General features: G+C 36.9%; 1 protein-coding gene across 1 annotated transcript; it reads right to left on the reverse strand.

The window, feature by feature from the left end:
- Positions 1 to 16,524: 16,524 nt before the first annotated feature.
- On the reverse strand, positions 16,525 to 60,488 carry minar1 (membrane integral NOTCH2 associated receptor 1). Its single transcript, XM_060884144.1, has 4 exons — positions 60,238 to 60,488; positions 57,488 to 59,766; positions 30,961 to 31,215; positions 16,525 to 18,916 (listed from the first exon to the last, which is right to left on the reverse strand). Exons 2-4 carry the CDS (start codon positions 59,720 to 59,722, stop codon positions 18,719 to 18,721), a joined length of 2,688 nt encoding a protein of 895 aa, XP_060740127.1. The 5' UTR covers positions 59,723 to 59,766; positions 60,238 to 60,488; the 3' UTR covers positions 16,525 to 18,718.
- Between the last annotated feature and the right edge of the window lie 460 nt (positions 60,489 to 60,948).

Genomic DNA, 60,948 nt, shown 5'->3' on the forward strand with positions numbered 1-60,948 from the left:
TGGAAAAAAAAAACCCACTCCAAATTGTAATTAAATTAGCATCTCTACATGTATGGCAGCCATTCCATTCCAGTGTCTGTCTGTAAAGAATGCCCCGAGGTGGTGGGTCTCGGATCTATTTGTGGAGATTAATGAGACAGGACAAACAGAGGCAAAACCAAAACAGTAATCCAAAATTCAAGAGTCAGGAAACAGGCAAAAAGGTCAAAATTGTAACGTCAAACAAACCCAAAATACGCACAAAGAGACAATAAACTCAGACTAGGCTATCAAAATGAAACGGCTTGGTATGTAATATGAGGAATCAATACATTAAGGATAGTGCAGCGTGCATGCTGCTTAAATGTCCAAGCAACACAGAATTGGCTCAATATATTCATTCAATATATATATCAATATTCCCTCTGAGAACCCCGCTTTCTATGAACACCTCCGGGTGTTCTATATCGAGGTCGACCGAGGGGTTGGGATGTTGGCTTGTCAGGGTGTGACTAGTGGAACGTGGCTGGAAGAGAGCGTAGATATTACACTGTCATTCTGCTTAATGGATTACTGATTAGGAGATCACCTGAAATAAATCTTATTTAACAAGGAAAAGTATAAAAACCACTGCTGTCTGCATCACTATCCTACTCCAATAGGATCAGCCGGATGGCAAATCCAGTGATAGAAGTACCTCAAAAGTAATCAGAGTCAAATAATTACTACTGACCATGCCAAAAGAGTTGAAAAGTTTTGACTGTGGAAAATAAAGATTTCAATTCTGGCTTTACTGGCAGAGGGATACAGTGAGTGTCAGGTTGCTTCCAACTTTAAAGACAGTAGTTCATCAGAACAAGGTCAAGCTGGACATTGGAGACAACAAAGCTACAGACTGGCAGAGGGCAAAAAACGACTCTCCTCTAACCGCATGACTGCCAACTCATTCGATTTTCACTCCATTCCTTCCCAAATTCTGGTCTTAGTCTAACACAACTGCAGCATCCAAGAATATGACCACTTGCATTTAGATTGAAAATACCTTTAACAGCTATATATATGCATGCTAGAGAAGAGAATAGATGATGGATAAGGGAGGGAGTATGCAAGCAAAAAGCAGAGCAGTGAAATGCATACAGTGATGTAATGTAGCACAGAGGAAAAACAATGACAATATAAATTAGCCTTGTGCCCAAAAAGGAAAAGACAAACATTCATCTTGAATTAACGACATAGTGCATCAGTGATTAACCAGGGTGAAGGAAATAAGGGTGAACACTTACATAAGCCTGAGAAGAAAATCACAGAACTGAGACTTATTGAATTCTATTATAGCACATCTGATGGGGATAATGATACGTTTGCGTCTGTGAGTATTTGATTACGTGTGTGGCGTGTGTGCACACAGACTTGCTGGGGCAGGGTTTATTAATGATTCCTGACAGAGAGATATTAGCTTGTTACTTAATACCGCTGCCGTTGTTATCCACAGTGGGGTCACATTATGATCTTGCTAATGAAAGAATAACAAGGCAGAGCCATAACACGTACAAAATCAAATCATGTAACGTTGCGCATAATAAAAACCGCTCGAATATGGAAGCAAGCATCAAAATAAAATGCTGATGGAAAAAACCCCACAATGCACTGTTCTCTCAGCTGCCGGAGGTAATTGATAAAATATTCATAAGACAAGGGGGTAAAAATGATTAAATATTAAATATGATTAATAATGTGTTCACACCACTGTGAAGGTTTCTTGAAGCGTGCATAATATTCTGACAAATTCTCTGTGAAAGGATGACAGAGACCTGTATGATGACACCAAAAGAATAATAGAGTGCAACTGGTGAGATCTGATGTGGGCAGTCTTACTGTTGAAACAAAAAGTTCTTGTAATAGTTAGGGATTCTACATTTAATAAAGTGGAAAATTTTCAGAGTGATGCTTGTGACATGCAGGAGAAACCTTATGTTTTAGAGTGTTTTACTGCACCTTTCCTTAACTCAACAAGAAAAAAACAGATACAAGGACTTTTTGGTGGAAAGCCTCCATCACATGCTTTTCTGTTTTTTGCTTTTACTCTTGCCATGATCAGTAAGCTAGACCATGAACTTGAGTGAGTATACTTTCAGAATGTGTGATTTCTGTCAGCATAAATTATATTACATCTGAATACATTCTTATACTGGTGGCACAGTGGCACAGTGGATGCATTGGCACTATACAGCTCTAGGGTCTCCTGGTCAACGTTGCCTTGTAAAAGATATCTAGGGTGTATATCCTTGTGTTTCTGATGTATTTGGACTGGTTCCTGATATTGTGCTAGGTGTGCTTTGGATTTGTTAGTACTTGATGCTCATTCTGGATTTCTTGTGCCTGATAAATTTAACCCTTATTTAATGGTAATATACACCTTGGACCTAAACATGGTGTAACATGACAGCAAGAATTTTGGTGGAATATACATTAAAGTTCATAATATATAGTATACAAGATGCAGAGAAAGAAGTATTTGCTTGGATGAAATAAACCCATCTTCCAAAGTGATTTTTAGTCACTTCCATCTGTCATAAATCAGTTTTCAGTATCCTTGCAAACCACAATGCTGGTGATAGTTGTTTTGTTTTTTTTTCTTTTGAATGCCTGGATAAAACCAGACAAAAAAAATGCAAACAAAATTGAGATTTTGGCAGTAGAGCGAAATGTTTGAGGCTTGTTCATCATCAATAAAGGGTGGTTGATAATTTGCTAATTAATGGAAAGGCAAGAGTAAGAGGAAATCACTACCATGCCTGTAGAAACATACCCATATTGAATCAAATCCTATGAGTTGCATAAGGCATAGTGGCTTGAATTTAATGCAAATTATTTAATGAACTGAAAGGACACATCAAATCTATTGTTTTACTAGATTCTTGCAAAAGATAAGAGTCTTACTATTAAGAGCAGATTTTATTTTTATTTAAATTATTAATTAGTTTATAATTATTAAAATGTCCAATTAGTGTGCTGTTACTGACAGGAAATAATAATAACAATGATTATGCATGATAAACCCTGATCCTTTCTACACTTGCCTAATGACCTTTGTGGCCATTTCATATCTCATGAATATTAAGTGTTTTCTACCTCCTGAGCAGTTTCTTGATCCTGTATTCTTCTGTTTGCACACAGTGGTAAACCTAAGATATCAGATTGCTGGTATACATGTCCAGCATGCACTCTACACTATTCGCAAACGATTGTTTCCTCGTGTAACGAACCACGCTAGGCTATTCTATCTATGAGCACGATCATGTTTATTCCGACTATGATTCTCTCATTGTATCGTATGGTTCCTCATATGCTCTTTGAATAATTTTATTGTTACAGTTATATGTATACTTATTGAAGATGAAACAGTTTTATCTGAAGGTGTAGCCACCAAAATTATATAATGCTCTATTCATTTATTTATTTAGCTCCTGGTAATTTTGGACCCTTTACTATCAATATCTACCATCTATGTGTCCGAGTCTTCCATTTGTCCAAGTTACTAGGTGATTCTTAACATGCCTATGCACTGCTGTGTCTGTATTCTAAGCACGCTTAGCCTTGCTTCCTCTGAATATCCCATCAGCAGGCGGTGTGGGGGGCAGCAAGTGAGCTGTCACATGCTGGGGTGATAAAACAGCATGGAGGATATGGGTGAGCCATTTACAGCTTTCCTTTGTAATTAATAACATACAACCAAGGTTTCACCTAACCTCACTTTATGACACAACCTCTCTCTATCCATCTCCATTTCTGTAATAGCGAAACTGAGTGACATTACTCTCCTTAATAACCTCCTCATGTAATTGTTGCTTTCACATTTATTTTGAGGTGAAAGGCTAGTAGGCATTGAACATTACCTGTGTTGTACATGTCCTGGGAAGGTTAACAAAGATAGAGACGTATACCACTACACATGTACTGGTAATTGTCACAAATATAAGCAACAATCTGTATGTAAATTGAACATAAATGCAATTAGTAAGGTTCAGCATACAGAAATTGAAATGTTTTCATTTAAATGATTTTGTAAGTAGCTCTTAAGGAGACAATAACAGTGCTGTGTCTATTTCTTTAATGCCTTACAAGGTTGGAGACATTTTTACAGGATCTTGGTGTAGACAACAGGCAGAACATTACCCATATTATGCCCCACAACCATTTCTGCATTACTTTTAACACACAATTCATCCTGCATCTTCCTCCTGGCATAGGCAAAAAGTTTTTGTAATGCCATGAGTGACCTCTCAGGCAAATCAGTGGCCATGTGCACATGTTTTATCACAGAACTGGCTAAATGTGCTGCACCTATCCACAACACTTTATAAACCTTCTGAATGCCCCTCATTTTTGCGTGGACACAGAGCTGTGCCACAAGCTACTCACATGCTAGTCTGCTTTGAGATAGACATAGAGAGAAAAGGAATATAAAGAGAAAACACTGAGTAATAGAATGAAATGAGCTCAAGAGTAAATAGAAAACAGTGAGAAAAAAGAAAATGAGCTCAGGAGTAAATAGACAGCTTTAAGGAAAATGAAACGTAGCTCAGAATTAAGAAGAAACTGCCCCTTTACAATTTGGTGGATTTTAAGTAATTGTGAGTCAACTTTACTTTTTGTGAAAAAGTAAATGCTCTGAAGCTCCCACATAGCTAACCTCCTACGTGTTGCACTACTCCCACAATCAGCCTTGTGTCTACTGAGCAGCATACCTAAAATACTTGTTTGACATCCCAGCCAAGGTGCTCAGGTTTTGCTGAGCTGGGTGGCAGTTGGTGTGCACGTCCCCACCTTTCCAACTCTCATACTTGGCTCCCTTCAACATATATCAGCCAGTAGGTTCAGTTTTCTTCTAATCTGACCATAACAACTGATTCCAACAGCAGTTCCACTGAGTGGAAGTTTTTACTTTTATTTTCATTACTAGATCTAAGTTGAAAGTTGTGTTGAAAGTCCAACTGTTAATGGATGACAAAGCAATTTTATAGTACTTCTTTAGTAAGCATTTATCCATAATGAATCAGAGTCATAGTGGAGCCAGAGCCTGTCCCAGAAATACTTGCTGTCTTTTGTGGAGTTAGTTCCTGGTAGAATGCCAGTCTCTCTCTCTCTCTCTCTCTCTCTCTCTCTCTCTCACACACACACACACACACGCACACACACACACTTATTTACACCTAGCACTCCTTTAGTTTAACTATATACAAGCATGCTGGTATATAGGAGAAAAGCACAGCAACAGTAACTAAATAAAATTTGTCAATTAAAATCAGGAACAAACCGAGTTCCCTTCCTACCTCAGTCCACTTTATGTTGTTCAACTATTTTGCCTAGAGGTAGCAACAGTTTCTTAGACATTCTGCAAACCGTAAATAGACATGACCTAACATACACTGATCCTTTCAGCAACTCATAAAGTATATCAATAAGGTCGGAATGAACTGAATTTGAAATTGTGATACCAGGAACAAGTTAATAGTCTATAGATCGTCCACTAAACATCAATAGCTATAAACTGGACTATCCAAATAAATTAGAAAAGAAATAGATGAGTAGTGATACATCCTGCACAACCATAAATATTACAGTTTATCACATAACCTGCATTTGGAATACCGAGGATTAGAGGATTGCTTTTCAAATCCAGGAAAATCCAGGTGAATAATTATATAAACAGTTGTTAAATCTCTGAAAAGCCTTATAAAGTATTACTAAAGCCCTTTAATGACAACATTGCGGCAATGAAATCCCAGCTTTCTGTGTAGCACTATCAAATACGTTCTATTTGCAGCAATACCAAATAAGTGCCTTCAATTAAGGCACTTTCAGGTAGTTAAGATAAAATAGAGGTTCTAAAAGAGGAAATTGTATGCACATCTGATGAATTCACTTTCGTGACTCACTTAGCCTGACATAACCTAAATTCAGGTACTTTAGTCAATTTAGTAGGACTGAGGTTGAGAATAAAGTGTCAAGCATTTATACTGTATATTTTTTCCAGTGCACCATGTTATAATACCAAAAGAGTCACACATCATGCATTTTCAAATTAACCAGAAATTATTTAAAGTAAAAAAAAATCTATCTATCTATCTATCTATCTATCTATCTATCTATCTATCTATCTATCTATCTATCTATCTATCTATATGTATATTTAGAAGTGGAGAATTGTTAAGGCTTATGTCCATTTCACTTCAACACACAGTCATGTGAACAAAGTGAAATACTGTATTCATGGTCACACATAGCAGGTTTTTAGAAATCGTTATGCAGACTAATTGTTTATTTTACCACCACTTTGTTAACTGGCCTCTTAACCAACATGATCTTTAACTTGAGCAAGTGTAGAAAGTAAATAAAATCATATTAGTATTAAAAGTGTGTCAAAAAAACAAGAACTCAAAAGAAGCCAACTGATGGTTTTCCCATCAGATATAAGTAATAAGTACATATAAGTACACCTCTTTTAGAACCCTTAACTTCTCCATTTGCATGTTTTTTTTCTTTTTTCTTTTCTAAAGACACATTTTGTTGATGTAGCATGCACCAAGTTTTAAGGATAATGGGTGGAAAGTTTCCATTACTTGTTAGGTACATGTCTTTTGATTGACTACATTTATGTGGAAAAGGAGTGAACATTATATTTTATTTTTTAACCACGACTATTAAGGTTGAGTGACTAGGTAGGACACATTATACACAGCCCTGTCTCCATTCTGTCCAAATATCTCTTACAAAAGTTTGGGATTGTGTTAATAAAACATAGCTGAAAAAAGGCAAAGGTGTTCCCAAACATTTGGCAGGCAGACAAACTGAGCTGATTCGCATGCTGATTTTATTGTGGCTGTATTTTGGAATCGTTATCAGCTATTCCTGCTGAACATGCTGTAGCATGTCATTCTAATTTGGTGGCCATTATAATGCAACACCAATTGTGATCCAACACCTTCATGCGAGGATTTTTGTAATTAATTTATCCCTGAATAATAAATATTTATGGGAGACACAATTAGTAAAACATAATTACTGCGTCTGTTTAACAAAGAACATTTAAGAATTATTACTATTGTGATCTATAACCAGGGTCAAAATACATACAGACATTTTGAAACAAAGGAATATCCATAATATTTGTATTCTGCATTCATAGTGTTTGTAATCTGATTAAACTCTATTAATGGAGAGGCTGTAAATGAAGAAACAATAAAAAAGGGAAAGGTTCAATCAGCAAACAGCACAGTGTAGCAAATGACTGCAATGTTCTCTGGGAAAAATTTCTATTGTTAAAAATATAAAAAATATAAAGGTCAGAAACTCAGGTAGGAAACATGACAGTATGTATGAACGAAAGGCCTACCATACCATCATAATATGAACATTTTGTTTGCATGGCTGTTACTTTATTTATTGTGAAATTTTGGCTCCCTGTCACGCATATACATAGACAAATACTGTTAAATACTGTCTACCACTTTGTTGTTTTTTGAGCATAGGGTCTGGGGTGATTAGTGTGATTAGGTGTTTTGAAGGTAGATTTGGGGTAGATGGAAATCGAAAAGTAAACAGTTTTGCTGAAACATTTCTGCAGATATGACAAGATGTTGAATCATCATGTGCTGAATCATAGCATATTTAAGTAAATTCCAGTTACCTTAGATATTTCAAGTATGAGTCACACACTTGACACTCAGACTGAAGGGCAATCTATGCTCATAAATCAGACTCACATAAAGAAGCAGCAAATAGAAAAAAAACGCAGGCAGTAAACCAGGCCACTAGAGAAAAATAGGACGAAAAACAATGGCCTAGGATAAGGGTAAAAGGCTAAATACACAAGATATCAGAAGAAGGATTGGTGGAAAACAAATAGCTTAAAGCTGCTTGAGATCTGAAGGCATTGTGTCACAATGGGCAATATTTCTGCCTCACAGCTCCAGGTTCCCTGGTTTCATCCTAAGCTTGGGTCACTGCCTGTGCCAAGTTTTGCATCTTCTCCTTATGTCTGGATTTTCTCTGCATTCTCTGGTTTCCTCCCACCTTTCAAAAACGACAATAAGTGAATCTGTCTACATTAAATTCCTCTTATGTGTGAATGCTACATGCATGCATAGTGTATTTCCACTTTATTTCCATTTTTCTGATGCTTTGTATATTTTTCCTCACATGCCTTAGGCTGACTGAAGACCTATCCATATTCTGAATAGCCTATAAGAATTTCAGTTTGCTATTCAATTTGGAAGCTTTCTACAGAGGTTACTGCTATAGTGATAATAGGTGTCAGAAGTGAATGATATTGAATATTTCATTCTGATCAAGATATTGGAATGCTGGGGGTTTAAAACAATGACTGTATATTTAAACAACATGGTGCCGTTTACATTAAAGCCTAGTTTGATTTAAATGGAAGTCTTGTGAAAATTGGACAAAGTCTGTGCAGTAGATATGACTGCTCATACAGTGGACCAACCTCTCTCTCATCTTTATTAGTGATAGACACTACGTATTTGTATCTAGAACACACACGCTGTGAAATATTACCTGAAGTGACAAGTGGAGCATTATACAGCTACCATTTCTTATCTAGCAGATATATCCATCATTTTAATAAACTAAAGTACCAGTAGCTAATGTTATTGTAATGAGTCTGTCTGTGTTTTGCCCTGTTTCTGTCTGCTGTCTTGCCCTGCTGTTAATTGTTTGCTCCGCCCACTCGTTTGTTGCCATGGACACTCATTGAACTCATTCATTCCCTCTCGTTTGTTGTCTTAGTTACTCATTGTCTCTGCTTTGTGATTGGTTCCTGTCTAATATATATACACTGTTTGTTCACTTCCCTGTTGCTAGTCATTGTATGTGTTGCTGTTTCCTGTTAGCTCGGTGTTCTGCCTAGTCTTGCCTACCTGTCTGTGTTCCTGTTTCTTGTTTTGTTTATTAAATGTCTAACTGCAATTGGGTCCTCACTTGCCTTTGCCTCATCGCTACAGTTATTATACAAACTGCAAATATGCTGGGTTAACAGCAGTTCATATTTAAACTCAAGGCAATCTATTATTGTAAGAAATAAATTTTATTTCTGACACCCACATTGTTACCCATTTAAAATAGATGGTTTATGTCATTATCATATTCACACATACTGGTTTGCTAGTTTAAAATATCAGTTAAACATGCTAGCATGGACAACAAAATGAGCAACAAATTGGAAAATCCACTGAGGTTCTGTTGAAAAAAGTTTACAGCAAAACAAGATGCTGTTTTGCTTAAGGCACATGTTGGAAAGTGTGTGTGCTCATGAGATTTGCCTGGCATGTACTGTACAAACTGTCAGTCACCTCATCAACTGCACCATTTTATTCATTGTTACATATATTCTGTAAAACATTATCATAAGGAAAGTTATAGAGATATATTGAAGTTAACTTAACTACTCCTGAAAATACTATGTGCAGGTCGAATTTAAAATGTAAGTTTGGGTCTGATCTCATTTACAAATAAAGGAATGGGCAGGGTTAAAAGTTTTACTGCAATAAGCCACTCTAGGGAAGCCAAAGACCCACCACTGTGCATGACACTAGTATCAATGTGCATGTGAACAGTTTGATGTGTAATGATTTGCCTCACCAAATGGCTTTTGTGGTTCAGCAGCTTCATTGACTGAGTTGAAAGCACTGTAGTGTATTAGTCAAGTTTCCAGCTGGTGTTAGTTAGTGATGAAAGATGACATGTAGTTTTCTAATGATGTATCATTATAATAATGACAAATGGTAATAAATGTGAGCATACGCACTGTACCAGAAGACATTTGATGGTAACAGGTTGTATGCAGTGTAACCTGTGCAGTAGAAATACAGATCGTTCTCCAGGCGTGTTTCTAAGACTCAACTGGTGTTGCTAATCAATGCATTCAGGATTTAAATGTCTTACCCTTGCTATAGAATACAGTGTCATTGGGGCACATGTTTTTCTTTCCATAAGTAGTTTATTGAGATGAGTTGGCAGTGAATGAATCCACAGGGATATTTCTATATCTTCAGGCTGATTTGGTAATGAAACATGGAGATAAAAGCTGGCTCATTCCAGCCACCACCTGCAGTCAGTGTTCTGTACTCCAAGGTGAAGTCTCTTGTGTTATTGATCTTATATGAGAGTTAGTAAGTGCTTCCCACCTCCTTTGCCCTCACTGGGATAGTTGACGTTGTGAATTAAGTTCTTGGTCACGCAACCTGATAGACAACATAAAGACACTATGAACTTTTAAGAGATATATAATAACAGAAACTAAGCGTGTGAGATAAAAATAGAAGTGACTGTGGTGATAACCTGGCTGTAAGTCTTGTGTAGTATAGTATATGTGTAGTATAGTTAAGCATACTGGAATGGGTTACTAATATTTAAATGAGCGATAATATGGAACAGTGAGATATCAGCTTTCCAAAACGTGTTATTTTTCAGATCGCAATGACTGTACACCTGTACATGTTTAACAAAATATGAACAATACTAGTACATTATATGCAGCTGTCAGACCTGTGAAAGCTTTCTGAATGCTTTCACAATGGTAATTGGAGAGAAAGCACTTTTTCTAGCAACCTTCAATGCGAAGGTAGAGATATGTCTGGCAGGGAGACATAACATATGCACAACATTCAGCATGGCTTATGTAGCACCTTCTAATCTGTCTGCCAACTGCTTGCCAAATCGGTGCCTACTGCTCGAAAGGTCATAGTGTATAAAACAAAAATTAATGTCATGTATACTAAAGGCCAGAAGTATTTCTGAAATGTTAATTAAAATGTCATGAAACTGCAAGCTTGTGTGCACATCGCCATCCCAGATGCATGAGAAATCGGTCAAAATCTTAGCATGTAATATACTGTACCTGTCAGCAGCCAAGTGTACAATACAATCGAGGGAAGACATACATACAGTATAATACAGTACAATACAATCGAGGGAAGACATACATAATGCAGGCAGTCATTATGGTCTAGCAGTTAAAAATCTTTGTTAGTAGCTAAAAGATTTTAAATCTTAGGACCACCAAAGATACTGTTGGGTGCATGAACAAGACCCATAACCTGCTACAGTGAGTTTGGAAATGGATTCTGCTCAAGCTTGTGTCAGGTTTCCACCAAAAAATTAATTTGACTAGATATAGTAGATAATGGAAATGAAAGGTGTACCACCCGCTGTAGCAAAGGGAACACAGAGAGAAGGCATGGAGTTGGGGATCAAGAAAATTAGTGCTCATACAGTATATTATATTCCCAGCAAAAAGGGGAAAGTGTGAAAGTAGCAGAAGTGATCATTAAGGTGAGGGTGCCGGAACTGCAGTGCTGGAAGCTAGTGGTGAAAGGAGTGTGGGCGGCTCGGCAGACACCTGGAGCATAGTTTGGCTTAGCAGATTGGGGAGCATCATCTTCTGCAAGATGCCGACTCTGGAACACAGGAGATTAGTAAGAACCTGGAACTCAAACTCTTACCATGCCTACTGCTGTGCCTGGCTTCCTCCGGGAGTCTTCTCCGGGAAGGTGAACAGTCAGAGGGTGCTCCTGATTGGTCCATCAGGATTTGCCATTTTTTTGGTCCCCCTGCCTTGACAAGACTAAAATGGTGCAGAAGTGTGGCTGTCTTTTTAGCAACTGAGGAGCAGTTTTGTTGTGGCTTGCATGCAGTGGAGCATGAGCTGCCGTCACAAAGGATAATGGAAAGAAATTGAAAAATAAGTATGGAAGAAACAAATTTTTAAGTAATATCACACTCACTCATGTAAATCAGCAATAGAGATGAGACTGTATGATCATCATACTGTAATTTGCTTCAAAATATCAATCATGTGGGTCTTTGTTTTTGGCTTTTTTTATTTCATTGACCAGTTAATTGTATACATTGCCTTCAGAAAATGTATTGCACAGAAATAATCCGTTTAGTAATGTGAAATATGTGAAATAGTTAAATAAGAACAAACTTTGTGCCAAAAGAACTCCAATAAAAATCTGCAGAGAACGCTCTTTATTGTAATGTTCATCATGTCATGTGGTGCATTAGTTCAGAGAGAGCAGCTCCAGACGGATGACTTGCTTGTGACTTCGCTCCCCAGCTGCTCTTTTTGACACTGCAACTTTTCTAGGAGCCAAGATGTGTTCTCATAGTAACTAATTCCCAAGTGCTCTTGAGGGTGGGGTATATATACTGTATATATATTTTTGTGGGTGTTTTTATATGTTGATATGAGAAAATCTAATTTGTTTGTACATCTGTACATATTCAGTTGTTCTTGAGTAATGTTAATTCACTTTAATGGCACTCAATAACATCAGTTTAAAAAAATGAGAAGAAACAAAGTGCGAATTATTCAACATTCTGCATAATCAGCAGGATTTTTTACTGCATAAATACACAAAGAGCAAACCATAAGACAATAATAATACTTTATTTTTTTTTAAATTCAAATTACTGCAGTGATTTTATGGCAAAACACTACAAGTAATAGATAAAGTATTTTCATACATTATGTATATTTTATTTTACAAGTATTTGTATTCATCTACCAACATATTTTTAATAAAATATTCTTTATAAAACCAAAAATATCATCTTTGGAAGTTGTTTTAAAAGATTAAAATGAAAACAACGTGAACGCTCTCTCCAACACAAGACTTTCACAGAACAGCTTGGTGGAATGTCATTTGTTTATTTATTAATCAATTATTACTGGAAATGAATGGAAAATACCCCACACTGTTAGTATTTATACCATACCAAATATCATAAATCAGATTAGAACAATTATCAACATGTACATGCAAAATGAAATGAATACAGGTCATCTGAAATTTAAGATTTTTGATTCTAAAGGAAAAACAAAGAAAAATAAATGTAATTTCACTGTAATAAAACTGATTCTTTATGTCAGTTATGTAATATATGACCTAATGTCACATAGCATTCATATTTTTTACCAGGAAACAAGCTTTTCAGGGAAATATGACATGATTGTGAAGTAGGCAGGGCTTATAGTCTTACATAATTGGTCATTTTCAGATGTTGGTGTTCTGAGTGTATAAATACAGTAAAATAAACATGTAACTACTGATTTCAGACATTTTAATCTTGAATTTGTTTATGCTCTTGCAGCTTCTATGTTTCTTTAAACCATCAATATATTCCTATAATCATCTACTTTGAAAATTCTCAGCTACATTTGACTATTATTTTTTGAAGAAAGGAATATAGCATTATTTGATTTGATTTATATTTGATTATTTGATCAAATATAGCTTCTTTTTCTCAAAAATATAGCTTCTTTTTCTCAATAAAATAAGAACTCATTAGAACTTGTTTAGAATTGGATTGATTTGATTTTTTTATTAACATTTTTAAAAAATACTAGTAATTAAAACAGTAATTTAAAAAAAAAGACATTTTTATTTTTTTAGAGTAGTTTTTATGTGATTACTTTGTTATTTATTGGCTTTTTATTTTTTGTATGCATAGTTTTAGTGCCTGTAATGTTATGTGAATCTTTTAATTTAATCTTTTTATTTCAAGCACTTTGAGATTCTACTTTTAAAGGTGCTATACAAAATAAAGGTTTATTATTATTATTATTATTATTATTATTATTATTATTATTATTATTATTATGCAAGCTTTACATGATTTCTTTCTATAGCATGTAAATACATTTGCATAGTACTGTATATTTAAAATCTCTCTAGAAACTGAAAAAGATTCTATTGTTGCCTTTGCGAGAACATACAAAACATGGATGGTAAAAATCTATCAACAAGAGGGAAAAAAATCAAAGAGCTTTGAACACAATAGGGAAAGATAATTGTCTGGTAATGGTGAACATTTTCACAGTGGGGATGATAATAACGAAGGCAAAAGCTCCAAAGAGCACAGCTGTGATTTGCACAGTTAAGATATTTCTTGTATTTAAAAATGACCTGTTAGATCCCACTTTTAACAACTATTGTTTGGGAATGTTGCATGAGACACATCATCCAGAGAGCAACACACAAAATACAGTGCATTTACAGCATCTACAACTACAACAAATGGACTGGATACAATATATAGCTTCTAAACCCACTGTAAAATATGGTGGTGCGTCATTGATGATTTGCAGCTGCTGCTCCAAGGGTTCTTATGAAGAGTGATAGTATCATAAAGTCTGCAAATGATTGCCAGCCAAAAACCTGGTTTCTACTGTCAGGTGGTTAAGACTTGACCATAGATTGTACAAATGATGATGACTCCACTTAAATCCAAGACAGAAAATTGATTCTGGAGTCTTCACAGGATATTAAAACTGTGAAAATCTAAATCTCATTTTGAACATGGTGAGTGCTTTACAGTTACTTGTTTTTAGCCTTACCTCATGCTGTAGGCTTAGAGACTTACATTTCCCTTCTGTGAACAATGAAGAATAAGCTTATAATACGATGTAACGTCTATCCTTTGAGCCAGCCGGTAAGTATTGTGTTATGCTGTCTGTAGCAAAAGTTTTCATCACAAAAGTGTATGCATGTATGTATGTATGTATGTATGTATGTATGTATGTATGCAAGTGTGTGTATAATATAATATATAGTATAGTATATATATCTAATCTATACATATACACACAGATAGATAGATAGATAGATAGATAGATAGATAGATAGATAGATAGATAGATAGATAGATAGATAGATAGATACTGATCAGCCATAACCACTGACTGCTGACAGGTGAAGTAAATAACAGTGAATAGTGAACAGTAAATAACATCTCATTATTATGGCACTTGTCAAGACGTGCAATGTACAGTATTTAAAAACTTTCAGCCACTAAAGAAAAACACCTGGCATGGTGTTATAGAAAAATAATCAAGCCAGTCTGGTGTGAGAATTATTTTCCAATAATAAAACATTCCAGAGTTTTTCTTCCTCTTATAACTCTGCAACTCATTCCAACATTAGCAATTTTTTTAAGCAATGTATTAAGGAACATAATATCTTGCTTTTTCCCCTCAGAAATGTACTGCATCTCTGTGTAGATTATTTAACTCTTGTTTAACAATCTCTGATGGAAAGACAGTTGTGAAAGCATTTCACTACATGTCATACTATGTATGGTTATGTATGTGACAGATACAATTCATATTTGAATTTTTCCATTTCTAGGTACTGTGAAACCACGAAAAACAAAGCTCTCTGGCCTGAAGACTTTTTCTGTGGTGGAAAATGTATGTCAAAAGGATGTCAAAAGGATGTTAACACATCCTTGCAAAAGGATTGGGATTATCTGCTTGTGTTGAGCATCTGAATAGCACCAGTTCAATCTTGTTTATTACTTGGTAACTGAAATACTCTCAGAGCAATATTTTTATATAAAATGATTCAGCAAACAGTACTTATGAGCATGTTGATTAGAAAATTAGCAATATGATTAGCAAGTATTTTCACTGTAAATTTTAAACTAAAAAAAGCAATCTACTGATTCTAATGCTTTACTGTGTTCACGTCTAGCTATCAGCATTACATTAGCATTAAATACTTTTAGTACAAATGTTTAAGTTGAATATTGCTTCGGGCTAAACTGGGCTAGGGTTGATAGTCACAGCCATTTCAGGAAGGTTTAAAGACTTTAAAGATTTTACTTTATACAACCTTCCCAGCAGCTGTGAAGTGTCAGCTGTCTTCGGTGACATTATGTATTAGATCTGCTCTTGATCTCGGCATGAATGGGCTAGTGCCAGTTCTAATTACGCCTGCTTTCTGTAACCAAGCCAGCTGCACCAGTTTAAAGGCAAGAGTCAATCCTGCTTAAGGAAGAACTAGACCAACGGTATATAACTTACAGCATTTGTAGGAATTTAACTTGTTTGCATTTAAGGAATTGTTGCAAAAAGCAATTTATAGAATGGAAAAATAACCTCATTCTTATTTGTGGACAGGATTTACATGCTAAATAGCTAAATATAGCATGTCTTACTGGCTTCCTACCTTTTACAACTTCCTAGACTTCCTGCATTTGATTGTGGTTCATGCTTTAATGGACTTAAAGTAGTGTGATGTACAACAGAATAAAAGAACCATCAAAACCCCTCAAAAGTCAGTCACTTAAATGACACAACCACATTCAAGGGATCTGGGTCATTCCTGGAACAGTCAGAACAATAAGAGTTTTATTAGAATATTATTCCAGTTACACCTGTTTTACATTATGCACTTTGAACCTGAAATTTATGTACAGGGTCTTACAGTGTACAAGGGTTCACAGTTCCTGTGGTGAAGGCAAAATCACCCGACAGAGTATCATCCATCAACTTAAAAGTCACTTTTAAACAGCCAATAATTAAAGGAATAGTTTTGCGAAAAATCAATTAGATTTTTTTCAACTTACTTCATATGTAGTCGATCTGCCAACAACTTTAGTGTCTATAGACTAACATAGTTAACAAGGAATAGTTAATGTTTTTTTTTTTTTAATTGTGTATTACACTGAATGCTGAAATGTTATGCAGCCATCCTGAACAGCTCTTTAACTTCTTTAGGTGGTACTATAAAGAAAAGCTGCATGTTGGGTGGATTGTAGTATCATTTTTACATCTGGATTATACCAACCATTTTACCAGACAAAGAATTAGCATGTATTTATTGAAAATTTGTCGGACCAGAAACGGAAAATGTCTATGCCGATCAACTACATTTGGGATGAGGGGTAAATTGTGCAAATTAACCTTTCGCTGAACCAAACCTTTAATCAAGGTGTCTGTGTATGACATATTCAAGTGACAATCAAAAGAAAGAAAATCAAAAACTGTTGGCCATGTGCCAGTGATTTCACAAAAAGTAGGGTTAAATTCCCATATGTCTAGTTACATTTATGAGAGAAATATAAAACATGTCTCTCTATATATGTTACAAAGCAGACATGAATGAGCATAGCAAAACAATTCTGTATTTTTCATCTCAGCAGCAGTATGTTGTTGTTATTGTTGTTGTTTTATGGCAATGTTGTGACAATCACACATTTATTCATTTCAAACTAAAATGTCCAAGCTTGATTTGGATCGGTTAGTGAATTTTAAAGTAATATGTAGTTTGCATTCAGTGGTCCTAAGGCCTCTATGAAGAGTAATGAATGCACTCTGCTACATCCCAGCAAAGACATAGAACACCTCCTAAATGCTAGTTTTCATGAAGAGTTATTATTGTAATTTCATTCTAACAGGTCAAAAATATGGCTTGAGAGATGAGTTGCAAGAAAAGAGGTCAACACTTTGTGCTATTGCAGTCTATCTATCCTAAGCAGCTAGTTAATTAGGTAGGCTGCTAATTAGTGGTAGAGATAAGCCTTTAAGATGGCATAGATATGTTCCATGTAACCTACACATAATTTTACACTTGATTTCATTACATAATCAGTTCATGGTTAATGAACTTGCTGCTCATTGCCAATTCTCCGTAACAAAAGAGTGATATACGCAATTTGTTATGTGAATCTTATAACCACGGAGAGTACGACTTATGACAAATTGAAACCAATGACTTTCAGGACCACTGTTTGAAAGGGATTCTAGACATTTTAGCACTTAGGACATATCCTTCAAATTTTTAGCAATGCTGCCTTCATATTGGGATTAATTTGGATGCTGACTTTTACCCTTGACTCAAAGGAGAGCTTCGAAGAATAGAGCTAAATTAGAAAGATGTCAAAATGCCAATAACAATGCACTGCAATGCAAAAACATAATGGTGCCCTTGCAAGTGTATTAGAGGACATCTGTTTAGAAGGGGAAGACAGCATACAAACACTAATATATGAATCATACCATTTGGGCCAGACCTATATATTATAGGACCTATTATAAGCTATTTTGTATATAGTCCAAATTCAAAAGTAACACAAATAAGCTGTTTAGACAGTAAAGAAGAGTTTCAAGTAAATCACGATCATGAAACAAAAAGACGAAGATACTTTGTTCCAGTATCCAGTTGATTGCTGAATTAAATTCGAATGATGTGTTCCGAGTACTAGGTAAATAACAAGTAAACATCCAGAGAGGAATCATTTTAGAATCCTTATACAATTAATACATACAATGGCCTTTCATACATTCACTTCTGAAATGGTCTTCTCGAATAGTAATCTAGATAACTATCATGTTTAAATTGTCACTGACAAAAAGAAATTGCACAAACCCAATAAAACATTCCTGATTTGTCAAAAAAGATAAACCTAGCTGTACAGCATCACATTCTGTCTGCAAATTCATTGAAAAATAATTCTCATAGAATCATAGTAAAATAAAAAAATACTACACGTCCTTCCTTGTAGTGTCTATTGCAACAACATAAAGATCTCAGAATTGAAATATCTTAATTTAGTATGTTAAATACTAGCTATAAAATAAGAGAACATTATCTATGTTCCATAAAAGTCTATGATAACAAATAATTGTTCTACTAGAAATAAAAAGGACAAACATCATATGTTAATCCCCAGTAAAGTATTGTATTTGTAGGTTAGTCTTTAAAACCAGTTCCTGGATTATGCCAAAAACTGAGCATACAAGTTTTCTGAATGGATGTCAGCCATTAAAAGTTCTATCAAATTCACAATAAGGCGTCATCTAGGCACCAAAATGAACCCTACATCAGCAAAACAAGATGTCTTTTGTTTATTGACAACATAGAAGAAGACCTCAAGACTTCATAGTGCAAATGGGCACAACGATGACCAATATCACAGTGCAGGCCGCTGCAGCGATCAGAGCACCAATCTTGCAAACCTTAGCCCTCCGAAACTCTGCCTCTTTGCGCTTGAGCAGTGAATCATAGCCTGGTGTGTAGATGTCCTCCATCCAGTACTCCAGATTATTGGGGTTGAGTGACTCCTGGGTCTGTTGAGAGATAAAGACACAGAATGAGTGATTCTGACAGTGATATATTGTTAGTATGGACCTGACTTTAATATTACTGAGGGCCCTGGTGTGAAATGAAGCCTGGAGAAGATGTATGACGCTTCTGTTTGCTCATCAAAGCGACAATATTCAATATTGCCTGTTTAATTGAATTAGGAATGATAAAGCAAGCACGAGGGAGGAACTGAATTGGAACAGAAGAGGAACAGAGGATTTAGAGATGTGTCTAAGAGTGAAAAACAAATGATTGGTTCAGAAAGAATAAGAGTAAAATAAAAAATTACAATGTTAAAACAACAGTAAAGAGAGAAAATACAGAGAAACCTTAAAAAGTATGAATTCTCAGAACAACAAAGCCCTTAAAAGGCTAATGAGTAAAAGAATATATATATATATATATATATATATATATATATATATATATATATATATATATATATATATATAATATTCTTTTTATAGATTCTAGCATGTTATACATTAGCATGTTAGACATTATGTTTGATTCATTAGATCTAGTCTAGGATGGAGTGATGTGACAGGCTATTGTCTATGGAAAGTTTCTGCCCGGACTGGTCCCACCATCTCTCAGGGTAAGAGGTCAGTATACAGCAAGACTCATTTCTGTTAGGCACCGAGGTGGTGGAAGGAACTTCCCCTGGATGTCGAACAGTTGAGTCACTGGCGATCTTCAAACGATGGGTGAAGACTTAGCACTTATTTTCTCTGTTTGTTTTATGTGTAGAATTATATATACCATATATATAAAATAACAATAACAGAGTTTAGGTTGATGGTATCCTAAGTCTGTAATCTAGTGAACCAGTGTTAATGTATTCATTGATAGAGACTTCAAAGCTCTTTTGTATGTCGCTCCGGACAGGGGCGTCTGCCAAATGCTGTAAATGTAAAAGGCTTCCCTGTGTCTGTATGGCTTTCCTTTGGGTTCTCCAATTTCCTTTTAAAAACATTCATTAGAAGAGCTAAGATTTATTGCCCACATGATCCCTGCCACCTGAACCATAACGTGTTCAAGCTACATCCTTCAGGCAGAAAATGCTGAAGCGTCATTACTAACATGATCAGATTCAGATTTCCTACAGTTTGTTGAACAGCAGAACACTGTCAAAGCTAGGCTTTAAACTTTAACACATAATGTGCACATAACTCCTCAATGTCATACACAGACTGCATTGGCACTTGATGCAAAATTACCATGTACATATTTATTTTTATCCTCAGTGAAATAGTTATACATTTCTATTTAATTTATTTTAGGACTTGACTCCGACAAATATTCAAGGCAAGATACGGTTAGACCTACGGTTTTATTTGATACTTTACATTTTACCTTTTATAGATTTATCCTGAATAAACTGTGATTTGTGATGTCAAAAAACAAACCCATAGAAGAATATGGAAGAACACCTGATCCCCACATCACTTACATCTTTAGGCTTAAAATGTAGATGCCCACTACCTCTGGTACCCTCAACAAGACAGCTTGAAACACCCAATATCTTGTGCAATGTCACCCTTCAAGTTCATACATTCTATTTCAAATCATTGAGTGTGTGGAGTGGAGGAGAGTCTTTACTATAAAATCAGATCACTATAAATATCTGATAATGCCATTTGGACAGGTCAAAGCCTCCTCTGTCTTCAAAAACAAAGTATCAATCCTAGCACATCTAACACATCACAACTCACCCCAAGAAAATCCCAATGGATCAAGAGCAGAATCTTCTGCAGATTAAGCTGCATTTTTTCCAGGTTTCTTTATAGAAGACATTCTGTCAGAACTCACATCTCAAGTATGGATGGCATTTACTGGAGAAACTACAAGTATAAAGTATAGGTAGGTTTGACATTTGCTTATCATCTCCAAGCTAAAGTTGAGAAAACCAACCAACAAACCAAGGCTGGTTCCTTCACACCTACAAAGGTTATATTTTGCCTTAGGAGCTGACTATACAAGATATTGCCTCGTCATTCTACAACTGACAGAGCTCACAGCATTTCAGTGCATAATGGGCCAACAACCGCATCTTTCCCTACAACACTACACCCACAAATGTCTCAGTTTTTGATGAGTCCTTTCAACAAAGCAAGAAAACAAGAGAAGAGGCACATTCCTAAGCAATTCCAAGACAAATGGAATCCATGGGCACTGCTCTGAGACTAACACCTATAAACCATGTAACCATAGCTATTGCCCACAAACTTCAGAAAATTTACGAATGTAAAATGTAAATTACATAATATAACTCCAATGACTTCATCACAAAACAACTGTTCTACATTTCGTCTCCATTCAGTCACTATTACTAATGACACACACACACCTGTGTATAGCCAGACTGCTCCTTTTAAATAACTCAGACTGACAAGGACAGTTTGTGAAGACTTGCTACAGCATTGTGTTTGTACTGATTCCTAGGTTTCATCCTGCCTGTTTTGATTAGTGTTTTGACCTTCTTACCATTTACCTCTTTAACCTTGTCAAGTTTATGCTTTATGCTGATCACATGGCCAGTTGCTTGCCTCATGTATCACGCATCTCATAAATAAATAAATAAATAAATAAATAAATAAATAAATAAATAAAAATAAAAAAAAAACAAAAAAAAACAATATTACCCATCATTAAAAAATAATAGTAGTAGTTTTTAGATATAAAAACTAGGTGTGATTAATTTACCAATATATTTTTGTCAATTCTATGTCATATGCATGATTTATCCATACTTTAATCATAATGGTACAAATTAATAGTGCAGATCATAATAGATAGTTGCAAATATTATGTAATCTTCTGGTGGTGATGAAATTTTAGTATTGACTGATGGCCCTATCCCTTATTCTGTGCAACTTAAAAAACTGGTCTGGACAACATCGGTCCTTGGTTTAACCTCCACACACAAACTCATCCTAGTTGCCTCTAAACTGTAATGCAGCATTTCCTAAGTAGGAAAACAAGAAACAATTCAGTAATACTAGCGTACACACAACAAACCCTATGTTTTACATTCACAGTTCCCAATCGAATTCTCATGGCACCCCGAGCACAAGCAATTTAATTTGTTTTCAGCTTTCAATGCCAGTCAGCTACCTGCACCATTCTGATTACCTGGCTCAAGCCCACCAGGGTTTGGAATGAAACCTTAGCATTTGGGATCCTGGGGCAGTAGGATGTACAGGCAATTTTTTTTTTACTCAGGCAATTAATTTTTTACTTTTTTTACTTGGTATAATACACAAACAGATTCAATAATGAAGCAAGTCCATAATCATAGACGAGCGATGAGAGGTTGTTCAGATAACACAAACTGTAAAGATAAGCACAGTATCTATTGCTAGTGTTTTTACAATGTCATTCATGAGAAAGAATTTAGCCCTTAGTTCACATGTTCATTTTCTGCTCCCTCTAGCCAAGCTCGCACTGATGTACTCACAACTTTGTTTGAACTTCAGGCAATTGATTACATTTTCACACCCCTGCCATGTGATGCATGGATTTATTATGGTTTACCATTCATCTACACATTTTCATCTGTAAATATCTTTCTGTTTATGAGGCACTTTATAGTATTTGGTAACACAGGACTTACGAGTCAGCACTTTTTATTAAACTCAATATTTAGTGCATACACCTGAACATTGAAAGGTTATACTGATATACTCATAATTTATGTAGGACTTTTTTAATGCATACATTTCATTTCCATATGTATATTTTATGTGGACATCTGACAAGCACATCCTGTATACTGACACAAATCCCCATGTGATTACTATCTAATGCAAGCTAAGTGATGTAGTAACTGATACGAAGAAATTATGTTACAGTTAACAAAGTTAAACATGAGCAGGAAGCACGTTTGCTTCACACCTCCAGGGTTGGGGGTTTGATTCCCACCTCCACCTTGTGTGTGTGGAGTTTGCATGTTCTCTCCATGCCTCGGGGGTTTCCTCGGGGTACTCCGGTTTCCTCCCCCGGTCCAAAGACATGCATGGTAGGTTGATTGGCATCTCTGGAAAATTGTCCGTAGTGTGTGATTGCGTGAGTGAATGAGAGTGTGTGTGCCCTGCGATGGGTTGGCACTCCGTCCAGGGTGTATCCTGCCTTGATGCCCGATGACGCCTGAGATAGGCACAGGCTCAACGTGACCCGAGGTAGTTTGGATAAGCAGTAGAAGATGAATGAATGAATGAACATGAGCAGGATTACAAGTATGATATGCTTTTTCATATTCAAATCTATTCAATAATAACCACACAGGTCCGTAGCCAGCGTATTAAAAGGGGGGTTCTTTTTTTCAAAAAGTGGACCTTTTTGCAGTTTTTCTCCTCCTTTTGTATTTAATTATGAGGTTCAAATACTTCATTTTGGTGACCTTTTATGCACTAATTTGTGCTGGATTAGCTTGTCTGCTGGTATCTTAACGAGCACGCTTTTTGATGCACCTAAATTATTTACTGCATTGTTGTCAAATTGCTTCCTCATGTACCACCTTTGTCAGTCCATAGACAGTTCATAAGTTTAAACACCACACTAACAACAGAATAGATTTAATGAACTTTACTGAAGTATTAATAATAATTATTTTCATCATCATTTCTTGACTCTCTGCCAATGCCTCTTTGCTTGTTGCTGTATTTGTCTTGACACTTATGGATTTAGTACACTGGTCAGTTTCAATCTTCTTGTTTCCCATGTAAAGAGCAACTCGCATGGTGTATTTAATCTATTTTGACTTATTTAAGGGAAACTTTGAGACTGAAAAGTTTTAACAAGCTAACCTAAATAGAAAAGGAAATGAATGTTTATATAATTGTAATAGTAATGAAATTACCTCCCTGGGACGTAACAGTTACATTGCCAGCTGGTAAGTCATGAAATTACCAAAAATGACCAATAAATTACGTAACTAGTACGTTGTGTGTTAGCTGGGTAGGCATCGTAAATCAATTAATATACTAATCATTCCAGATAATTTACCTCAAGCAGTTCCTCAAGTTCTCAGAGGAATAAAGACGCGCACCGAAGGAGAGAAGCATTTCCATTGGCTCCAGTCTGCCGGTATTGGCCAATCACAAAAGTCGATATTGCACAGCCAATATCATTGAATATCCCACTATGTTTTATTATTATAATTATGCTACGTTTATATGGATATTATATTGTAGACTATTGAGTGGATAAAATATAGAAATCCTTTTAATTAAATAATATATATATAACACCCCTCCCCCCATCATTCAGAGGCGATGCTTCACCGTTGCTTTGAAAAGTGTATTGCGAGAATAATGTGTCATATTAATTTGAAACAGCAACCCAGAGAATTTGTCTCAAGCATTGATTAAAACAATGATGACAATAATCACATGAAAAAAAAACGACTTAAATTCTGGACCTTTGGCAGTGAAGGGGGGTTCGTTCGAACCACCCGAACCCCCCTGCCTACGGGCTTGGGATATATCACAATATACCATAACAATTGAACGTTTTTGGTTTATCACTACCATTAGCTAGGTATTGTAGCAAAGGTTTCTGGGTAATGGGTTATCATATAACATACAGTACAATGTGATTGGGCCAAGGGTAGATTTTTTTTACTCGTACCCAATGCTCCTACAGTACAAACATGGTTTACAGAGAAAGTCTCTAGTTTATTTAGAAAACATGGCTTTTAGCTGTTAACAATCTTGACCCACATGCCGATCTAATTAGAAACCTTCATCCAACAGGAATTAACGTTAAAAAAATTATATTTTTGAGTTTACAGGTATTTAAAAGTAATTGGCAAAATCTGCATGTCACATTCATGTGAAATAAAAAAAGTATAAAAGTTAAAATTGGTTAAAGGTTGACTTAAGAATCATGAAATGAAAAGGCATTTAATTTAGAAAAAAAATAAAAATTGCATAAATGCCTTTGAAAAAAAAAACGGTCATGCTTTACAATGAAAAGCCACATATACATACATAATGCATAATACATTCAAAATGCAATTATATACAAAGCCCCAGATGTGTTAACACAAGTTATGTGTGTTTCAAACAAATGGCATGGCATCCTGTAGAGGATGCTTTGTAGAATAAAGTTATATTTTTATGAAAAGGGTTATGCATGGATACTTTTGGGATACTGCATAATTTTTTTAATATGTTTCAACATAACTTATACATTTAGAAAGGTTCTTGTCTGCTCCCCAGTCTGCATTGCCCTGCCTTTCCTGCTGATGCATGATAGCTTAGTTTGTTTTAGAATAGGTACAAAATTAAAATGTCATATTACACCAATAAAAATCCCCTCTATTTTTTTCCAACGGTTTTGTGTACTCATATTTATTCCACTAGTCAAACAGCAGCACAAAATATGAAGCTTTGTAAAATATTACCAATTGCATCATCTCCATGTGCAAACATTTCAAATCCTTGCACAAAATCTTATCACATATTATTCCTTTTGCCTTAATATCTTAACTATGACTGTGAGTAAATATACATCAACCTGCACTGCTGACAAAATATCTCATAAAAAAATAAAAAAATAAAAATAAAACTTGCAGGAAGGAAATGTTCACACTCCTCAGTTCCAATTATTTCTTATCTCCATTTTTTGAAGCTTGACCCTTATGTCCGGAAAACAGCACAGCTGTTAATTGCAAATTACCACTTTTAATAGTGTGTGGTTTTCCATCCACAACAATTTGGAAAACTAGTCCACAGTTTTATATCATAACACATATAACAAAACATTTTTACACTAGTCTGAGGTGGAAAAGTGGATGGAAATGGCATTTTGGAATAAATTATGGGGTCAATAATACTTTATCATGTTTCCATCCTATATGTGGATGTAAACATCTAAATGTAAGCCTGCTTCAGAGGTCATTCATACAGTACCAGTTTTGAGAAGACTAAAAAGAAATTAAGGTTTTCTTTGATTTAATTAATAAAAGCTATATCAAGCCACGTAGCCTATCTGTGCCCCAGACATCAGACCCCAGAAGATAAAGAAATTACTAACGATCTTTCTCATACACTGTTGTTTTAGAATTCTTGTCTTTCCATACAACATAAACAACAACAACAAAAAACTAGCAAGTACTGTTAGCTATTGTCGGTTCTCCCTAATCACTTTTACAATTTTTACACATTACACATGTCAGTAGCCGAAGGACCACATTAATTTGCATTAATTTCAAGAAACCCAGCTACTGAAGGAATGACCTAGCTTCATATAAAATGCCTAAACTAATACTAAGTATATTTTCTTGATAGTTCTATTAATAATAATGTGGCCACTATCCTTTTTTTCAGATTTGGTTTACAGTAATTTATAGCATCTAGCAGCTACTACTATGAAGGCACTTGGTCTAATAACCTTTCTCTCTCATGCCACCAGGCACACAGCAGGTATTAGCCTCTTTGTCTCTAGTAAGCTTAAAGTAATCTTGTATCAGTAGTGCACTGTGTAATGAGGAGTAATCTGATTTTTCTTCTATTAGAAAAAAACCCTCTACAATTTCATCCTGGAGGAGATTAGCAATCAATAGTTTGCCAAGGGCACAGGGTGGCTATTATTTTTGGTCATAACGCAACATCTTGGTGAACTAGCAATCTCCTGGCAACAATGTGAATGCAGTTACGTTACCAAGTCAGTCACATTGTATTCTGGATTTGTTAGGCATCTTTTATTTCAGGATGAAAGTCTATTGTTTTAATTATAATTTCTGAGCAGTGGGTTCATTTGAAGGATTTAGAAAACAAACACAGATGTTAATTGGGAAATAATACAGTTACAGGGTGAAAGCGTCAACAACTGATGCACATCTGTTCTGAGCTGCTTTCTGTTTTGGCAATTATCGCTGCTATGATTCACCTTGCGAAAACGAATAAGCATAATTTTAAAAGGATACAGCTGTAGATAATTGATTTTTACCTTAATACATGGCCTTGGTCAAATTTTATATATTTCCCACCTGTTCAATGCATTGATGGCTGCTTGTCGTATCAGATATATCGGGAAATTAATATCTTAATATATATAATATATCTATAATATATATAAAGCTCAATAATGAAATGATTAGGATTGAGCAATACATCATCATATCATCAATGACATGAATAGGATATAGAGCAAATGATTACAACACAATAAACACAGTGGGTGCATTTCATTTCCTCCAAGAAATACTGTATATATAGAGAAATACTGTTCCCACTTTTTTATTCGAAAAGGTTCTAATGTCTGTCCTGTTGTCTAATTTTTATTTTACTGGACATTATGTGTGAAATCCAGGGGGGAGTTGTTCTCTGTCTTATCACTTGACACTTGAAACTGTCACTGAGAAGCTGCATGATTTTACAGTCTGGGCTGGAAAAAAAAATCAGCCTCCGGTTCACTATACTGTATATTTCTTCCAGACATTAGTGGCGCTGCTGTGTTTGTTTCCTCATAAATCCAAAATAATCTGCTTTGATAAATTTCTTTACAGCACATACAGTATATGTGTTGTGAATGCAAAAAATGAAACCTTACAGTTCTAGTGGTTTAGACCGTAACCTAGCCACCGTTTATTCAATGCATCAGGAACAAACAATAAAAGAGTATATTCAGTCTGTCAGAACTGTCTGGAGCATACACCAAATGTGTAGATATGTGCACCCATTCAAGGTTATCTGCCCTGTGTCTTCATCCTTAATGCATTTTGAATGTAATCCTGTTCTGTAGTGCAAAGCTTCAGGTGAGGTCTGAGTATGCTTTTTAATTTACTAAAGGACGAAATGTTTTGCTGAGCAGAGCTGTGCCTGGCAATTTTTGTACAGTATTTCTCACAGGACAGCATCAGAAATAGCAGCCTCTAAAGTAAATTCTTGCAATCAAGTGCAACTATGATGTTAGCCCACTTTCCAGCTTCTAACGATAGCACAATGCACCAGCTGAGGAGGCATTTTCATTTCTTGCAGCATTAACTGGGAATTACAAGGTTAATGGACTCAGTGTTCTCCTGATCACACCGTTTTTCAGCCTTCGCTTCCGTTTAAGCTGTGGTTAATTTGACCACTGTAATCTTTTACCATTCATATTGAGAAATATTCAATAAAAAATGTTATACATGAGTACTAGGACTGTATAATTTTTTTTACATACATTGCATATTTTGATAAAATATCAATTATTCAGTGTAATGAAACTGTTACCAATTCCCTGTGATATTTTAGAGCTGATTTTAATGCAATACAACACACACCTCCTTCACTGGGCTTTGAAAGGCACAGAGGACACGCCTACTTAACTACGACTGACAGTCACAGATGACACCCTCGAGATAGACGATGCTAAAGCAAAAACATATTTTTCAGATTTATAGAAAAAGCTACACTATTAATAAAAGAAGGTGTTTTTGGCATTGGACTTTATCAGATGCATACAAAGGCATCCAGACTGGTTAAATTATTCTTTATAATCCTTATGTTTTGATTCACATATAGAACAATTTTAAATAGCATACCAATTCTTTCCACCATTCACATTGACATAATGACTATTGAGTCATCTCAAGATGGCTAAAAAGATATGTTCAGAGATAAGACTGGAACCCTTCTGTATCATATCTATAGTGTGTGTGATTTACAAAGACAAGATTTTTGTGTGTCCCATACTAAGAAAACACTTCTTTAATCAGAACCCGATTTTAATGAAAGTCGTAGGGCCATTGTTAAATTCTGTTGATTAATGTTTATGTGAAACACATTTTTGGAGGCTTTTGGACATTTTCTTTTGAATTTTGTTTATATATATATATATATATATATATATATATATATATATATATATATATATATATATATATATATATATATGTTTTACTGTATTTTACTGTATTTAAAGCTTTTTTAATTCATTAACCTTTCATACAATATATACAGTATGTGTGTATATATGTATACATGTATGTATGCATGCATGTATGTATGTGTGTATGTATGTATGTATGTGTGTATGCATGCATGTATGTATGTATGTATGTATGTATGTATGTATGTATGTATGTGTGTACTGTATGTATGTATGTATGTATGTACGTATGTACGTATGTACGTACGTATGTATGTATGTATGTATGTATGTTCATATGCACGTATGTATGTATGTATGTATGTATGTATGTATGTATGTATGTATGTATGTATGTATGTATGTATGTATTCTTTTTTACAAATGTCTGAAGTGAAAAACTTGGCCTACTCATGAAAATTATGTCATCAACTGGGTTTCAGTCATATATGCAGGTCTAAACATATTTAAACATAAGCATGGCTACAGAGGATACTCATAGAGAAGACAGGGACTGAGAAATAAAGGTTTTCTTTGATGTAACTAATAAATTCAACGTACAAGCTATAACTGAAACCCAGACCATGATTATTTAAGATCTATCTTGTACACTACATTTTTGTACTCTTGTCTTTCCATTCGAGTACAGATGAAAAACTTCCATGTACTATGGGTATTGTACATTCTCCCTAATCACTTTTATATTATTTTTTTAACAGAAATTAATTATTTAATTTTGAAATGTTGAAAGGAAAAGCCAGCTTTTGAAGAAATGACCTAGCTCTGTTTAAAATCCCTGAATAATTACAAAGGATTTCGACAATTCTATTGATAATGTGGCCACTATTTTTTTATGTTTGCTTCAAAATAATTGATAACATCTAGCTGCTCCTACAATAAAGGCACTTGGGCTAATAACCTAAAATAATCTCCCATGACAAATTGATTCAACTTGAATTTAATTATAGAGTGTGAGTTTTGGAAATTTGTGTGAGTTTTGGAAATTTGGATTTAACCCATTCAATTCAAGTCAGCAGACAATCAGGCTAAAAACAACATGCATCTAAAACTTAATAAAAACTTTGATAATGTTTTCCAGCATTGTTAAATATATATATATATATATATATATATATATATACATTGTTAAATATATATATATATATATATATATATATATATATATATATATATATATATATATATATATATATTTAACAATGCTGGAAATCATCAAAGTTTTTATTAAGTTTTAGATGCATGTTGTTTTTAGCCTGATTGTCTGCTGACTTGAATTGAATGGGTTAAATCCAAATTTAAGGGTAAAATTCGGGTAAGCGGTAGAAGATGAATGAATGAATGAATGTGTATATATATATATATATATATATATATATATATATATATATATATATATATATATATATACACATTCATTCATTCATTCATCTTCTACCGCTTACCCGAACTACCTCGGGTCACGGGGAGCCTGTGCCTATCTCAGGCGTCATCGGGCATCAAGGCAGGATACACCCTGGACGGAGTGCCAACCCATCGCAGGGCACACACACACTCTCATTCACTCACACAATCACACACTACGGACAATTTTCCAGAGATGCCAATCAACCTACCATGCATGTCTTTGGACCGGGGGAGGAAACCGGAGTACCCGGAGGAAACCCCCGAGGCACGGGGAGAACATGCAAACTCCACACACACAAGGTGGAGGCGGGAATCGAACCCCGACCCTGGAGGTGTGAGGCGAACGTGCTAACCACTAAGCCACCGTGCCCCCCTTATATATACACATATATATATAAATCTACTGGGCTATTTCTTTAAAGTTTCTTTCTTCTCTCAAAATGTCTCTGTGTTCTGAATTGTTGTTCAGTGACACAACTCTGCCTACAGGATGACCTGTAATTCCTCTTTAAGACACAGCAAGATATTGATCAGTACAACCTTCAATAGTAAGCCCAAAAGCATCTCCAATGTCATTAAAGTTTTTACTCCCTTTGTGTCTAAACCTCTGTGGCCATTCCAATCATAGCAAAATGCAGATAAACTTCTACTGCCTAGGACATATAAAATGGTTCAAACCAACCTGCCTTGCCAACAAGATTTAAACAAAGTTGAATTGCCCCAAGATCAAAATTGAAGGTCTTACCTGTAGGTCCAGCACACTGAGTTTGTTCTTGTCTCCTGAGTTGCGTTTGAATTCCTCTATGGTCCAGGAGGGTTGTGGACGTTTGCTGTCATTCAGACCAGTCAATCGCAAGTCCGTGTACAAAGGGCTTCCCTTCACATGCGACTTGACAGAGGGGGGGTAATGATGGGGGCTGAAAACTTGCTCCACCATGTATGAGTCCTTTGGAACCTTGGATGACCGGTGTGCCTGGTGGGGGTCATACTGCCGATCTGCCTGTTGGAGCCAAACCAGGAAAATATCAGAAAAAACAGAGCTCATCTGATCAAAAATCAAAATGAATGAATGTGCATATATATATATATATATATATATATATATATATATATATATATACATACATATATATATATATATATATATATTTTTTTTTAGCATGGTGTTCTGAGTAAAGAAACAGGTTGGGTATTTGGAATGATTCTCTCTTGGAATCATTATAGATATTGCTCACATTACACTTCTCAAGTGGACCATTAAGTGGTCTATTTCAGCTGCTTTAGCTGTTCCTATATCCCTTTTCTCACCAGCACAGTAAGTGCTAAAGTCACAGAATTGGATGGACAACACCAATGCAGCAAGATGGAATAATAGTAGTTGTAGGCAGCCTGAATCAGCTATAATGCTAGCAAACACAGCAAACAAAGTCTTTATCTTTGTAGATATTCAACCATCTAGAGACATAACTCTGTAAAATAAATGCTGTGTTTGCAGTAATTATTTCTGTCTTGTTTTTGGTGCAGAAATAATCTGTTTATTGCCCCTTACAGCCTCAAATGTATTTTTTAAATATGGCTAAGATACTTATGATATTACATTTCTGTCTTTGCTCTGTAGCTTAATGCCTCCAAGTAAAGATTAACATTATAGATGTCATTGACAGTGCATAACATAATTACATTGTGTTTATTTATGTGTACAACCATGCCAGTAATTTCATTTCAGTGAGCTGCTACACATTAATATAATATAAGAGCAATGTACTGGCACTTTTTTGTGTAGCATGTTGTCCTCATGTCACAAATGAAATGCAGTTCATTCTGTGTATTAAATTTCATGAATTCTCCCTTGGCATGGTAGCATTTCTATTGTGTAGGGAATCTTCTCCTTAATAATTATACAGCTAAACAATAAAGACATTACAGTACATGTATAGTTAAGCATTGCAGGCTAATGTTGCTTAAAAAAGTCTATAAATTACGTAATGGTAGACAGATTAGCCAGTTTAATTTAGGACACATGACTAAAACATAATCTATATTTTAACCGGGCTTCAATAGGTAAATTGCAGCAGTTTAGAAAAGTTCAACCTCAGTTTCTGTGGAAAGAAGTGTAAGCTCAGATTGCAAATCCTCAAACATGCTTATCACAGAAATATTAGTCATAGCGAATTGGTTAAACTCCATTTTCCAAACCAAGGTGGAAGCACTGCACCTTTAATATTAAGCAGCTCCTAATTAGTGAAATAATTTTATTTTATAGGCTAAGTAGAAGGGACAAGCACTACTTAATTTACAAATGTTTTCTTAACATAGTGTAACTGACATGTGAAATAGAAAATTAAATATTGTAGAGTTGATCTCTTTGGCTCAGCCATTAAAAAGGTGTAACAAGTTTTAACAAGTCATTGTCATAGAGCTGTTTCCACCATAATCAATGTTTAAGGACTTGTATTACACTTGATCTAAAATGCTAACAACTTTTTAAACTAGGTTATCCACTCATACCTGAAATGGGACAAGATGGAGAAGAATCATATATGCATTATTTCTGAAAAAAGCCTTGAAATTGCTTTCCCATTAGATGATGCAATTATATACTAACATCATCTTCTCATCAAGGAGTATCATATTTCTGGCATGATGTGCAGTAGAATGTACAATTTGCCCAAATTTTAAAAAAAGCAAACAAGAATTTATTATTTAGAATTTATTGTATGCATTGGTCTTTAATTTAATTTGATTGTGTTTAAAAATTGTATATATTGTACTGTTTATATTGCTTTTGCCATTAATGACCAATGCGTGCATGTGATTAACCTTGTGATCAGAGGATGATGGCCGCTCATTCTGAGTTCTTCCATTGGTTGCTTCCTCTATCCAATTTAATGCTATAAAGCTATTGTTTTTTTGCGACTGATGCTTGGCTTGCTCAACATGGTTTAAGACATGTGTACTGTTAAACACATTCAAATATATTCTGTTCTAATTCCAGACAATTATTAAATTACAATTACTTAAGGACAATCTATTATGCACTATCGAATGACAAAGAATGCGAGCAAATAGAGCAAAAAGACGGTTTTGTAAGGTTCTTTGAACAAGAGCTTAGGGCCAGTGATGTTTCAGTGGTTAAGGTTTTGGGATGTTGAGCAGATGGTTGAAAATAAATTCTCAGCATTTTCAAGCTGCCACAGTTGAACAAGGATCTTAAATGGCTTCCAGTGGTGTATACTTCAACTACCAAGCTGGGATATTACAAGAAAACAATTAGTCATATTGTGATCTAATTAGTTCAGCAAGTAATTATACATGTCACGCATTTATATCTATAGTGACAGCGAAAGCTGGATTCCTTTCATATATTTCTATCCTTTCTACTTAAAAACAATGGACATGATGTCCAGTTGGCCCCTGAGCTTGAGCAGCACAAGCTTCTTGGTTTAAATGGCAAAACTCACTACATTTATGATTGTTGATGAACTATTTAATTGTTAGCTTGTAAGTTAGCACATCAGACATCCTGAATTACTTGTGGCAAAGATAAAAATGATAGATGTGGCAAAAGTGCGGAACACAAATTACACAGTAGAGAGCCAACAGCAGCTGGCATCATCCCATGAAGATAGGACACAAATTGTGACAAGTAGAGGACAATGACAAGCTGATGGTTTTAATGTATCCAAAAATTGGCTTGCTCTATTGAAGATCAGCTCATTAGTTTCTAGTAGAAATGAATGTAAAGAAAGATACAAGAGGCAGTAAGAGCCTTTAGAGCAACCCAAGTGTGGTGTTGTTATTGTTGTCTGGTATATGTTATATATGGTAATAAAATATTACTCTGATATGATGTTACCAGAAAATAATCCACAATAAAATGGTGAGATAAATTACGATCACCAAATGGATTATTCCTCTATAACATGTCCCAAAGTGTTTTATTCCCAATATACCACAGTAGTTTCTCAACTATTGCATTTTTATTGAACAGTCAAACACCAATCACACACACAAGCCATTTATAGTTACATTTATTGTTGTGATATGTCCTCTAGATGATTTAGTTTCTGTTATCTTATATATTATAGTAGCTATATAGAGTCATTCACCAGCATTTCTTTTTCTCTGTCTCTCGAAGGTAAAAAGAAAAAAATGTAGCTGGCTGAAGAAATATGCCTCTCCTCTCAAGCACCCTGAGAAAGAAACTAAAGGTGTCCCCAAAAAAGATTTCATCATATCAAGATATACAACCCGTTTCTGGAAAGTTTGCGTAAGCTAAACCAAACTAAATATTTCTGCTGGCTTTACAAAAATTTCAGAAGTACTGATTTTCTTAGTAATCATGTGCGTATGTTGATAAATGGCAATCAACCTTAAATTACTGGGCATGTGCATGGCAGAGCTGATTTTAATTTAATGATGCTCACAAATCTCTCTCTCTCTCTCTCTCTCTCTCTCTCTCTATATATATATATATATATATATATATATATATATATATATATATATAGTCCTCATACATAGAATTCCTGCCTTAGGAAAGCAGGATGCTATGCTTAGTGCTTAGTGCATTGGGCAGTGGAGGACTTTGCAGCTACTCTGAGGCACGAGTCCAATTATAAAGCAAATATGCCAAATATGCCAAATTGCACCTACTGTATGTAAATAGGTTCAAATAAAGCCTGCTGTTTAAGTTATGCAGATGTCTGAATTTTCTTCCATTTATTTTCGAAACGTGGCAACCGTGTCCTCACTTGGGTTTTCGTTTAGGGCTGGCAGAGAAATGCACTCTGATGTATTTGGAAACATGCTGGATGATGGCACAAAGCACACTAGGGAGTATGCCTCTTATTGTAAGTTGAAAAATACCAGATCAGTCACTTATCTCTATTTGAAACGTTCCTGTAACAAGAAATTCGAGCACTGACATATCTTGGACATTCACAGGATCTTTTTGTCAGCTGAAGTGCTGGCTCTAAAGTGTTGCACAGCATTAAGAGAAGATGCCATGGTAAATAGAACATACGCATAAGCCGGCTTTCATCCTCTGAAAAAAAAAAAATCATTCCAGTCTCTGAATATCCATTCTCTCTTAAGGACAGCACATGTTAACTTTTCTTTTTTTCTGGCTTCTCTTCTATATTGAATAAATATGAGTTTTTCATCCATCTTTTCATCCATCCATCCATCTATTAACTGTATTGCTTGTCCTACACAGGGTCAAAAGAAACCTGGAGCCTAACCCAGGTTACAAAGCTGGGGACTCCATGGACTATCACGGTGCAGAGGAGTTTTCTAATTTACATATTCACAGAATCTGGATTTCATGATGATGGTGGCAGTACCTCCTTTTCCTTTTTTCCCCTTTCTTCTTATATTGTGGTGGAACTGCCACCTAAACTGTTGTGCAAATAAGAGTGAATTGATGTTGAAATTGAGTGCTTTCACTGGGCAAATACTGTACCTGACAGTCTTCTACACCTAGACCTATAAAAGAGACACAATGGACCTGACAGACTGATTGGCATTTAACATTATTAATGTTGAACCACTAATCAGTTATAAATGACAGCACATGGAATAACATGGAACGTAGAAGATCGGAGAAGGATTGTTAAACAAAATGATATGCTGAAGCTTCCAACCAATGTACTGTAGTATGTCAAAAAAAAAAAAAAAACAAGAGATAGAACATGTAGGTACTGAGTGGGTAGATGGCAGCATTGTAATTATCTTACATTCTGTGTTGCTGGGCCTTGTAGAAGGTAATGGCTTCAAGGACACATAGAGGCTTCAATGCAGGATGATATGAGAAAGCCACCTACTAATCACAATGTCTGTCTTTTCCCTGATAATGCCTATGAAGACAGGGTGCTAAGGATGCCATGTTGGCTCACAGCTGCATGGACACATCAAGCATGACCCGCACATTGCTGAGATCCATTCCTCCACATTCACCATAATTTTAGGCCTGCATGTAAATAAAGCAGCCTTCAGGGTTTAATTAAATTCTGTGCCACTAGGATTTGTGTTCATGCTAACATCTCCCCACTGCAGCATCACAACTTAGACTGTAACATTTTATTATCCTGCTTTCATGAAAACAGCATAAAAATAAAGGTCCGTCAATAACTTTTTAATTTAAGCAAAAAAAAACCAAAAACCATCATGTCTCTGTCTCTATAAAACAAAATCCGTGTGTCTATGATATTCCATTTTGTTATGGTCAGTTTTGGCTGACTTGCTCTTTGTTTAGAGCCCCTGCGAGGTGTTAAAATGACCCGCTAGGCCCCGCCTTGCTTGTGAAATAAAAAAACCAGCATGACGCACTACAGATAGTTTGGCAAGCAGACTGCAGTGTGGGCATGTTGAAGATGTCAGGTTTTGGAGCTGTGCAAAGAGGTTGTTTAGAGGTCAGAGTTTTTGCTAGGCAGATATGCATTGAGGACATGCACATTTAATATTCTGGATGTTTTTGGAGACAGATAAAAGTTCACATCCTGTAAAAGCTTGTATAGTTGTAAGATAGCTAAGATAGACTTGCAAGTTTATGTCGAATTAAAGCTGTAAATGCAAATCTGTAATTAACTCTGGTCACTTGGGTGATATTAAATTAGATTCCCAGTGGCTTTGGAAGTGAACACATAATAAGCTTGATTATAATCTGTACAGATTCATGATGATCACTCACAGTTTATAGGATAGCATTTGTAATGCAAAATAAGTTGGTGTATTGTATTTTTGATTTCTGAAATTTATGGTAATCACAATTTATGATACCATGATTCACAACATGGTTGCCATTTATAGAATAAAATTTGTAGCAAAACCTGGTACAATTTTGTTTTATTTACCTAAAAAAATACATTTTCATGATTTACATAAATAAGCATTATGCCATTCTATAATTATAGTTGTTTGACTTAAAAATAAATCTCAAAGCTAAATCTAAATGTTTCATTTAAATCTAAATATTTAAGTTAACTCTAAATATAAAATGTAAATCTTGCTTTTTTATTTAAATCCTAAATATAAAAAGAAATATAAATGTAAATTGCATTTTATTTTTACATAATAAAAACCCCATAATCACAAATACAATTGCAGCAGTATCTTAGATATGAATATATAAAGTATTTATAGTATGTACGTAAATACGTGAGCATATTTTTGGGACAGGGTGAGTCTGGGTTGTCACTATAACATATAAGCATACTGGTTAAAATAAATTATGTGATCTTTCCTCACAAATCTCAAATCCTATCTTAGCACTATGGCTCACAGGTAGTTCTTAATCATAAATATTGAGATTTTCCAATCTTCTCCCAAACTGAGATATTTGTCTCAAATTTTTTTTTGTAAATTTGTCTTTGTTTTACTGTTTAAAATTTTTTTAAGTACTGAATCTGCAATCCAAGGCTAGGTAGCAAAAAAGCAAAATTGTCCATGCCCTCTGGGTGGAAGGAATGATATCCTTCCTTTCTCTGTCATTCGCAGTGACATTAGGCAATTGTGGGCATTAAACAGTGCTATCCTGCGGTGTTGCATTTTTTTTTTTAGAAAAAAAAAAGTTGGCTGGCTTCACATCTCAGAGGAACCACATTAGCCCTCACCGTCCTTTATAAGGGAGAGCTGGGCTGACATTGGAAAGTAACCAAATTGGAGAGAAAATGAAAAAAAAAACCCTACCACAAAAAGTCACATCACAGCAGGTAGTGAAGTTACTGTTTTTTAGCTCCAGGGTACCTGGTGCAATCCTGAGCTCAGTTTACAGTCTGTCTTGCACATCCTCCATGTTCATGTGTGTTTCCTCTGGGTTTTCCAATCTTCTCCCACATGTTAGAAGAAAAATTGGCTAAGCTCAATTGACCTTAGGTCTGAATGAGTGTGTACATGGGCACAAATGGTGTACTGACACCACCACTGTGATGCTGACCAGGATGAAGAGGTTACTGATAACAGAAATAAATGAATAAATGGATGAATGGATGTTCTATTAATGGTTATGGGTAAATGTGTATGGTTTTTAAATAAAGTACTCTGGTTAGAGTGCGAGCCCTGCTTGGTATCCAGACCTGTCTAGAGCAATGAAAATTTTGGTCAAACAGCATCTCCCTGGAATTACAATCTTCAAGACTATAATACTGTTGCCTAGATCATACCATGCAACATAATATCACCTTCAGAACAAATAAGATTAAATAAAAAAATTCAGAGTTGTGGTGAGTTCTTGTGTGTAGGATCAAATGTATTCTTCTAGCAATCTAGCAGAATCCAAATATGCAGTGTATTATTTAATGGTAATGTAATACCATTTAACCTAACCTATGTTTCAAGGAACAATATTTTGTGTTTTTGTGTACTGATATCAAATCCTTCAAATCTTAAGGTGTACATTATGTGTAAGTCTACATACATAAAGTTCTTTAATGAATAAACATTTGTTAATGATTAGTTTATTGCTGTAAATAAGACAAAGTCAGTTTTTTTCTAATGAAACTTTTGACTAGTGCCATTAACTGATGAGACAAAACTATTTTGAATTTGTCACTGTGAGAATAAACGCATATTTCTCTGTCCATTCATCTTTAAGCAAGGGCGTCGATTTGGGTAGGGAATATCCAAGGAACACTCAATTGTCCCTAGCAATAATTCGACCAAGCCTATATATATATTTATACATAACCACTGATGTCCGTCTGTGTCTTGTGCTTTTTTACTTATTTCATTTAACATTTATCCAGGAATCATTAAATAAGATAAAAAATATTTTACAACGGCGTTCTGTAAAAAATAGCGCAACTTGTGGAACACAAACGGTTAACAGATTTACCCCCTGCAATGAATCTCGCCTCTGTAACTCACCTCTCTAAAAGGACTGGCCTTTGCCTTTTTGAGTCCTGCCTCTCTAACCCATGTCGCTGTTTGATTAGCTTTGTCTTTCTCGCTAATGTGTTGAGGTAGGAGGCTGCAGCTATATTCCGTTGTATGAAGCAATATGCAACATGATTATACAGCTACCGGTATGTGAGTAAGAAAGTATTCTTATAACAACAGTTTTATGCACAAAATACGGGGAATGTTGTCCCCACCAATGTCAAAATCAAACTTACGCCCTTAGTATTATTAGTATTATTATTATGAGTAGTAGTAGGCCTATCATCATTACTAGGCTATTGCTATATCATTATGTGAGGTTACATGGTTTATTATTATTATTATTATTATTATTATTATTATTATTATTATTATTATCATCAGTAGGCCTATTATCATTACTAGGCTATTGCTATAATTGGGAATTGGCACCAGACCTCTGATATTAATTTATGCTTTATTATAGTTATTATTACTAGGCCTAATAGTAGGCATATCATCTGCATATTTTACAGAAGCTTGCAGGTAGGTGATGTTAATGTGAGACCTGAGCCTGCTTTCCCTTGCAAAGATCCTCAATTCTTGGCTCAATGTCTGATAAACTTTGCCTCAAATCATCCTCAATTTGTGCACGATTGCGGTATTTCGTTTTGAGTGCAGTCATTTTTGAGAATCCTGCCTCACACAAATATGTTGACGCGAAAGGAAGGAGAATCTTCAAGGCGATGTCACAGAGTTCAGGGTATTCCTGCATCAGTGCTGCCCAGAATGACGAAAGAGGGCAGGAGCTAAAGAGTTCCTTCAGTCTACTGTCACTTTTCAGCTCAATAAGCTGTTCCTGCATATCAATTGAAAGCTCGTTTGCTGTGCACACAAACGGATCTCGAACCCACGCAAAAGAGCTATAATCCTCTTTAAAGTATGTCACAAATTGTTTTCTCATTGCTGACAGGTGCTCAGATGCTGATTGAAATAGGGAGGAGAAATCGTGTGACGTGCCTGCATCAGTGATAAAGTCTGCAAGGCTGGGGAACATGTTGCAGTTCCCTCGACTGATGCGGCCATGCCAGAGGTCTAGTTTTTGTGTGAAGGCGTGCACTTTGTCTGCAAAGAGCAAAATATGAGTTTCGCGGCCTTGCAAAGACAAGTTGAGGCCATTCAAGCGGTCAAATATATCGACCAAATAGGACAGAGATTTGATTTTTGTCAGAAACCACTTCACCTCCTCTCGCAGTTCATACAATCGCTGTAACACCCGCCCCCTGGAGTGCCAGCGAACTTCAGTGTGCAGAAGCAGCTGTTCATGCCCTGACCCCATTTCCTGGCAGAGGACCCCAAACAAGCGAGAGTGCTTCACGATGGACCATGCAATGTGTCCATTTCACAAGTGGAGCTACTTGCTGAACGCGAGCAGCTAGGCCATGCTCACGCCCCATCATTGCCTGTGCACCATCTGTGCATAGGCCAACGCATCGGTCCCAAGCCAAACCATGGATTCACGGATAAAAATATCAAGGACATTGAAAATGGCTTCTCCTGTAGTGTGCGACTGAAGAGGCCGACAAAACAGGACATCCTCCTCAATTGCCTTGTCCCGCAGATACCTGACATAGGTGAGGAGCTGCGCCTGCCCAGCAATATCAGTGGATTCGTCCAGCTGCAGCACGTAGTAAGAACTCTTTTTATGAACTTTGTCAGTTGCTCTCTGATATCGTTGGACATGTCTACAATTCTCCTAGCGACTGTGTCATTGGACAGTGGTACTGCACCGAGTTTGTCTGCTGCACTATCGCCTATCATTATTCTGCACGTCTTGCGCTGCCGGCAGAATGAGAGTACAGTATTCGGTTTACCCAGTTTACCGATTCTTTTGGCCACTACATACGATGCCTCCAAACACTGTTTAGACACAGTGGTGTGTAATGAAATGTTTGCCTGTTTCTGATGGAGGCCATCAAGGTTTCTTTTAAATTATTCAGCCGGGGGGTGGTCACGTGACCCTAAGCAAGATGGCAGCTTAAGAGTTTTACCCCGCTTTGAAACTCCGAATTTTCTTATCTAGCCCTGTTTTTTCGCATACTTTGTATTTTTTTCATAACGCGAAGAGAAATGCCAGGGATAAGGATTTTCCTATCTTTTTGTCGACAAGATCACAGAAAAATAAGGAGAAAAAGAAAAACCCCTCCGCACGTGATGGAGAAGGGGAAGAGGCCAGTGCTAGCCTACAGTTAGACACCACTTATTTTGAGTGAAATTAGAGCTGTTGGTACTCGGTTAGACGGTATTGAGGGTCAGTTGGGAATATTGCTTCTTCTGTTGCAGTTCTGATACCGAGACACGGGTAAATACAGCCGAGCAACAGATCTCCGCGCTGGAAGACATGGAGAGTACACATAGCAATCAGATGGCTAATCTGCGTGCCACTGTGGAACAACTGCAAGCTAAGGTGGACGACCTGGAAAACCGGGGCCGCCATAAAAACATGAGGATTGTTGGGCTTCCTGAGAAAGCGGAAGGCAGTGAACCTCTGGCTACATTTTTGCAGGCTATGTTGCCGGTTTGGCTTCAACTTCCCGCAGATTCCCCTGTCATTGAGATCGAGAGAGCGCATAGAACCCCACTTCCATCTCAGTCTACACCGAACGCCCAACGCACCCCAGAGGAGTGTTATTGTGCGGTTTTTATGCTTCCCAGAAAGAGAGGCAGTTTTGAGAGCTGTTAGGAAAACGCTGGTAAAGCATAGTGGTGTCACATTACGCTTTTTCTCGGATTTATCGGCGGAGGTTGTGCGCAAGCGAGCATTTGCAGAGGTGTGTAAAAGAATGGTGGATCGAGGAGTGTACCGAGGCTTCGCGTACCCAGCCAGACTTCGCTGTTTACACAATGGAAAGATCATTTTATTCGATAATGTGGAAGCAGCTATTAACTTTCTGGATGCAGCCAAGTGATCTTTTCCGTCCTGTTTTTCTGTGCTTCATAAGATTGTTCTTCAAGGGCGTTTCATGTTTCCTCTCACTGAACTCAAACACACGTTTGTGTTTTTTTCTTATTCTATTGCCATTCCACGTCCACAAATTTATATATTTTTTTATTTTATTTTTGTTTTAATTTATTTTTTCCCTTCTCTTCCTTTTTTTTTTAGATTGTACCTAATTAACATTTATTCTCATTAATGTTGCTAGAGCGGACTTTACTTATTTCTAGAAGGTGTTTTGTGGGGTTTCTCTGTCTGTCGTGTTCCTGGGTGGTCAATGGAGGTGTTGGTGAATGGTGTTTGTGACGTGTTGTTGTTTGAGCCTCATCGTTTGGGGATGGGGCAGAGGTGGGAGGGTTGATGGGGTTTTTTGTATTACAGAGCTATGCTGTCTCAATCTTACTTCTGTCAGCCCACAGCATTCACTTAGTTTAAACAGCACTGATACGTGAAGGGTTTGGGTAATGTAGCCCTCTGTGGCCATTTTGATACATAAGAACTTTCCTTTTATTTTAGAACAGGTTGAACAGGATCCTGAAGGCAGGTTTGTTATTATTACCGGTCACATCTTGGGAAAACCTCTAACTGTTTTAAATGTGTATGCCCGGAATATGGACAGCCCTGAATTTATATCAAAGATGGTCCTATTGTTTAATCATAAGTGCAATGGTCTGGGGATTATGGCTGGGGACTTTAACTGTGTTATGGATGGTAGGTTAGACAGATCATCTTTCACAAAGTCATCTATTCGTTCCTCACAAACATTAAAAAATATGTGTCATGATTCAGGCTTAATGGACATATGGAGAGAACTACACCCAGGTGTCAGGGATTATACGTTCTACTCTTCTCCCCAGAATTCTTATTCTAAATTAGACTACCTATTCTTGCCTTCTAGATATGTTAACTGTGTAAGGTCCTGTGAAATCAGTCCAATGGTTCTTTCGGACCATAGCCCGGTGTACTTAGAGTTAAAAAAATTCTCATCCACAAAATCATCTTACTGGAAATTTAACATTTCTCACAACAATGACAACACTTTCTGCCAGTTTCTTAAAGAAAAAATATCCCAGTACTGGCAAGACAATGAACTCTGTCCAGTAACAGTGCCACCAAATGGGATGCAGCTAAAGCCACCTTAAGAGGCCACATTATCTCTTTTACTTCTTGCCTTAAAAAACAAAAGGCAGAGAAAAGAAAAAAATTAGGTGAAGATGTCAAAAGATTGGAACTGATTCATAAAACTTCACCCACACAAGACAACTGGAATCTGTTGACTGGCGCCAGATCTAAATTAAACTTGTATTATTCAGAACATGTACAAAAATTAATAATGTTTAGCTGGCAAAGGTTTTATCAATATGGGAACAAACCTAATCACCTCTAGGCATACCAACTTAATTGTGAACAAGCCGAAAGGTCCATTAAGGCCATCAAAACTGCTCTCATATGATCCAGCTAAAATAAACTCCAGTTTTAAAGACTTCTATGAGAATCTGTACAAAAAGCTATAAACCTCCTGTGCACCACAAGACCCTGATACATTTTTGGATAACATACCCTTACCCTCAATCTCAGACGAGGACCAGGCCTTTCTCAATACTCCTCTAACAAAAGAGGAGATCATTGCAGCTATCCAATCTACTGTATGCCTAGTGGTAGGGCACCAGGCTTGGATGGCTTCCCTCTGTAATTTTACAAAAAATTTTGGGATGTGCTGTCTCCTATCTTCATGCCAGTAATTGACAATCTTTTAGAAGACAGTCTTACTCCAGGTTCCTGGAGGACTGCCTCTATTAGCTTAATCCTCAAAAAAGGAAAGAACCCATTAGACTGTGCCTCATATCGCCCAATAAGTTTACTTAATGTAGACTTTAAAATTGTGGCCAAAGCCTTAGCTCGTCGCCTAGAGAGACTCCTGCCTAAGGTCATTATATCAGACTAAACTGGATTTATTAAATCCCGCTATGGCTCCGACAATATACGTCGCTTTATGAATATAATACACCAATTGACTATAAATGGTGACCCAGCCGCTATAATATCTCTAGATGCAGAAAAAGCATTTGACAGGGTTGAGTGGAATTTTCTATTTCAAGTGTTGGATAAATTCAATTTGGGCGCTAACTACACCAGATTAGTGAGACTCCTTTACAATAGCCCATCAGCTGTGGTTAACACCAACGGGTTACTATCAAGTGGATTTTCGATCCAAAGAGGCTGCCGACAAGGCTGTCCCCTGTCACCACTCTTGTTTGCCTTGTACATCGAAGGGTGGATCAGTGCCCAACATGCAGCTCTATTATTGGGCTGCTCAGATTAAACAAATGCGTAGATGGTTTCTGAACGATACCAACTCCTTGTGGGTCAGTATGGAATCCTTTGCCTGTGCTCCAAGAATGCTAACATCTCTCCCATTTATTGATAACTTTAGAGAGGTCCCCCTAGTAGTTGAAAACTTTTTGTTATTTAACACCCTTTTGGCTTGGGAGGATGGCAGAAAGTATCTCCGTGTCCCCAAAAGTCTGACTATGCAATCCCCAATCACTTTGAACCCTGATTTCCCTGTCTCATTAGCCAATGTCGGGCTTCAGCCGAGGGGGCGGGTGGGGGTTGGTTAGTGCCCCTGTGACAACAAGCTTGGATCCCCTTGTGGCCCCCCTAAATGTGGAGTGTGAAATCATTTTTAGAAGACTTTTTTTTGCGATCACTGTTTTTTACATCCGTTATTAAACAGTGGCAACGCAGAACAGAAATCGAACCCACACATTTTCTATAGGTACTGCTTAAAGCGGAACACAACAGTATCGCAAAACATGCATCTGCAGGTTTTTTCTACTCAGAAGTTGGTGGAAGTTTTGCGCGAATATTATATAGAGCTGAGTAAAGTTGTAAATATGTTGTATTTGTATTAAATTCATTACAGAAGTAATACATATGTAAATGCATAACGTTAGATCAGCTAATCTCAATCTGGCCGTTTGTTAGTTTGTGGCCGTTTGAAAAGGGATACATTATATGATCAAGAAAGTGTTTTTACTGAGTTTTTTTACTCAGTAAACGAGTTGTAACATTAAATGTGTTTGACATAGTTAGTTACCTAGCAAGTCAGTTATTTTCAGTAAATTAATAAATAAACTTCTTGGTCCCCACTGCTTTTGCTCTATAGTTCTCACCAAAATGAATAGAGATAGAAGGACATCATGTCGTTCTTCCAAGGAAAAGATAAGGTAGACAGTGAGACAGAGCCAGATGGTTCAGGTAATAGTAATACCAACGAAATATTTTTGTATATAATTGTAGTAATAACAACAAAAAGACATGACAAAGAGTAAAAATGAGGGTGGTAAAATAAATATATAAATACATTCTCATCAGCAAATAATGGAAAACCGGAAAATACTAAGATAGACAGATGAAGTAATACGTGCACTTAAAACTTAATTCTCAATACTTATGTAAATGAAAACTATTTGCTGAAATGAAAAGGGTATACATACTTATATCTATAGGGCTGGCGATATGGCCGAAAACTGTATCACGATATCAGTGTTTCATATCGGTCAATATCGATAATTATTGAACTTTTTTATGGCACATTTAAAATAAGGACCAGGAGAAAAATATATTACAATTAAACATTTTTATTTTAAACTAAACCTTCCTCTTATCGTAATCCCTTCAGTTATTAAGACAAAAATGTCAACAACCAGGAAAACTCAAATAATTAAAATGTAAACATAAGTCTAAAGTCACAATGAACACTTGAACAATGAACACTCACTCTCCCGCTTATCCGAACTACCTCGGGTCACGGGGAGCCTGTGCCTCAGGCGTCATTGGGGATCAAGGCAGGATACACCCTGTACGGAGTGCCAACCCATCGCAGGGCACACACACACTCTCATTCACTCACACAATCACACACTACGGACAATTTGCCAATCAACCTACCATGCATGTCTTTGGACCGGGAGGGGAGGAAACCGGAGTACCCGGAGGAAATCCCCGAGGCACGGGGAGAACATGCAAACTCCACACACACAAGGTGGAGGCGGAATCGAACCCCCAACCCTGGAGGTGTGAGGCGAACGTGCTTACCACTAAGCCACGTGCCCCCCTTGAACAATGAACAATTATCTCTTAACATTTAAGGTGCAAAATGAAAGAAAATGTAAGAAATGCTTAATAAAGTGTAATAAAATAGTGCAAAGTGTTAAATACAAACATAGAGAAACCTGAGAATTTAGTGCAAGTTTAGTGCTAGGAAGTTCACTAGCTGTTCACCTTCTGGTGAATAAAGTGTTTTAAAATATGTGCAGTGTTTTTTAAACATAAATAAAACTGAGGTAGACTGAGATACATCCGTAACATAAAAAACAAACCTGATACCGTACAGTAACATAGTTTGAAATATAAAACCTGCAGAAATATGAAAAAGTAACTCGTTATTCTTACTCTAATCATACTTGAAGTTGAACTATTCAAGTATATTTTCGTAGACTTATAATTAGGGCTGTAGCTATTGAATATTTTAGTAATCGAGTATTCTACCAAAAATTTCATCGATTAATCGAGTAATCTGATAAAATGTATTTTTGCTTAATTAAAGAGCAATATTAAATATACAAGAGAAAATAAGACGGGTTTCTTAAAATGAACAACTAATTGGTTTCCTTTTTTAGAAAAATGAACTTTTATTTTTTAAATGCATAGTATGCAATGCATACAATATTTTCTATCAAAATAAACATTTATATATACTTGTACTATGAACAATGACAAAAAGTTGACTGAGAAGAATTAAGTACATTTAAGTGCCATACATTCTTTAAATGAACCCTTTTCTGAGATGCAAAAACAAAAAAATAAATTATTTTCAAATTACTTTTTTAAAGTATCAAAACTAAGGCATACATTAAAATAAATAGTAAAAATAATACAAAAATACTGCCTTTAAGTCATGCAACTTAACTTTCAGAACAAAGATTCAAAATCTACAGTTCAGGCGTAATATAAGCCTTTACTGTCTAATTTGGAATGCTTTGTGGTATTTAAGAGGCAAAAAACATGGACAGGAACTTGGACCTAGAGACCATGCATGGTTTCACACTGAGTGCTTTAAGCATATATATATTAATCAGAATATAAAACTCTCTCTCTCTCAATGTGTGTGTGCTTTAAAAGTCTTTAAAGCAGCATGTGATTGCAATGAAGAAAGGTAAACATATCAACATGCTCAGAACTGAGGCTTGCCCTGCGCTTTGAAGCAATGTTTCCTGCTGCTGAAAACAGACGCTCTGATGGTGTCCCAAACCTTGGACATTTTCTGTCGTTTTTTCCTGTTTCTTTCTTCTCTTTGCTCATTGACATTGTTATCGCGCCCTTCCATTTTGTAGCCCGCCCGCGCCCTCAAATCAAAAGACCAATAACTCCTCGCGTCTCCTTCCGCTTTTACGTAAGTGCGTTGTCACACACACACACGCGCGCACACACAAAATAATTGCACAAGAACGTGACGTGAGCTTTAGAATGAATTAAAAGAGGCTTCGAGGCAGAGGAATTTGCCTCAAATAACTTTTGTAATCGAGTTACTTGAGGAATCGATTTAGCCAAATTTATAATATCCAAAAAACTGCCGTACTGGCGAGCTGACTTTTCCTCATTTATTTACAATTTCCTCGCTCGCTGCAGCTCATTTTCTGCTCATCAGTCGCCGGTTAAGAGGAATCCAGCACCAGCACGAGACAACGATATGGTGCAACCAAACGTGATACTGTTACATGATTGGCTGTTAGAGTGTCACTCCCCAAGTTGCTAGGTTACCAGAGAGTGGGTGCCTTTGTTAATGCAACCAAACTTGCTTCGCAACCTGTTTTCTTCCGACGAAGAATAAAAAATATCGGACGTTTTATCGAGCATATTTTTTTATCGCTGTCGATCACGTGTCTATCACGATACATATCGTTATCGTTTTAACGCAAAGCCCTATATATATATATATATATATATATATATATATATATATATATATATACAGTATATATATCCTTGGCAGATATCAGCAAATCCCAGGAAGAACCACCTGTGCAGCCAATGATGAATATATACCCAAGAACTCTGATGGGGGACCGGATTACAGATTGAGCAATTTAGGTGTTATAAGTATTGAGTCAAGGAGGGCAAAGACCTTAAATCTAGATGAATTTGCTGATATTTTTGCAAAAAAAAAAAAACACAAAAATTGTAGAATACAGTTACTGTGACTGATACTGAATATGTAATGCAAATGTAAAAAATAAAATTGAAATGTAAATACATTGTTGAATGATTATAAACATGGTATTTTGCCTGTTAATGATGTTTGCAGAAAATGATATGACAACAATAAGGACTAAATGTAACTGGCCCCTCTAACAATACAACTGGCCCCAGCTTGGCCCCCCCAGTTGAAATGGTCTAGAACCGCCACTGCCGGTTTATTTTTAATGCCAGCATGCTTTGTTTCGAGGTGCCTTTTTAATTTGCAGGGCTTCATACTGTCGTTTGCCAGCACCTCGGCACACATGACACACTGAGGTCTCATATCAGCCGTGACTGTAAACCCAAACTGCAGGTATGCTTCATCGTACCTTCGAAGCTTTTTTGCAGCTGGTGGTGTGCCGGTTGGCTTGTTGGTCCTCACAAGAAATTTCTCCATTTTTGTTATGTGTTTTCAATATTAAAGTTTAGGCAATATGTAATGTGCGTGTGTGTGGCTATGTTGAGAAACGTATTGGGGGATAATCAGTCGGGACTTAGGCACAATCTTTAATAAAACAAACAAAATAATTATTTTGCAGACAATTCAGATTTTATTTTAGTACATAACGATTCTAGTCCGCACTGTAAACCAGGGCGGGAACGGCGGCGGCCATGCGCATGCACGATTCATTAGCAGCCTGGACGCGGAGGGGTGTGTGTCTCCTCTCTGCTCTGACTGCAGCGCGAGGCTACTGAGAGACTGACCGCCTGTGAGTGCTTTTGTACGGGAGAGGGGCTCACGGCAGCACCCGCTGCTCGTTGAGCACAGTAGGCCTAACTGCAGAGTGATTCGTGCTTTCGAGTCTCCAAACACCACAAAAGTCTCCAAAAACACCATTAAAAGTCGCTGGATTTGTTGTTTTGACAAAAAAAAGTCGCCAGGAGGATGATTTGTTTGTGTTATAATCAGTGCTTGAAGTTGCTTTCTTTGCATTGGCAAAATCATGACATTTTAACAGTGAAAAACAAAACTTGGAGATATTGCTGTTACAACAATTTATTGTTATTTATTAACAACATAAATGTATTTAAACATGTTTGTGTGTGCGTGGCTGCGTGCGTGTGAACATTTCTTTACAAAGACAACTAAACATTTTCTTTTTAGAAGTTGGTCATTAATAAACTTGATAGTCTTGAAATTTGTTAAGATGGTGTACAACAATTGCATCTAGATGGTAAACAACAAAAACAACCAAGAAAACAGTCCTGATCTTGTCTTTTCAGACATATTTCGATGTTTACAAGACAGCAAACATAAATAAATAAATAAATAAATAAATAAATAAATAAATAAGAAGGCAGCCTACACTCGGGTTTTACAGTTCAAGTCACTTACATTGTAGACATATTGACTGTTTTGGTCTATTTTAGCAGCGAAAATAGATCTGATGAATCCAAACAAAGATTTTGATGACAGAAGTTTAGTGATAAAAAAAAATGTAAGAATTTTTTTTTTTCAGATTTTATTTTTTCCCTCCCATTCTGTAGCCTACTCGCGCCCCCCGCGATAGTGGCGCACCCCACTGGTTGAGAAGCGCAGCTCTGAGAAGACTCTGGTTGCTCGTGAAGCTTGATCTTCCACACATCGATGAATGACAGATCATGATAAGATGGAATTGTTGAAGTTTAAATGCAGTGTGTGGCATACCATATGTGGAAGTATGTTTAACAGAAGTACTGTTAATTAGTCTGATAGCCTGAGGGAAAAAGCTATCCCTCAGACGGCTAGTGTGGGATCGGATGATGCGGAGATGTTTCCTTAGGGAAGCAGAAAGCAGTCTGTGGGACTGGTGGCTGGAGTAATTGATGATCCTCTAGGTTTCCTTATACACCGCCTGGTGCAGATGTCCTGGAGGGAGGGAAGCTCACCTCCAACGATGTGGCTGGCAGTTCACACAACCCTTTTCAAAGCTTTACGGTTGCCAGCGGTGCTGTTTCCAAACCAGGCAGTGGTGCAGCCCATCAGGATGCTCTCTGTAGTGGGGTTGTAGAATGTTCTGAGGATGCTGGGGCTCATTCCAAACTTCCTCAGCCGTCTCCGGAAGAAGAGGCCTTGATGTGCCTTCTTCAGCACTGCGTCAGTGTGTAGGTCCAGGTGAGGTCCTCACTAGTGTTAACGCTGAGAAACTTAAAGCGAGCAGATATTCGACATACAGGGGAAAGAAAACGATGTTGCAGTATGAAGCTAGTACATCCGGGGCTAATCAAGATCAGGGGAAGTGTCACCCTGGGCTGAGCAAATGGCGGCATGTTTGCAACAAGCGTGTTGCTGTAGTCGGTTAAAACCATGTGTGAATCATAAAGGGGGAAGCATTATACACCCCTGCAGCGCAATACGACGAGCATGTAGTATATACGCTAAATCCATGACTTTTGCGCATCTAAAATGTCCTTGATCCCTGGACGAAACCAACGTTCGTATGCCATCGTCCCAGACTTTTCAATGTGGGAATTGTTGTAGGTCATGCTAATGTGGTCATGTGGTGTTTCTCTCTCACAGCCGATCAACATAAATACATACGCAACCATAAAAACCACAGCTGAGGTTTTGATGTCGGTGTCTTCACTGTTCGGCAATATAGCCGAGATAGCTCGATTCGGCGAAACCTCTGTCATCTGCCTGGCTGTCGTCACCATTATTGTGCAGATTTTGTTGGTGGGTCTCCTTTTGTTCATGGGTGAGGATTGCAGCATTATTTCTTTTTCGGCCATAAAGGTGTATATATAGCAACAAGCTTTCCAGATATGTTCTGGCTGTTAATGTTTTCAGAAGGAACATCTGATTTATGGACTTTCTTTTTTCTTATCCCCTATCAGCATGCAAAGACCTGAACAACAGGAACAATTTGTTTCTTTTAGGAAAACTTAATTGGATTAATTTGGCAATTGCTATCGTGGTTTTTGTTTTGAACCTTGGTTTGACCATAATGGTCAGTACAGAAAGATCGCCCAAAGAACGTCCAAAATAAAAAAAAACAACAGCGTTTGATGTAATGTGTTCAATTTGTTTGTAATTTTTTAATGAAAAATTTTTAATGTAATTTGTTCAATTTGTTTATAATTTTCTTACAGAATGCCTATTAGCCATCCTTCCTGGGATTATTCCTATATTTACCTGAAGGCCATAACACCCATACTGTGTACACAAAGGAAATGAAGGTCCTTTGAACATGAATTAGGACATGAATTGTTAGCACAGGTTTATAATAATTATTTTGCAGACAATTCAGATTTTATTTTAATACAAAACGATTGTAGTCCTTCGTCAGTGTGTGTGTGTGTGTCTTAGTCGCGTGGGTGGTTTTTAGCTAAGTGTAGCTACTGCCTAGCAGTTTAAAAACAATATTGGCTAGGGCTGAGATTTGATCTAATCTTAAAAAAACTGTGGGATTAGTCTTTAAAAAGACTGTTGGGGTTTTGTAGTAAAGGCCTATGTAAATCGAGATTGATGATAACAGACTAGCGAGAGCTGGCACAAGCGAACCTGGCAAGAGACTAGACTAGAGTGAATGAAGAGCTATGTCGTGAGTCAATTTAAATGCAGTGATTTATTTTTGTGTGAGAAAAAGTGAAGAAACATTTACATTTACACCCCGCTCTGTAAACCAGGGCGGGAACGGGGCGGCCATGCGCATGCGCGATTCATTAGCAGCCTGGACGCGGAGGGGTGTGTGTCTCCTCTCTGCTCTGACTGCAGCGCGAGGCTACTGAGAGACTGACCGCCTGTGAGTGCTTTTGGACGGGAGAGGGGCTCACAGCAGCACCCGCTGCTCGTTGAGCACAGTAGGCCTATTTGCAGAGTGGTTCGTGCTTTTGAGTCTCCAAACACCACAAAAGTCTCCAAAAACACCATTAAAAGTTGCTGGATTTGTCGCTTTTGACAAAAAAAAAGTCGCCAGGAGGATGATTTGTTTGTGTTATAATCAGTGCTTGAAGTGGGGGATAACAGCATAGCGCGTCTCACAGCAACACTCACTGAATGATTCAGTGATTTGAACGAATCGGTTGAGTCAAAGATTCAATGACCCATTACCAAACATCTGTCTCATTCTTGATGAATCGGACGTTTTAACGAATCGTTTGAATGAACGACTCAATGACTCGCTTAATAAAACCGCTTATCACCTGTATTTCCGCGCTGACTATCGACAAACTATCGACAAACAAGATTTTATTTTTCCCTCCCATCCTGTAGCCCCCCCGCGATACTGGCACGCCCCACTGGTAGAGAACCGCACAGCTAATATAATGAATATATTTGTGTTGTCTCTTGTATTCTTGATCTATCTATTAGCCAGCACACGTACGTTTTCAGAGGCTTTGCCTACGCTAATAGGCTGTATGCCTGTCAAGCACATCACACCACTGAACTCAAGGAACAGTTTGAGTTTCGGTTTTGGCTCAGTAAGGAATGAATGTTTTGTTCTTACAGTAGCTAGAGTGGAGATGACAGCTCTGTCATGGCATCACACCTGCTGAGAGATCATTTGCTCACAGAGACAGTTTTCTTCATCTGCATGAGTGTTTTCATAGACTAGGGCCTTTATGTGTTTTATTTTGTGTGTGTGTGTCCGTGTGTGTCTCCGTGTGTGCGTGCGCGTGCGTTTGTGTGCATGCATGCGTATGTGTGTATGCTAGAGAATGAGTGCAATCTAATAGTTCTGAGATTTTAACATATTACCATACTTCAAGGTCAAAGCCAAGATTATTTTAAGACAGATTTTTTTTAAATAAATTACTTTTTCTTTTAAATAATTTGAATATCAATTTCCATTGTTGTTATAATTTCATGTCAAATCATACAGGCACGCCACGTTTCAATACCTCATCTAACTGCTGCTACTACTTAAGTTAGCATATGTTTACAATTGCTGTATTTGCACAGTGTCAGCTCTATTTTGTGCATTTGTCTTGTAGTGTTTTGTATTATCTGTTTGCACTGTCGGTTGTCTCGCACTGTTGCACTTTACAGTATGCGACTAGGACTTAGGTCTTTAGTTCTGTGTTGTTTTATGCAGCTCTATGTTGTTTTGTGTTGCACCATGGTTCGGGAGAAACGTTGTTTTATGTACTGCGTCAGCTATATATGGTTGAAATGACAATTAAAGCTTCTTGACTTGACTTGACTAGCTTCATAATAGACTCTGATATCATATCCAGAGTACCTTTATGATCCAAAATATAGCAAATCCAAACACTAAAGTAAATTTGATCAAATATTATTTGCTAACTATTCTTGCCAATTTACTGTTGTAGGAGGTTTTCCAGCTTACTCAGGCAAATAGGAATTTGTGTGTGATGGGAGTCAAAAAAAGTTAGGTTATGCAATTAGAATCTTTTAGTAACTCATAGGTAACTGCAAATAAAAAAGTGCTTTATTAACAACTATAATATTCCTAAAAAAAAAAAAACCAAGAACTAGTTAATCACTCAATACGTATGTTAGTCGTAATCAGTAATTACTGAATCTTACATTTCCCTACATTCTTCATTATGGGTTTTTTATTATAATTACTAAATTAATTACTGATCATGCTTGTGGAAACTAACTCTGTCTTGTTTATGGTGCAGAAATGTTCTGTTTATTGCTCCTTATACCCTCATATTTTTTTAATATGGCTAAGATACTTATGATACTACATTCCTGTCTTGCTCCATAGTTTACCTCTAAGAAAAAGATTAGCATTATAGGTGTCAATGACAGTGCTATCAAAATTACATGTTTATTTATGTGTACAAACATGCCAGTAATTTCATTTCAGTGAGATATTACACATTAAAAAATAAATAAATAAAACATCTTGCTAATTACTTTTGGGCAATAAGGTATAAGAGCAATGCAATAACACTTTGTTTTTGTGTAGCATGTTGTCCTCATGTCACAAATAAAATGCAGTTCCTTCTGTGTTTTGAATTTCATCATTTTTTCCCTAGCATGGTAGCATTTCTATTGTGTATTGAATCTTCTCGATTATAATTATACAGCTAAAAAAAAAGTGTTTTTTACTGCTGCATGAGATAAGTGATTTGCAATGTACGAGAAGAATCTCATGTTATTATTTTAGAGAAATGTAAAGCAGTAGCATATTTGTCTTTCTCAGAGAAACCTATACTATAATTCTGTTAATCAGATAAGCTTTAGGAAGGTTTGAGAAACTGACTGCTGTATTTTTATTACTTCAGTCATATGAAAATATTGTGATATGTGATTATGTGATAAAAAGTTTACTGTGAAAAGAAAATGTAATACTGATATATGCCTTCTTTGAAGTTCCTCTGTGTGTGTGTGTGTGTGTGTGTGTGTGTGTAAGAGATTGAAAGTAGGAGAATACGGCACTGTTTGGACCTTTCCTTGTCTTTAAAGACATTCAGTTAATAAACTAAATGCTCTCTGGGCATAGGAGCATTGCCCTATGAACTCTGTGTGTATAATTTCGTAGCCTCAAACCCCTGAACAAAACATGCCTCTTATTTTATAACAGGAACCAAAATGATTATTGTAGTTTTACATAACCCTTGAAAAAGGGAAACAATAAAATGCTAAACATCCCAGTGCCCTATTAGACAAAATCATCTATACAATGCGGTGCCGCGACACACACACTCACACACTATTATTTTCTCCCAGTTGCATTACTGCGTGCGAGTTTTGATTAAGTATTTGTTCCCTGAGGTGCCGTTCAGAAAGATGAATCCGGGGCTGAGGGACCCGTGAGACGGAATTTATGGCAGCGCTACATTCATCAACTCCACAAAAGACGAGTGAGAGAAGAGAGAGTCACAGAAGCTGGCTGCCCTCCACTCAGGCAAACACAGAAGAGAGACAGAAAGAGAAAGATAGCATAAAATAGAAAATGTTCAAAAGAACAGCAGAATGTTCATGCATCCACAAACTTATGTAAAACCAATTTAGCTTCCAAATGATCAAAACCAGAGGAATATATCATTAATGTCTACTTGTGCCTACAGACCTCATCTGTTGTAGCTATTACACATTTGGCTCATAGCCAACTAGTTAAGCATACATTCTGGCCAGAGCTCAGTGAGTCTGTCATTAGCTATGTTTACTTGCAAAGAGTTTCACCAATTTAATCAGGATTCATTGCAGATGTTTATACTGTAAGTATCCTAAACAAGACTCTCTGTAGACTTTGTGTATGTATATGCGTGTTACATTTAATCTGTTACTAACATATGTGCATGCATGCCATGAGGTTTAGTGTCAATATTACCATGACAGGGAGAAGCAAATGAGATTGTGGGCTTTTAAATTGTGATTATTATACAAACAACTTGAAGACAATTGTATAACGTAGATAAACTGGACTGTAGAAAACAGGACAAATGACCAGTAGATGTTTTTCTAATCTTTTCAAAGCCTGTGCATATTGTACCCTTAGGTGGATTTTACACTGGGCATGTTTGCTCTGGTTCAAATGTGAGTGTGATTGTTCCTGGCACTGCCTGCAGAGTTGGTCTGGTTTCAGACTCACTTGTTTTTATTGAAACATGTGCTTTTGCTTTCACATTACATCATCAGTAACACAGTGGAGAAAACAATGCAACTCCATATCATATATTTATTTGTTTTATTTTGTTGCTCTAATGCGCAGTAAGGCATCACACCTTTTCTGTGTCCTACAACTTTCCCCTGCCACTCATGGTACACATGTGTGGAAACTAATAATGTCGTCATCGGCTAAACTACATGTGCAGGTTACTTTATTTCTTGAACAAATGCGGACCCGAGTACAAGTTCTCCAGTAACCTGGCAGAGTAAAAGTCCATTTTGAGCCCTGTTCTTGACTGAATATAGTGAAACTTGCTGGCGTTTTGGCTGTTGTACCATGTGCCACCAGATTCTGTGCGTTCTCAGTGCTTTTCTGCTCATCACACTTATAAAACGTTGTTATTTAAGTCACCATAGCCTTCCTGTGTGGTCATCCATCTGCAGAACCTCTGCTATCTGGATACATAGTTATGAATAATTATGAACCTTTAATGAAGGTTTTTACCCCTATTTTTATGCTAACAGATTCTGCATCCTTTATGTACCATGTACACCATGTACACTGTTTTATTGCACAAGAAGCACACCATGACCTAAACACACATGCACAGTCAGATGTTGCAGGCAAAAGTAATCATACAAAAAAAATTCCATGACTAATTTTCTTAATTTTATCAGATTTATAAAAGGTTTAGCTATCTCATTTAATGACATAGGTATGTCTTTTGTATTGGTATCAACTGTTTTTTTAATTTCCCAATTAATGTGTATACATTAATACAGAATAATAGCACATATTACAGCAATTCATGTACACTGAGAAGGGAAACAAGCCTTGACTAAGCATTAGCTACACAATGCAACTTGAAGATACAGAAGACTCCGAATGTCACAAGTCAGGTCAAGACACTAATTCAATTAAGTCTCACAATGAAACGTCATTACAAAACTCTTGACCTCAGCCACAGCAGAGGACATAATAACAATTACCATCCGTTTCCATCCATGCAGCAGAAATCAATGGGTACTGTAGTTCCCCCTGTATTTTCATCAGATGATTTGCATCCAAGATTTGCTGTGCGCTACTGCCCTTTGTTTACGATGATGGATGTGTTAGCTTAGAAGGTGGTAAAAGCTCTATTCTTCAAAAGCCTTTCACCAACAGCATGCCTAATAATCTGACTATATTTATCTTTCAGCTCACTTTCCCTTTAGAAAGCTGCTCTCATTTGTTTCTGTGCTCATAAAATAAGCCAGAGTTTTTTGTTGTAGTTTAATAAAGGAACATTAAAATGCCTTACTGTAGCATAAGGCATTTTTCTCAGTGCAACACAAAAGTCATTATAAAGATAGTAAATTTCATGGACTTTCAGTCAAAACATAATCAGGAAATATGCTGGCTTGTGATCATTAGTTCAGGTAGATTATATCTTCTGTCGTTCATTCAGTCAAGCTTAGGTACGTCTTGTGTAACTACAAAAATACTTAGAGAATGTTAACATTTTGCTTTTTGAGGATACTGAATTTACCTTGTAAGCAAAAATAAATAAATAAATACAATTCCCAACAGAGTAATTTATTAGTAAATAAATAAAAGAAATGTATTACCTCTTTGGATTTCCTATGTCTGTCCTTGCCTTCCCCATGCCTGTCCTTCTCTTTTACATCTTCTCCTGGATGGCTTGAATAAGAGACTGTTCTCCAGTCTCGAGGAGAATTGGTAATGCTGGCCACTTTGGACTCTGTAGCACTGTTTTCCTCATTCAGTGACCTGGAGGACCTGCGAGTAAACATGCTCTTCTTTAGTGCCTTCACCCTCAGGCTTTCACTTCCACTAGCATCCGAGCAGCACCAGTCTTTGTTAGTGTCCACTTTGACTGTGTGACCTGTAGTGTGGCACTGGAACATGTGTGGCGAAAGGTTTATATCCGTCTGAATCTGTGCCATGCCACCTTCACTAGACTTCCCATTTGCTTCTGGCTCTTGGATCTTCTCATCCAGCTTGGTGAGCTTGGACAGAACCTGTGAGATCTCGCCACGCACTCCTGAGAGTGATTCAAGCTTCTTCTCGATTTCACCAATCCTGAGGACCAGTTTGCATACGCTTGCTTTGAGCTCATCGTCAGTGTTCTCCAGGGAGTGGAATAAATTATCAAGTTTGCTGGCAGACTTGCCTAGTTTGATCGTGTTTCTTTCAGGTGAGCTATCACCATCTGACTTTGTCACCTGAGAGAGCGAGCCATTACTGTTGTAACAAGATGACTGCGGTATCCCAATAGAGTCGCATATGCTCATGTCGTCCAGAAAGCGAAATATGTCACTAATGTCATCACTTACGATCTCAGGCTCCTCGGCTGTGTGTTTAAAAGGTGGTCTCTCCCCGTACTTGTGCATGCTGTAATCTTTCCGTTTCCTCTGTTCTGACTGGTCAGTCTGAGTCCCTACACTAAGACCATTGTCAATGTTAGCAGTCTGGAGCGATGGACAGTTGATGCTCTTGTCTTTATATCTCTTTCCTCCTTCTCTCTTTTCAGAACTCGGACCACAACCAACAGAAGCCATTTCTTTGATCTTTTGTCCGCTGGACTTCTTGGAGAAGCCTGACGGAGAGGCTGTGGGCTTCTCTTTGGCACACTGAAAGTGCTGTTCGTTTTCCATCATGCTAGTATGGCGGTGATTGTCTACTGGCACCTTATGGTTTAAAAAGGATCTCTCGAATTCAGAGCCCTCATCTGCGTTCAGGCTTAAGCTTTTGACAGGCCAGGCAGGCTGCCTGCTCTGTCTCCCCGAAGTCCTCTTGATGTTCACACACTCGGTGACCGTCGTTGGACCAAAATATGTGGATGCCTGCAAGTCGTCTAGACTCTCGTGCTTCACTCGCCCTTTGCTTTGTATAGGTGAGTTGACCGGTTCGAAATAGGGGTTGCTATATGGCAGCTCAAAGCTGTGATTAAAGAAAGTTGGAGGCTTGTGCAATTCCCTCCTGTGGTAATCTCCACTGTCTCTGGCACTGGCTTTAGATTCAGAAGTGATCACATGAGGCGAAAAGGCAACAAGGTTGTGAAAGTCCTCCTTAAAAATGTTCCGCTTTTGCACACAAGAGTGCACACCAAAAGTCTCAGAGTTAGGCAGAAAAATTTCCTTACCACCCGGGTTGATGTGCAGCGAGTCGTGGTCGGTTGTGGACTCGCTGTCGATCTCCATGGGGAAGTAGGTGCTCTGCATCTCACACGGAGGAGGACTGGAACTGGCATACTGAGGCAGATGCTGCAGCTTATCCAGTGAAGCTGCTCTACATTTAAGATCCTTGTTGACTCCCAGGAGAAAATTGGGCTCTGAAGATGGTATAAAAGGCTGACAGCTGTTGCACTCAGATTTGGGGCAGGGTGAGTTCCGAGAAGCACGATGACCCCTTCTGTCTATGTGACCATACACACTTTCACACTCGTTGTATTTGTACACATCTGTATCAGACCTGCAAGACTCAAAGGATTGGTTTTTATGAAACTTAGGTTTCTGGCTAACCGGTAGCTTGTCTTTGGCCATCCCACCATTCATCTGGATGAGGTTGAACATGGTCACAATGTCTGCAGCAACCATAAGCTTCTTAGACTGCTGATCTTCTACTGAACACCTCATTTTGTCCTTAAATAAGGTAGCAGGAAAACTAGGATCCAAACATGCTGTGTAAAATAATAAGCTTCTCAGTTTTGCCAGATGAACCAGGTCAAAACGAGCACACAGAGACTTACACAGATCCTGATAGGATACAGTGCTATACTTGGTGTCTAGTTCCTCCAAAATCCTCACAAGAAAAATAGAGTATTCGGGCACTGCGTCCATTATGGTGGTTGATGTTAGTCTTATCTTAGAGAAGAGATGATAACCTGTATGGGGAGACAGTTGGGATTAGTGACAGGAGATACAATCTGGCTGCCTGCAGAGGTTAACTGGAGCCCCGTGTAACCCTTATCAAAGTATGCACAGAAAAATTGAAATAAATGAAAAAGAAAAAAAGGTTTTTTTTAAATAAATAAATAAATAAATTTGAGATTGAACTTAAGTTGAGATGTTTGTAACATTTATTATACTAAACCACATAACACAGCAACAGTGGACTTATATAAAACAAAAATAAAATAATAATAAAATGATTAGCAATGTTGTAAATATTCTGTTTCTGTATATATGCAGAATTCAGAGGATCAATCAAATATTGAATACAGTATAATAGTTAGATCAGATATAGGACCTCTAATAAATAGACGAATAAAAGCCTTTAATTACTGCACAAATATCATTAAATTATTTTGGCAATAAAATTCACAGTCAACTAATAAAAAGAAGAAAGGATATACCTATTGCACAATCCCATCTGCAGTCATGTGCATGGAAAAAAATGATTGCTTAGTATCCGGATGCATTTCGGTCGCCGTTTCCTTCATGGTTGTGCATGCATGTGGAATGAAGTAGAGGATGAGAGCTGTGATATCGTTCCCATGCCTGTGCTCCGTTTGCAGACTCGCTCGCTTGGGCTTTGTTGTCTCTACAGTCCCGGGTTTGCGGCGGAGTATGGAACGCCAAACGGCTCAGAAACGTGGGAAAAGTCTATATTGGAAAAAAAATAAATAAAAAAAACCCTGATTTTTACATAGGTGTGGTGGTCTGAGTTCACATGGTCAAATTTTGTCATCTTATACTTTGTAAAGCTGTGAAAACTACAACATTTCTATTTTGCATGTTTCTCAAACAGATATAAGGTATTGCATTTAAAATCAAAAGTGAATCGAATCGAATGGAAACTTTTGTTCCCGTTCAACTGAAAGATGCCAATTTAACAATATTTCTATCAAATGTTCAAGCTTAAAATATCTGATTATCAGCATCATCCACATTCACGGTTACTGCTCATCATCTGACATAAATGTCGCTTGCAGAATTTGATAAACTGAAACCTAGTCACTACTTACATCAGTAAGGAAATAATCACTGTTCTGTTAGCTAATTTTATTGTTCCATCCCTCCATCCATCTATTATTTCTACTCCAAAACAGTGTTGCAGAGAGGAT

The sequence above is a fragment of the Tachysurus vachellii genome, chromosome 1, assembly GCF_030014155.1.
Source record: "Tachysurus vachellii isolate PV-2020 chromosome 1, HZAU_Pvac_v1, whole genome shotgun sequence".
Lineage (NCBI taxonomy): Eukaryota > Metazoa > Chordata > Actinopteri > Siluriformes > Bagridae > Tachysurus > Tachysurus vachellii.

Excerpts from the sequence above, each read along its gene's own strand:
- minar1 (XM_060884144.1), bottom strand. The coding sequence starts at position 59,722 with ATGGACGCAGTGCCCGAATACTCTATTTTTCTTGTGAGGATTTTGGAG. Across the intron at positions 31,216-57,487 it reads GACATAGGAAATCCAAAGAG|GCAGATCGGCAGTATGACCC; the intron begins GTAATACATTTC and ends TGGCTCCAACAG. Across the intron at positions 18,917-30,960 it reads TCAGTGTGCTGGACCTACAG|ACCCAGGAGTCACTCAACCC; the intron begins GTAAGACCTTCA and ends ATCTCTCAACAG.